Consider the following 71,381-nt stretch of genomic DNA (forward strand, 5'->3'; position numbering starts at 1 on the left):
TGGATGCGTCTGACGTGAGCTCCTCCACCATCTGGTGGGCAGTGCTGTCCCTTCATCACTCCAGGAGCGTGTTCTGAGTCCCTCTTGTGTGCTGGGCCCTGAAGGTTCAGAGGTCAGCGAGGCGGCATCTTATCTGTTAGTGGGAAGACAGACCAGAAAAGAGAAGAAGCAAAGAAAATGAGGCCATAAGGACAAGACGCCCTAGAAGGCAACCAACCCAGGCTTCTGGGGCCGCCCTGGGGCGGCACAGCTTGTCTGAAGGGACAAAATCCAATCTGGGACCCAGAGGGTAATCAACACTTTACAGCCAGGGTTTGAAGAAGCGGTAAGAGGCAAGGCTGGAGGAGGCCCCTGAGGAGCTCATGCTCTGATGGCGCTGACGGGGTCTTCTTTCTTCGAAACATCCACGTGCAAGGACAACACCGGGACACAAGCACTCCGAGATACACCTGACGTGTTAATGAAGATCAATCAATGCCTATTGTGTGCTGGACGTCGTGTGCTGGGCCTTCGAGTAGTGCATTTGTTTGCTGGAGTGATCATCACAAAGTGCCTAGACAGCACACATTACTTCCTCACAGGTCTGGAGGCTAGAAGTCTGAGATCAAGGCGTGGGCAGGGCTGGTTCCTCCTGAGGCCTCTCTCCTTGGCTTGCAGATGTCCCTTTTCTCCGTGTCCTCGCATGGTCATCCCTCTGTGCATGTGTGTGTCCTCATCCCCTCTTCTTATAAGGACACCAGCCAGATTGGATCAGGGCCCACCCATATGGCCTCATTTAACCCTAATCACCTCTTTGAAGATCCCGTCTCCGATACAGTCACATTCTGAGGTCCTGGGGCTCAGAACTTCAGCCTGTGAATTTTGGGGGACACAATTCAGCCCCTGACAGCTGTTATATCATTTTAACCTTCCTGGAAACCCTGCAAACATTTCAAGTTTGATTCTCCAGTCCCCAAATTCCTACATCCAGAAGTGACCAAGTTGGGATTCCCAAAGACACCTCTTCCCAACAAGTGCAGATCACCTGAAGGCCACGTCCTGGCAGAAATCCAAAACCTGCTGAGTAGGATGCTCAGTGGGTTCTGTGTGCTGAGCACCTTGCAAGGAGCTGGGGAGAATACAAACAACTCGGGGACGGCCCATCCCCTCGGACTTTGCAGTGCAGCTGGGAGTTGGTCTAACGCTCGAGGACCAGTGAAAGCACGCATCCGCCCTCTCCCCTGAAGCACACGCCTCTTCTGGGAAACCACTCAACCGCTGGGCTCCCAAGAGCTGAAAGACCGCACTCCGACTCTGGCAATCACTAGTGGACCAAGGCCGGGTGTCTGTCATGGCTGGGCAGTGGTACCTCATCCCTCAAGAGCAATTCCCTGGTCCAGGGTTGGCCAGACATAAGCTGGACCAAGCAGAACCCTCCCCCAAATGTTAGCACTTGTCACGGAGAGCCAGTCTTGTCCCCTCCTTCGTGGCAGTGTGGGGAAACGGGAGGGGCAGAGGAAGCTGGTGGCCATGTTTCCTGCCATGTAGACAAGGCAGCCAGAGAGGCAGGCTGAGCACGGAGACAGGTAGGTGGAGGTGAAGACATAGTGGGGAGAGCTCTGGCACCTGGGACTTTACTCCTGCTGTCCCTGAAGGCAGTTGCAGTCCTGCCTTTCCTAGAGTTACATTAATCTTCCAAGAAATCTCCCCTCCAGCCAAGATTATTTGAGTTGGAGTTCTTTTATTACACCCAAAAGAATTGTCACTAATACATGTTTTCCCCCAGGTGCAACCATAGGTAGTTATAGTGTATGATGTTTTTTAGATAATGCTGCATCTGACTGTGTCCTTCGGGGTCTCTTAGGTTCCTCAAAGCCCTCTCAGGAAGCTGCAAGGGCCGCCCCTGGCCCCAGCCTCCAGACCTGCCTCCAACACATCCAAGGTGCAGAGGGGAGGAGCTGGCCATCAGTGTCCACAGACCTGGCCAACCACAACATTCTCCGACAGGAGGAGGAGTCGTCTCGAGAGATATAGGACCTGGATGCACAACCCACGTTCAAGGGTGTCCACCCCAGGTGTCTGCTATGGCTGGGTCATGGACAGTCATGGTTAGAGACTCCGGGCTTCCCAGCCCTGGGTTCTTCCTCTGAATATGGTCTTTGCTCCTGTTACGGGTTGAATTGTGTCCCCGTCCCTTCAAAGTTGCTATGTTAAAGTCCAAACTCCCAGAACCTCAGAATGTGACCTTTTCTGGAAATAGGGTCATTGAAGATGTATTTAGTCAGTAGGGTGGTCCCTAATCCAGTACAACTGCCGTCCTCATAAAGAGACTGTCACGTGAAGAGAGAGGGATGCGCACAGAGGGAAGACAACGTGCAGACTCAGGGGAAACGCCATCCACAAGACAGGAGCACCCAAGATGGCCAGCAGCCCCCAGGAGCCAGTGGAGAGGCCCGGGAGAGATTCTCCCTCTCAGCCTCGGAAGGAACCAGCCCCGCCGAGCCCTTAACCTTGAAGCTGCAGCCTCCAGAACCGTGAAGCAGCAGTTTACGGGGTTTCGGCCGCTGTCGGTGGTGATTTGCTAAGGCAGCCCTGACAAACTTGTGCAGCTCCCATGTCAAGCGCCCCAGATCTGGGGTCAAGGGTCTCATTTGTGATATAATCTAACAGGCTGGCAGAAGTCTCTCCCCCACCACCCGCCTCTGTGCACCCGGAGGGAAGTAGCACAGAACAAATAGTTTTGAAGGAAGAATGGGTGGGGCGCTCACAGGAAAGGAAGGATCACAAGACTCTGCACAGGTGGGATGTCACAGCTGAGGATGAAGGTTTTGGACACCTCAGAGGAAAGGACAGTAGAAGTCGGGAAAAATATCAAAAGAAGAGAGAGGGTGGGATTCCAGATGCCAGGTGGCTTAGCCTCTCTATTCTCCTGCCTTCTGTGACTTCGGGGTGGAGCCAGGGTGACGTGCTCTTCCAGGAGCGGGCTCGGGAAGCCCAGACGCTAATCGTGTGCACAAACCAAGAGCCAACCCGGGGCAAACAGGCTACGGTTCCAAGGTCTCCTGGGCGTCGGCGCCCTCCCCTGCAGCCCCCTCAGTGCTGGCGCCTGGTGTTCCCAATTCACAGTGGATTTGCAGGGCGGGGAGAGCAGAACCGACCATTGCTTTTCTCAGGGTCAGCCAAGTCTCATGACAAAGGTGGTGTGACTTTCCAGAATGGCACAACCTTCCGGAGGAGGTGTTCCTGCTTTGCACAGAGTGACAGCCAAGTTTCCAAAAAACATTCTGTTTCCACACTTGGCTCACTAGAGTAGGGGAGCATTACACAACTGAAAGCAGACAGGAATAAGCCAGCCGCTCTCAGCACTGGAAATCAGGGCTGACAAAGGGGCAGTTGGGGAAACGGGCAGTAGGCACACTTTGAAATCGTCTGCAGATCTCCAGTGTCAGGAGGGCAAACCCCCCCAGCTCAGAAGGCTGGTCATGCCCAGCTCCTGTATCACCAGCAGAGCCAGGAGGCAAAGGAGCACTTGCAGAGGAAGAATGAGTCGCTGTGTTCGCTCTGCAAATAGCGTTTGGAAATCAAGGCTGGGACTTGGGAATCCTAGATGGTGAACCTGCACTGGGCCAGTGGGCTAGCATTTGTGTTCAGTGGCTCCACTGGAAGATACTGAAAGATGGAGTCCAACGACGAACTGTTACCACAGTGGGAGGAAAAGAGGATTTTGCACTTCTGTCCTGCAAATGTGTGCTCTCAGATAAACACATGATTTCACTCCCAACCCTGAAGAGGAAAGTCGCCTCTGGCTTTGGTCCCCAACCTTTACCCTGGATGCACAGCGATGGCTCCACATGCTGTGGCTGCTGAGAAGCTGCTGACGGTATAGAGAGGAGGGGACGTTAACAAAGCTGTCACACCAAACCAGAGCAGTAGCAGAATTATTCTTTCTTTATTAATAATATCCTAATTTGCATGATTAGTATGTCATAGTCGATAAACACAGGCGGCTACAAATAAAATCACTGAGCAAAAATGCCACCTGCTGAGCAAAAAGAATAAGAGAAATAAACGGCTTGACACAGCTAAACGAGCAGGGAGCGCTGCATTTCCCTGAAACAATGTTCGAAATGCTTGAAATAGCGCCATTACTGGGACAACAGGTTGAGGAATGCGGAGACAACCATTCCAGACGTTTCCATGAAGGATGAGCTCCGGGGTATTCGCAGCTCCGGAGGGTTGTCCTTCCAGACAACATCAATCCCTGCCTGCTTGCTGGGCTCCCTACTCACCTTGCTTTCCACCCCGTGTGTGCCGCAGGGTAAGTGATGGAACGTGCCAGGCCAAAGTGGTGCCACCGTCAGCCCAGGCCACGTCTTCCTCCAGCTGCAAGCCTCAGCGATTTCTGGCTAGAACTGGAGGCGGGACTGTTGCTAAGGGCACACGCCACCGCAGGGAAGAGGGGAAGGGGGAAACCAAAAGGACCCTAGAAGGGCCTCAGATGGGTGGGCCAGACCCTGTACGGATACTGACTCAGTGCTGGATGCAGGGCCCAGAGCTGGGGAGAAATTCATACGTGGGTCCTGGGTGTAGACAACGGCCTGAAACCCTGGAAGGCAGAGTGGCCACGGCGGAGGGAGGCCTGTCCAACAGAACGTCCTGCAATGACAGGAATGGTCTAGATCTACAGTGTCCAGGGTGCCAGCCACCAACCAGCCACGTGTGGATTGACCACCTGAAAGGTGGTTAGGACAATTCAGGAAATGGATTGTCCATTTCATTCCACTTTAATTAATGTAAATCTAAAGAGCCACATGTGGCTGGTGGCCACTGTCCCCGCAAGGACCCAGAAGGACTCCTGCACTAGAACTGAAGGCAGTGTTAGTCCCTCTGCCCTTTCCTGGCTGTGTGACCTTGAGCAATGCATTTCACCTCTGGATTTCTTTGTCTGAGGCAACGGGATGGGATTAGCTGGTCCCTGGGGTCTGCATGCTGTGTCCTGACTTAAATATCTGAACCACATGCTCTGTTCATGTTTACCATCATTCCAAAACCTTCACTGGCTCTCCCCTGCTTACCAAATCTGCCACCTGACACGACTCAAGGTCCTCACAACCTGCCCCTAACTTTCCAGCCACATCCCCGGCATCTACCCAGCCACACCCCATGCCTCCTGACCGTGCCTCGTCTCAGCCCATCCCCATTGTTCCTCATCGCTTCACCCAATCCTGGTGGGAGACCCACCTGAGTTGGAGTCCCACAGCCTCCTCTAACTGGAGTGAGCCTCATTCAACCTCTAGCAGTGGTTTGTGGCCCTGGCTTATTTAATCCTCATTACTGTTTACCAGCAACAACGTTGCAACAGCAAGGCAACAACACCCAGCTGCTCCCAAGAGCAGGTGAGCCACAGGCAGCATGGGGTGGGAGGCAGAGGTGGGAAGTCAGACCGAGGCGAGCGGGAAGCCTGTTCTCACCATCAAGCAGTCGTGTGGCCCCGGAAAGCTACCGAACCTCTCAAACTCAGCTCCTCCTCCAGGTGTGAGGATAGCAAGGCCTTCCCCTTGGGGTTGATGGGAGCCTAACTGACGTTGGGGCCCGGAGCTCCTTGCTCAGCAGATACTCAACCCGTGTGGCCTCCCTTTCACCCCAAAGGATGGTCCTGTTCCTCTGCCCTCCAGCTGCTCATAGCAGATGATGAAAAACTTGCTAATTACAGGGGTTTTTTAATCCATAAGAAATAATATCTCAAATGGTTTTATCTCGGCCTCATTTCTTGAACTGGAACCGAACTTAAGGTGGAATAAAATTGTAAGAATGCTTTCCCTACTATCTCATTTATTTCGAATTATCTCTTGCCTAACCACTATTCTTTAGTTTTCCATCTTCCTCATCTTAAAAGAAGAAGAGGAAGGAAGAGGAGCGGGAGGAGGAGGGGGAGGAGGAGGAGGGGGAGGAAGAGAACAACCGAGATGAAGTCTGGTGTTCTGAAAGAGTTTGCATCCGCTCACATACGAAGGGCAATGAAACAGGCTGCAGCCGGACAAGTGTGGTCCCCACCGCCCAGGCTCAGCTGTATCTAACTTTCTGCAATCTGTCTGACAGCCCAGCCACAGCAAAGGCTCAGAGAGGGTTGGACAAGGGTCTGACAGTCCACAGCGTTAGCACAAAACCCATCAGTGGTCACATCTCACTTTGAGTCCCTTTCCTTTATTTCTGTAATACAATCGATCTATAGGAAGCTTCATTAATTAATGGAGAGAATTCTATGCCTAAAGGGACTACATTTATCATCAGTTGTGTTGTGCTTTCACTTTCGTGGTGTCTTCTGTTTTCCCCCTGAGTTCCATGACCCCCGCACCTGTGATCTCAGATGAACAACCACGAGGATACTGTGTTGACTGAGGCCTTAAAGGCACTCTGTATAAACCAGATAAAACGCGGGGTCCAGATGGCCCATTCTCTGCCTAAAGTTGCATTCAAAGACCCACAGTCCAGAACCCAAGCATGATATAAAAGGAGTTCCAGTCTTTTCTTTACACCGCTCAGAAGTTCAATTTGTTCCTAACGTACAGCAGCATCTCTAGATGCTCGCAACCCACCTGTGTCCACTGCTGTGGCCCCGAGCCGGTCACGGTGGAGGCTGCAGCTCCCCACCCAGACCGAGACCCCTCTCCTCACTCCCTCTGCCTCTTCCACGTTCCCAGCACTGCCCAACAGAAATACACCACCAGCCACATGTGGGAGTTTAAATTTTCTCATAGACATTTTAAAAAGTAGAAAGAAATGGGTGAAATCAGTTTTAGTATTGTGTGTTATTTACCCAACATATTCAAAATACTGTCTCTCAACATATAATAAAAAACGTTTAGATTACTTATATGATATTTTATATTATTTTTTATACTAAGTCTTTGAAATCCAGTGTACATTTTACACTCTACGGCTCATCTCAGTTTGGACTGGCCACATTTCAAGCACCCAAAAGCCACATGCAGCTGCCACATTGGGCATGCAGCTCTGGTCCATTTGCCTGGTTGTTATGGACTGAATGTTAGTATTCGTATGTTGAAGCCCCAACCCAATGTGATGGTATATGGAGATGGGGACTTTGGGAGGTGCTAGGGTTAGATGAGGTCATGAGGATGGGACCCCCACAGTGGGATTGGTGCCCTTATAAGAAGAGACACTCGCTCACTCTCTCTCCTCGTCTTCCTCTCTCTCTCTTTCTCTCTCGCTCTCTCCATGTGAGGACACAGCGAGAAGGTGATCAGCTACAAGTCAGGAAGAGGGTTCTCGCCAGAACCCAACCATGTTGGCACCCTCATCTCAGACTTCCAGCCTCCAGAACAGTCAGAAATAAATGTCTGATCTGTAAGGCACCCGGTCTGTGCTGTTCTGTTGGGGCAGCCCGAGCTGACTGAGACACTAGTTCTGTAGGACAGAAATCCCTAAATGGTTAGCAAAACAGAACTCTCCCTAGAGGTCTAGGGCCAAAAGCTCTTGCTGCAAGTGCGATGAGGCTCAGGGCCCTGGAGCCCTGTGCTCATCATCCGCCTGCACGTCACAGTGCTCCCAGGTAAGCGACTACGCTCGGCGTCGTGGGCAAAGAATTAAGTTTCCAGTTTCTAAACTCGTGAGGCTTGCCATTTAGGGGGGAACACAGGATAGTAACTCTCTTTTACATCTTGTTTTACTATTTAACCCACCACATGTCTGGGTGAAAACTGACAAGAGCTCCACAAAGAAGCACATGGAGACCGAGAGATGGAAGCGAGTTGTGAGGCGTCCAGGAGCACATGCAATCATCAGGGGTTGGGGGAGGGAAGCCACTGCCTCTCCCACCTGCTGCTGGCAACCCAGAAGGTTGGATTTTGTCATTGTTGTTAAAAGGCCATCTCCCAACACCAGTAAGACTTGTGTCCAGAGGCAAGGGTCAGCATGGCGTCTGACGGTGTGTCTCCTGCAGCGTGACCTCGCCCACTGTTTCAGGGGGTCCCTGGGCCGTATGTTAATGTGCTGCAGGTCTTCTCACATGCTGCCTTTTCCTGTGTTTTATGATAAAACATAAAAGAATTAGAGGAAGAAACAAAGATGCAAGGCTCTGGAACCAGTGAAAAATTAATCGCTCAGTTTTGACCTAAGTGACAGAAAAGTCCCAAACTTTCTCAAGATCAGGATTTTAAGGGTGAAAAAGGAAACCTGGAGAATTTAGAAAACACTTACCCCAAATGGTCCTCCTCAGCCATCGCACAGTGGCTCCTGCAGGCCAAGTGAAACCACGTCAAGGGACTCCCATGCTTCTAGCTTCATACAAATAAAAGAAAATAATTAAACAAAATAATTAGAAATGCCTGTCAAGGTCAAGGTCAAGTCCTTGAGTAAAAGGACCCTGGGACTAATCTGAGGACAGCCTGAAATATCTAATGTACAGTCTCTGTGTTTTTGTTGGCACAGGAGACGAGAACCTGAACCTGCTCCCATGGCAATGACAAAGGAGTAAAAGCTAGTTCGTCCAGGCTAATCTTTAATACACCGACAGGACTTAAAACCGTCCCTGAAACTTTGGAGGAAGCAGGCATAAGCCCATCTGAGCAGAGCAGACAAGAGTAAGTTTAGAAGAGGAAAATATTATAAATTGTGCAAAAGGTCTCCTGGAGACTTGACCAACTATGAGGCAAGGAGCAGCATCACTCATCTGAAAGCAGTCCAGGAGAAGCTGCCAAGAGGCAAAACCACAGAAACACAATCTGGCCACAGGGCAGGGGCAAGGCTGGAAGAGCAAGTGGAGCCATCGGTGACTGCGCGGGCTGAGAATAATCAGCTGTTCAAGGCAAGCTCCATGGCCTTCCCCAAAAGTTCCTGGTAAGGATCCACCCAGACTGTGTAGACTTGACTCGGTGGGGTCCAGCCCTGCTGTCCCAACACTGGGTCTACAGCCGTGGGACTAGTCCATCTACGTGCCACCCAGCTCGTGGAGCTTGTCCGGTGCCCCTCATGGCCTCTTTCTGGCGTCTTCTCTTTGCTGATGGCAGATCGGCCACCTGGAAGGAAGCTGGACCCCTGAACGATGGCCAGGAACAGAGCTCCCCTGACCTGAACGACTCCTGAGACAGAGAAACACCACCGTGCTCTCTGTTCAGCAACTTTGCTTTGCTCTGACCAATGCAGCACACTCGGGAGAGACGGCAGCCATCCCTCCCCTCCACTTTCCACCTCGGCCTAAATCTCAAAGGCACTGTCTGCAGAAGTCATCAGGACGTGCACCCTCTTGCCCAGAGCCCAAATCGAAATTCTCATCATCTTTTCCCAAGGATGACCAGATTCACTTCCAGCCGCCAGGAGGTTTGATTATAAAATATTAGGAGTCTGTGTGCTGGAAACTTCCCTCCGTGGGCCTCCTTTTTGCTGGGCTGGATGTCAGGAACCAGCACTAACATCTCTCCCTCTTCCTGGTCAGGAGTCTACAGGCCTTCCTCACCAGAGAAGGGACCCGGCCAATCTCCCATTTATTACATGTCCACGCAGGAGGCTCTGTCGCCCCTCAGACTGTGCCCCTGCTGCAAACCTCTGCTTGTCAGAAATTGAGCTCCAGGGGGCCGGCCCAGTGGCGTTGCAGTTAAGTTCGTGCACTCTGCTTCGGTGGCCCGGGGTTCACCAGTTCGGATCCAGGGCATGGACCTACCCATCACTTATCGAGCCATGCTGTGGCAGGTGTCCCACACATTAAAAAAAAAAAAATAGAGGAAGATGGGCACAGATGTTAGCTCAGGGCCAATCTTCCTCAGAAAAAGAGGAGGATTGACAGTGGATGTTAGCTCAGGGCTAGTCTTCCTCAAAGAAAGAAAAAAATTGAGCTCCAGGAAGCCAGGTCCTGGTGAAACTTCAGGCTCCCACGGTGCTCACCAGTGTCTTGCTCGAAGCAAGTACATGGTTGGGGCCACCAGGAGCAAGGCGCCGAGCTCGGCACACAGAGAAGAGAAAGAATAAGGTGAGCTCTGTGCCACGTGGTCATGTACCAGCTGGAAACACAAGTGCCCTCAGCTAGGGTGCATTACAGGCAGGAGGGGGTCACCTGTCCTGGGGGTCACTGTGTTCCAGACGAGCATTCCCACCTGACGGTCCTCTGCCAACGTGCATTGAGAAGGTGGGGCACTCAGGCACCATCGGTGAAGGGCTGACGGGGACGTGCGGCGCTAGCTGACTGGACGGGTCAGCAGGAGCCGATCATGTTCTGCTCTGTTATGCATTTACACATTCTGTTGCAAAATGGGAACACCGCACTTCGGGGATTCTACAGGCAGGAAACAGGCTGCAGAGCTACGCGGCTGGGAGCACGCATCATCCTTCAAGAAAAGGGAAGAATGGCCCCACAGGTGGCTCAGAGGCCGGTGGGGCTGCAGCTGCCATCAGGGGTCCAGAGGACACAGGGAACAGAGCAAAAAGCCTCCGTCATCCCCAGGCCCTGAGACCCAATGGAATTTGCCCTATGGGGTTTCAGACTTTCTCAAGACCTGTGACCACTTTATTCCTTTCAATTTCTGCCTTTTTTGGAATGGGAATGTCTCTCCTACGCCTGTCCCACCATTGTATTTTGGAAGCAGAGAACTTGTTTTCCACACAGAGAGGGGAAAATGCCACGTGAGGACACAGACACACAGGGGGGTGGCCGTGTGACGACAGAGGCAGAAACTGGAGGGGCACAGCTATGAGCCGGGGACCGTCAGCAACACCAGAAGCCAGGAGAGGGGCCTGGGACAGATGCTCCCTCAAGACCGCAGAAGAATCCAGCCCCGCCAAGGCCTCGATTTCAGACTTCTGGCTTCCAGCTCTGGGCGAGAATACGTTTCCGTTGTCTTAACCCACGTGGTTTGTGGTCATTTGTCGCAGAAACGCGTGGGAACTCACACAGCGCCCACCTACAATACTGTAGTTGGTGCGCTCTGCATTCAGTGCATATTCCTCAATATTACATGGGATTTCCCTCTACTTCACAAGTACAATAAGGTGGAAAAACTTAATTATGCAGTGCTTCGCTGGGCCGTCACTGGGGTCAAGCTGTGTTCCCTAACTGCATACTCGTGTATCACTTCCAGTAAAAGGTGGATAACCTCATTCTTGAGCTGACCTAGCTCCTAAGCACCAGCGTCTCTCGGCTTCTCCTGGACTATCGGGGAGATTTCCTGCTATTGTGGACATTCATTGTTCTTTTTTCGGCCACCCAGCATCTGAAATCCTTCCCAGTGTTTGGGCACTCCCTCAATTTGTGAGACAGTCTCCAAAGGCAGCTGCAGAAGATGGGGATGCCCCACACTCCCTTCCCAGCCCCCATGCTGGCAGGGCACACAGCGGGAGCCAAGCTGCATGCCCACCCACTCGAAAGCCAGTGACTCTGAGAAATGGGGACAGCTCCAACGCCCTGGTGACAGATGCCAACACCCACTCTCCACGGGCAGAGTGGTGGCAGTGCTGGCGGCAGCGCACGTTGCCGTTGGAGGTCCAGTCTGTATCAGCAGTGGAGACTTCCCTGGCTGCATCCTGAGGGGTCCTTTTTCCAAGCATCATTGCTGCCCAGGAAGCCTCTGAGCCTGGTCCTCCTCCCCACAGCACAGGCCGTCTGTGAGCCAGACATGGCCCTCTCAGAAATTCCTTTTCTGCTTTGATTAACTGGAGTTGTTTTCTGTTGCTTACGGCTAAGAACCTTAATTGGCAAATCTTTCCCCCATCAGACCCAACATGACTGTCTCAGTATAGACCTTTTTCTGCACGTCCTAACGGATGGGATGCGACCCCCTCCTCCCGCACAGGAGGCTACGTGCTGATTCTCACGTCCACACCCATGAGTGTCAGACAGAGACCGGAAGGCCGTGAATCTGCCTGCCAACACCATTTTCTCCGTGGATGTGCTCACCTGTGCCCCCCTTCCCATCAGCCGCAGTCCAGCCCACTCCCAAAACCACGAACTTCAGGAAGCATCTCAAGCTTAAACAAACTTCCTTATATTTAGAACACTTTCCTGTTGGCCTCCCTTCTCTGTGGGCTTCGGATGAGGGAGGTGATACACGCCGTGGTGTCTCGACTGAGGTGTCCCAGTGCCCCCACGCACCCTGCTGCCCTCCCCCGCCCTGGGTGCGCACAGGCGCAGCGTCCGCCCGCCCTCAGTGCTGTTTGCTCGCTGCCCCGTCTCCGCCTGGGTGTTCTGGGGCCACCGGCCTGTGGGTGGGAACAAGCTCTTGGGGGATCATGTGCCTGTTGTCTGTGAATTTCCTGGGGCTTTTTTCCTTGTTGAAGAGAGTTCAGTGTAAAGACGTGGGAGGAGGCGCGGGAGGGCGCTGTCACCCCCCCCAACCCATTCTTAGGATCGAAGCCAAGCTCGCAGAGGGAAGAAGGCAAGGAACTTTGAAGGGGTCCCAGGCCCCGTTCGTGCCTCGCGAAGCTGACCGTGTGGACTGGCCGCCTGGCCGTGGAACAAAGCTGGTCTCGACATTGCTGTGTACCTGTCTCAACGAGGCGCCCGGCCTCTGCCTCTGTAGCTGTGGGAGCTGTGACTAGAAGCCATGCCCATCTTCTGAAGGTGACATCAGGGCAGGCGACCAAGCTCTCCTAAAGTCTTCTCATAGTGTCATCTGCAGCACTAGCAGAGCGTAATAAAATGAGCTCCAAATCTGGAGTCAGAAAATCTTGATTCAAGCCTTGCTGTGTGGCCTTGGGCAAATCACTTACCTTGCTGAACTTGTATCCTCAACTATATCTGCCCGTTTCCTAAGGTCAGTGTGTGGTTTAAATGAGAAAGTACGCTAAAAAGGCTGAGCGCTGTGCTTGGTCCGCTTGAGTTACTCAAGAAACGTACTGGCCATGCCTGGACCCAGCAGGAGACACAGCTGCACACAGCCTGGAGGCCTTCCCAGCAGGGCGAAGCGGCAGCTCACGGGTAAGAACGAGGAACACTGCGAGCCTGGGAAGACGGGGAAGCAGCCTTGAACACAATGGCAGTGCTGGGGGCAGGGTGAGGTGAGGCTGCCTGGGGCTTCTTGCTCCCCTGGACAGAGCAGATGAGTGTCAGCGTCAGGAGAAAACCAGCGTGCCACAGAGATCCTCGAAATCACTCATTTCTAGCCACTCTATGCTCAGGTGCAATTCCTAACCCAGATTCTCAGTCCAGGGACATGTACACCTGCACACATATTGTGCTCCCACACATACACACATGCGTATGCATGGACACACGTGCCCACATACATACATGTGTGCCACATCTCCATGCGTGTGTGCACACATTCATATATACACACACCTGTATGGGTGCACATGCACACATATATACGTGTGTGCACGCATGTACATGGACACATATACACACAACATACCGATATGCATGTGTGCACACGAATACATGCATGCACGGGTACACAGACATACATGCACACACACACCCCTTAGGACTCACTGCAGATGCAAGAGATGGCTGATTTGGTGAGAGAGTTGCTAATGTGGGGAGTGACATTGTGCATGTAAACGAGACAGAGAAAACGAGTCAAGCACCGCCTGCCTGACCAGTAGTCTGTGGTAGGCCGGGAAAAGATAGTTCAAGATCAGGAATAAGGAACTGATAATGACTGAGGTATGGTGTCCTCGTCGCCACCTCATTCACCCCACATGCAACCCCATCACTCGAAAGGCCTTGTGCAAGTGCAAGGCAGCCTGGGCCTCGGTGGCTGTGCCACTGTCCCGGCTCCCATGGTACCCGGTGCCCTTCCTCCTGCACTGCCCCTGAGTCCGGTGAGAAGCTCTGGCCAGCTCCTGGCTCCCCTTCCAGTGACCGCCCCTCCTCCACCTCCCGCACACCCGTTGGTTCACCACTACTCCCCACACTCAGTCGTGGAACCAGCTCAGCGTTTGCATGAGACAAGGTGTGAGCTCCCGGCAGGCCCAGGCGGCCGCCTGTTGCGTGCGTGTTCCCCATGGCAGGGCGCAAAGTGGCGCAGGCAGACCCGGCTGCCCTAACGCACTGAGGAGAGGGAGCGGCCGCCACAGCTCTCCGCCCCAGGTCCTTCTGCGCTAGAGGAAAAGCTGCTCACGCTGCCCCCGAAGTAATGCTGTGACAGTGGTCCTTCTGATAGACTCTGAATGCAAATCGTCTCCCCACCAGATTATATGGAATAATAAGGATGATATATTACAACTTTCTCCTCGTAAAATCCAGGTTACTCCACTGCCCCTCTAGATCCACTGTCCACTCACCTCCACTTGGCCCTGTGCCCTAGGACACTAGTCTTTATGGACTGCATCAGCGGGCTTCCTTCTCCTCTGGCTTCCAGTTGAATTCCTTCAAGGAGGAAGGTGGGAGGGAGGAAGACGAGGTTAATCTCTTGCTCCTCCGTATTTGTGCTGGCAGGAGCTGCGTCTCTCTTCTGAAAGCACAGCTCCTTTTCGGCGGCCCTCCAAAGCTGCAGCCTCAGCTCCAGCTCTCTCCCAATTCCATTTACTGCCCCTCGCTTTGCCCCATCCAGCTGGCGGTGGGAAGAGCTCCTGGAATGTTTCTCTATCCCGGGTTGGTTTCCCTGAACCCTTCCCACGCTTTTTAAATAACAAGTCACCCCTTTGTTTAATTCTCCTCCACTCCACCTGAGCATGCCATCCTGTTCATGCTGGGGCCCCAAACACAGCTCAGAAAAAGCTGGGCCCCCGACAGCGTCGTTGAGCAGTTAGACCCATCTTGGACCACCTGCCTGAGGACCTCACGTTAGTGATAAATAAATAAATCATATTGATTTCTATCACCAGAGTGCAGTTTGCCCCCACTTGCCACTGAACTCATTCCCAACTAATCCATCAACAGATTAATGGGATGGAATTTCTGTCCTCAAGGGGACAGCCTACTGGGGAGTGGAAATATGTAGATACACAGTATTGATGAGAAATAAAGCCGTTTTTTATAATAGTTCTATTAGAGAGCTAAAAGACAGATGCTACGGAGGATACCAATGAAAGAGATATCCTGGAAGAGATGCCAAATTTGAGTGTGTCTCAACAGAGGGGCGCTGCACATGGTAGGAGGAGGAGAAAGACCCAGGTGCGCATGCGTGAGCACATGTGGCACCGAAGCTGGGAGGCGGGAGGGTTCCCGTAAACCCACAGGAAAAATGTTCTACCTGGCACAGCCTGAGTTGCTGGTGTTTGCGGGAATCAGCGGAGGGTGGATGTGTGCACTGAGTGCAGCAGTGGGGGGACGTGGCCTGGAGTGTAAGGTCTTTCTAGGGTGACAGGCCCCACAGGAGGGTTCGTAGAACAGGTGCGCCTTCTTTGGGAATGACAGCAATATCTGGGGAGGGGACCCTGAGAAAAGGCTGCCTCCCCCCTCCACAGCGCTCTGGATCAGGTTCCTGGCCAAGTGAAGGAAACAACAGCGCTGGGCTGAGGAGCCTGTGGTTACTTAGGTAACAGGCTTCGGGGTAGTATTTCACTGAAAAAAGTTTTCCTACTTAAAAAAAATCTAAACACTTGGGTAAGATATTTCTTAAGAAAATTAAGGAATTCAGCTCTGGAAAGAGCCTTTAGTTGGCTGGAAGAAGTAAAAAAAAAAAAAAAGAAAAGAAAAGAAGAAGCTTGAAACCTAAAAAACAGCACTAGAAGTTTGAGAAACTCTTCTTGCTTTCTCAAACAAGACCATTTCAAGTTTAACAGTGAGTGTTTTCCATTTTGATTTTCTCTCTTCTCACTGAAAACAGGCTTTTAAATTTGTGAAAGTCGGTGCAGAATTGAGACCATGGGAGGTGGTCCTATGCCAACACCTGGAACAGCCAGGTGCAGAGCAGGAGGTTCTGGAACAGCTAAAGCTTTTGGAAATCAATCAATATTTTGTTTTTCTCAATGAAGGTTAATATGAAAGTCCACTTTAAAATGTCAATAACATCCGTGTTGCAACTCAGTCATTGACATCAAACATCACCCCAGCAGTCCCTAGACGTTTCCATCCCAAGGATCAGCCAATACTTCCCTGCTTGCAACGCAGCCCCCACCCCCAAGTCAAAGACCTCTCCAGCCAGGAGGCACCTAATTTTGATGTGTCTCCCTATGAACACATCCCGGGGCTTAAACCCTGGGCCTGAAGACCGTGGGGAACGGGGAGCAGGGAGACTCTCTCCTCCTTCTTGTGCTTGTGGTCCAGCTGGTCCCACGTGACAGTGGCTCAGAGCAAGCCGACCCCAAGCTCCAGGCATCGTGGCCATCATCATTGGGAATTTTGAGCACCACTCTGTGCCAGCTATCGTGGGGAACCCACAGATGGCTGAGACACAAACACTGCTTTCGAAGGGTTTATAGTTTAATAGGGAGGCACCCACATACAACATGTGCTAGTTAATAAGTACATAGGAATCAGAGAAATGAGGGAGGACATCAAGGAGAAGGAAACACTGTCTCCTCTGAGAGGATCACGGTAGGACAGCTGAGCTGAGCCTCTGATCATAGTGCAATTCTCCTAGTCTCAGTTCTAGAAACACAACCTTAATAAATACAAATTAGGGGCCGGCCCCATGCCATAGTGATTGAGATTGGCATGCTCTGCTATGGCCTGGGTTTGCCGGTTTGGATCCCAGGCACAGACCTACACCACTCATCAGCCATGATATGGCAGCAACCCACATAGAAAGTGGAGGAAGATGGGCACAGGTGTTAGCTCAGGGCTAATCTTCCTCAAGAAAAAAAAAAAAAAAGAGGAAGATTGGCAACACATGTTAGTTCAGGGTGAATCTTCCTCAGCAAAATAAACAAATAAATAAGTACAAATTAAATCTTAATTTTTGCCTAGGAATATATTACAGCACATAGCAAACTGGGCATGCTTCTACCATAATATTTAATACCTTGTGATAATTATTTGTTTCCTAACGTGCTTCCACTAGGGGAGCTCAGTAAGAGCAGGAGCTGTGATGTGTATGCACCCTAAACCCCTAAGATAGAACCCAGCTCGAAGGAGGTACCTGATTATTTGTTGATTTGTTATTTGATTACATTCAATATGTAAACAGGATATGTGATTCATGGGTTCTCCTGATGTCCTAATTCATAAGCAAATGGATCACAGATAAGGATTTTTTTTATCCTCTCCCAACTTATTTTTCCAAGGTCTGAAAGAAAGAGATCCAGGAAAAAGATGAGGCTGAGGGAAAACAGCATAATGTATATTTTTGGATGAATACTTTTATTCAAGAATTTATTCTTACCAAAAATACTGTTCAAGTTCACACAGCAGAAGACAGCTAGAAAGAAAATGCAGAAGATTATGATGAGGTTTCTCCTAAAGCCTTGCTACTCAAAGTGTGCTCCACAGACGGACAGCACCAGCATTGGCTGGGAGCTCGCTGGAGCGCAGAACCTGGGCCCCCCACCCCAGACCTGCTTGATGGGAATCTGCAGGTCGACAAGGTCCCCAGGTGATGTGGAGGTACGTTGAAGTTTGAATGGCACTGTTTTAAAGAGCTTCAATTTACAGATTTACTACCTTATCTTTCCAAAAAGAAAAAAGCAGCTCTGGGAAGCACAGACGTCCACGTCTATCCCCAAACGTAGTGCCCCCTGGACATTCAAAGGGATTACGGAACAGACCACCTTCCAGCAATGCTCCGGAATTGTCAAGAAGAGGAGTCTGCGGGCAAATGCCTGGAAGGCGTCCTTTCTGTAATTTGATGTGCTGAAGCTCTCCCAGCTTGGGAAAGAGACCCACAGAGTCAATCGATAACACTGAACCAAACAAACGCATTGACGCAGGAGCCACAGGTCATGACCAGAGAGAGGGCAGGAAAAGTACCCCTGCTGGACACACACAAGATGCCGCCCTCCAGCTTCACTCTGAACTTTCGGTGCCTATGAAGCAATCGCATTTGATACAGTAAATCTGCTTCGCTGCATTAGATGAGCTTTTATTTCTGCAGCTACCTTTTTACTTTGAGAGAAGGCAGAGTGGAGGGAGGGGGCTGCAGCAGGCCAGTGAGGGTTTGGGGGACTGAGCTTGTGCCAGGGCTCCACAGGCTGCCTGCACATTCTGTACACCCCCTCCTTGGGTGCAGGACCCTTCTGAGACAGAGATGAGTTCTTGAGAGAACTCTGCGGCCTGCCAGATGAACTGACTTGCCCAAAAGTACATACAGCTGAATGCAGGAGCCAGTGTTTGCACCTGTGACTGTTTAACGTGGTTGAAGCAGTCCCATGAAAAGACTGGGGAGTGGGTAATGCAGCCAGAGACTCTGGCCTCCGCAGACATCAAATTCAGCACGTGAGGCCTTACAGCATGTCTGTTGCTTAAGCACAAGACTATAAAAATGTTTCCACCCTTATTTAAATTTTTCAACGTTTTAATTATATATTTATTCATTTATATTTATATATAGCCTTATATGTTTTCTCCAGGAGTTTATGCAGAAATGCTTAAAACATCCAAAGTCAAGAATGGGAGCAAGAGAATCAGGCTCTTGGAGCTGCGGATGGGCTTCAACATCGTCTGGGGATTTCTTGATTGTCTTCTGATGTTTGAGGAAATGCAAGCTCAAAGAAGAAGTTTATGACTTATCCCATGGCACATGATGAATCGCTGAGTCAGAACCGGAACTCAGAACCTCTGATTCAGAGGCCGCCCTGTCCCAGCGCCACACTGCCTAAAATTAAACACACACACACACTTCCTTAGTTATGGACATATAGAATGTTCTAGTAAGTAAGAATAGCACACTAAACACGACTCTTGGACATACTCAAGGGAGAACCGAGTAGAGATGAGTCTTGCTCTTCCGAGTTCCTGCTCTGTTAAAAGGGGAAAACGAGGGATATTCTAAATTAAATGTTATTCCATTCCCTCTGCAAGAATCTCATGTGTGAAGCCCATTAATAAAGATATGTAGAGCTTTTTGAGAAATGCTATGGAAATAGGAATATTTTAGGTAAACTAGCAACATAAGCCATAATATAATATTCACTATCCAAAATAGCATCTAGAGCCTATGAGTAGGAGATTACAGAATAATTACTCAAAGTGCCGCATAAGGTAACACACCGAAATGAATGAATGCTCTACAACGGTGGTTCTCAAAGTGTGATTCCAGGTGACGAGTTAGCACCTTCTGGGACTTGTCAGAAATGCAAATTCCAGAATCCCACCTCAGAGCCCCTGATTCGACAGGCTGACGGTGAGGCCCTGCAGTCTGAATTTTCACACCCCCCTCCACACCCCCACTGGCCATTGTGTTCCTGTTCAGGGTCAAGTTTGAGAGCCTCGGCCCCATCCAGTGAGGCTGCCAGCTTTCTGTTTACAGTAGATCTCAGATAAACATTGCTCATGTCAAAATCTGTTTACCTACCCACAGTTTGACGATGTCCTTTTCATTGCCCTTTATAATCAATCTTCCTCACCCCTACAAACACCACAGGCTTCTCTTTGGTTGAGATCATTGCTGTGCAGGTCAGGCACTGGATCATTAGTAACAAAATCAAGCTGAAATTCTTTTCTATCAACGTGATCTATTAGCATCAACGTTATATACTGAGAAAACAATCAAGTACATAACAAATACAGTCAGGAAATGTCGCCTCACTCCATACCGAGAGTCAAAAATTAAGACTCTAATAATTAAAAAAACACTTGGAAAATCCTCAGTGTTCCCGCATCGACGGGAGTGGTTGAAGGTGCCAGCTCCCGGGTGACTGCAGTCCGGTCCAGAGCGCACCAGTCAACATCACCAGGGGGCTTGCCAGGAATAGTCTCAGGCCGCACCCCAGACGCAGGCATCAGAATCTGCATTTTAGCAGGATCCCCTGGGAATTTGCATGCACGGTAGTCTGAGAAGCATCAGATGGGACTCGCTAAGACTTGGTGCAGATGCTGGCTTTCCCACTCTCCTGTCTTTCTTATGCAATGAAAACCAACTGCTGTCAAAAGAGGTGTATTATTATCCACGAAAACAAAATTGAGCAATTATTAAATGCTCTAAGTATGGCATTAGGGTAGGCATTTTTTAAAAATAGGAACTCACATTATCCTTCTTAAATAGACTGATTTAAATTAAAATAACAACTGGTCGGTTACCCACACATAAGAAGGAGATTTTGAAAAGTCTCCTGAAGGAAGACTTCACCAAATTTCCTTAAGACTTTGAAGGCAGAAGAGAGAGAGGTTACTGGAAAAACCTGGTATCTCAAGAGAGGTGGAAGGGAGTCCATAGCAGGCCTTTCTGCGCACAATAGAGGGTGTGGAGAAAAGCTGAGTAGGGCAGTCAGAACACTGAGGCAGCTCTCCTGTGTCAGACACCTCAAAGAGATCCAGTCAAGCTGGACCATTTGCCCAGGAAACAGGAAGCAACTGCTGAGGGGGTGGGGGCAGGGAGGCAGTGCCCCCAGCAGTGGAGCTGAGCTGCCCCAGAGCAGGAATCTGGAAAAAAACCCTTAGCCTAGCCCCTGCTTCTCCTGGCACTACTCAGTTAGCCGGAGATAAGAGCTGAGCAAGCTGACAGCTTTGCAAAGATGCAAATGCATGTTTTATGCTGTAAGAATTCTACGCAGCTCTGCTGAGCAGCCCGGCCTTCTCTGTTGGGAAGGCTGTACCCCACTTCATAGTAAATGCATCTCTGATATCCTCTTCAGTGAGAAGAATGGCCTCACCATCTGCTGCATTATTAATGGCTGTCCTAAGGGCTGGCCTATTCTTCCCATGCCTCCAACAGTTTCATCTTCTCCTTTGCTTTCAGGTCGCTGGGTTTTGTATTCTGACATAACTCCTAGAACATGAGTAGTATCCTTAGCACCTTGCTGGAGAATCAAAGGCATGTGTAACCCTCGCTTGAGAACAAAACTTATTGACAGCAGGAATGTAAAATCTTTCTCCAGCCTTATAAATAATGTTCCGTTTCAAATGCTTTTCTTACAGCACACATTTCAGAACGAGTTTGGATCAACCACATCACTTTCAGATTCACAAACACTGATGGATGGGCAGGCAGGGCCCCCGTTTGCAGCCACTCTTGACTGAGCCCCGACCGTGCGGGCATCAGGGTCCTGTAAGAGTTCCACCAGCCCTGACTACAGCTCTCAGGGCACCAGTTACAAAGTGCTGGGCCCGACTCAAGATGAGCAGGGCCGAGGGGCCACAGTGCAAGGCAGCAAGGCAAAATCCAGAACAAGGCTTTGGGCATGCTCATAGATGTGTGTGCTGTCTCTTCTTTGTAACACACGTGGCTGTTTAAATAAAAAAGCTACAACATATTATGGGGTTTATATCTATGTGGATGTAACACAGGTGACAACTGTAGCATAAGTAGGGCGAGTGGTAAACAGATTTTTTACAGTTGCAGAGTGCTTACATTTACGTGAAATGATACAATATTAACTCTAAATAGACACTGACAAGTGAATGATGTATATTGCAATCCCTAGAGCAACCACTGACAAAAAGACAAAAAAGAGAGAGTTTCAAAAGACAATCAGTAAATTAAAATGGAAGTCTAAAAACCAACCAATGCTAGTGACAGGAAAGGAAGAAAAGAGGAACAATATACACACACAAAAGAGACAAACAGAAGTCAAATAGCAAAACGAAAGACCTCAAATCATGTCAATAATTACAATAAATGTCGAGGATCAAACTCTCCAAAGGAAAGGCAGAGATATTCAGGGCGGATTTAAAAAAATGAAACCCAATGTTATGCTGTCTACAAAAGACACACTTTAAATATAAATACACACACAAGCAAAAGATGGAGAAGGCACACCACACAGGTGGTAAGCAGGCGCAGCTGCTGTATTAACATCGGATCAAAGATACCAGAAGACGAAGAATTACCAGAAATGAAGAGGGACATTTCATAATAACAAGAGTCAATTTATCATGAAGTCCTAACAGTCATAAATGTGTCTGAGCTTATTAACAGAGCTTCAGATTACACGAGCCAAGACCCACAGCACCACAGGGAGCTGTGGACAGACACACATGTGCCGCCACAAGCGTGCACATTGGCACGCGAGCACGGAGCTCGGTGTCGGCAGCCGGCGTGCATGTTCTGTACCAAATCATCCAGAAATCAAGAGAATAACCCTTTCCCCTCTTATGGTCAGAGATCCCAGCCAGACCAGATGAACTTGGCCAATCAGGGAGGTTCTCCACACCCCCACTCTGTGTTATTCTTACCAGAAGGAAAACCTTGCAGGTAGCTTAGTGGTCGTAAAAGGTTTTATTGTTTTCAGCTGCTGAAGGGGTCGCTTAGGTAAGCTGACACTGACCCTAGGTCACTCTGGAGGTGGTCCAGTCCTGCTTATGTCATCCGCTCCTTCCATGAGGTCACATGGCATCCACATATCCAAATTCCCAATGGTTCTTTCCTCTTTGGGTGAGACCCTCTGGTCAGAGAATAGCAATGCCCCCGAGCATGGGGAAGTGAAGGCTCATCTCTTCTCTCAACTCCTAATGTGCAGAAACTTTACACCCAACGCCCCCATATCTGAGGAGGAAATTAGTCCAATTGCAATTATAATTACTAAATTACGTTCCTAAAATTTTACTTATTGCAAAGAAGAATTTCAATAGCTGGATTTAATTGTTTGTTATTCCGCAAAATTAAATACAAAGCACAAGCAAACTAAGTCTAGCACCGACAAAGTGCACCTGTCCTGTTCATTCACAGCCGTCAGCTTGATACTGTCTTGCTTTAAACTGCAACTAAATATTTAAAAGTATAAGCAGTTCAAGGATTTCTTGTTAAACCACAGTTTAAGTGATTTAAGCTCAGCTCTGATTTACAAACAATATAGGGAAACAGGAAATCATTGTGAATGAAAAGCAGAATAAGAGCCATTTGTCCTCCAAGTGACGGACAGAAGATGAAGATGAGTGGTGAGATTATCACTAACTGTAGCGCACTCGCATCCGAGGCACCAGAGGAGCCGCACAGAGATAGGACTGATGGGAATATTAATTCCAGAGTCAGAAATCAGACCGATGGCAACGTGGGATCAAGATTGCACTCATTTGGCTGAGTGTGCAATTGAGTTATTTTATCAGAAGACAGTGCTGGAATTTATCCTAAGGAAAAAGAATAAAGATGTGCATAAGTATTTAGCTATGAAAATATCCGTTGAAGCTTTGTTTACGATATTGAAGAATATGAGACTATCTACAGATGTCCAATGATAGGATAGGCTAAGAAATCTGTCAGACACACCCACACACACCCCCCCACACCCACCCGCCCACCTACCCACACACACCCCCTATGTAGCCAGTAAACAGATTGTTGTGAAGGTATGTTTGTTATCTGGGAAGGATGTTTGCCCTGGATTCTTGCGGGAAGGAGTAAGCTGAGAAACAGGATGCCAAATATTATGTATAGGATACTCCTCATTGTAAAAATGTGTCCATAATTTACACGTGTAATTATACGTGTAAGAGGATCTGGTCGTGTATATACGCAAAGTCTAACCATCATCATCCCTGAGTTTGGGGATTATAGGTGATTTTTGTTTTTTTGCTTTTCCTTCTCTGACTTTCCCCTGTGAACACGAGTTACTTATGGAATTAAAAACTCATAAACAACTGTAAGGCGACCAGCCAGGGCATTCCCTGCTTCTCGTATCCTTAAATTCTTTATGCAATTCTTTATTCCAGTGAAACTCCCAGAGTGTTTTTAAGACTATTGATAAATATATTCTCTAAATTAGGTACACTCAAGTCAGGCCATCTACAACATCTGTAGAGAGTGGCTGAAATGCCTTGCTCTGGACACACCCATCGTCTGACCTCAGCTGGAAAAGATGCTCTTCCAATGGCAGCTGGAGCTCACCTGGCTTTGGGTTACCATTCGGCCTACGTGAGGTCTCACCCACTCTCAACGGAAAGGGTCCCGTTGTGGGTTGAATTATGTCCTCCACAGGATGTGTGGAGGTCCTAACCCCCATACCCGTGAATGTGAGCTTATTTGGAATAGGGTTGTGGCAGGTGTAATTGCTTAAGAGGAGGTCCTACTGGAGTAGGGTGGGCCCTGAATCCGACATGACTGGTGTCCTTATAAGAAGAGGAGCGGAGAGACGTGTGGAAAGAACACCATGTAAACACCCAGACACACAGAAGGAAGACGGCTACGTGATGACAGGGGCAGAGACTGAGGTGATGCTCCTACAAGCTGAGGATGCCGGCCGTCACCAGAAGCTGGAAGAGGCGGGAAGGATTCTCCGCCAGACTTGCGGAGGAAGCCTGGCCCTCTGACGCCTTGATTCCTACTAAGCCTACTCTCCATAATCTCGTGGTACTACTCATATAAGCACAGTAAGAAGACAAGTCGTTGTCACACCTGGGGCTTTCTTAGCATTATTGGAAGGCTCAGCTGCTGTGTATCCTGACCCCCTGGCTCACGGTGCACAGCCATGGCCCACTAGGGAGCCTGACTGAAGTGGCCGCGTCACTGCTGGGAAGCCTGCACACCCGCAGTGGCGTCAGTTAGGACTTGGGGACATTTTTCAGAAGCTTCAACATCATCACTGATTACTTGAACTGATGGCAACCGAGCTTGCTGTCCTCTCAGAATTTTCTGGAAGCTTCTTGCTGGGAGCAGCACAAGAAGAGGTGGTGGTGATTCCACCAGGTCCCAACAGGAAACAGAGTTCCCCTGGATCATTTAAAGATAGAAGTTTTGATGAAAAGACTCCTTGAGGGGTGGTCAGGGTGATGGGGCAAACAAGGGACAGTGAGGCATCCAATGGCAGCAGCAGAGGGGCATCAGTCCCACCCCCAGGGCCCATGGAGCTGGATGGGCCACCTGAGGGCAGGAGTTGTGGGAAAGGAGGGAGCAGGAACGGTCACTCCAGCCTCCTCGTCTCGCCCTCCCATCTCTGGCCAGCACCCCCACTGGCCACACTCCACTTGCAGTCAGCTAGTGAGGGCATGAGGGAGATGCAGTGGGCTGAGGGCAGCATTCTGGGACCAGACAGGGCAGGGAAGGGCAGAGAACAATTGATCAGAAGGGTGAGAGCAAATGGGCAGCACAGGTGACAATGAACTCTGGGAATCATCCTTAGAGAACCTAACCGATAGGATGACCCAAGAAGTCATGCAATCCCCTGGTGCTCCGAGAACATTCCTGTAATACAGCTCACCTTTTAGTAGATGGTGATAATCAGTGTGCAAAGATAATTACAATCCAGAAGTCAAGCTTTGGGAGAGCATGGAAGAGAGGCCAATGAATATTAAAAATGAAATGTAACAATGGCCATAGCATCATCACTGACAATGCTGTGGTGTACAGCACTGAGGATGCAGGACGGTGGGCCCCTCCTCCTTTATATCTCTCTGCTTCACTGTAACCCCAGGGGCTACAGAATAGAGGCCTGGGTGTAATCAAAGGCAAAAAGAGGAACCGGGTTATAGTCATTTCTGCCTTCTTCCCTCTCTTTTTTTCCCCCTTTTTTTTTTTGATTGTGGTAAAATATACGTAACATAAAATTTACCATTTTAACCACTTTAAGTGTACAGCTTGGTGGTATTAAGCACATTCAGATTGTTGTACGACCATCACTGCCATCCATCTCCAGAACTCTTCATCTTGCCAAACTGAAACGCTGGCCCCATTAAACACTCACTCCCCCTTCCCCTCCCCGGGCCCCCACCACTCTACCGTCTGTCTCTATGAATTTGACTACGCTGGCGGCCTCTCGCAGAGTGGAATCACACAGTATTAGTCTTTTTGTGATTAGCTTATTCCACAGTGTCCTCAAGCTTCACCCATGTTGTAGCACGTGCCAGAATTTCCTTCCTTTTTAAGGCTGAATAAATATTCCATGGCACATCCGTACCACATTTTGTTTAGCCATTCATCTGTTGATGGATGCTTAGGTTGCCTCCATGTTTTGGCTACTGTGAATAGAGCTGCCATGAACATGGATGTACAAATACCTGTTCACATCCCTGCTTTCACTTCTTTCAGGTATATATCCAGAAGTGGAGCTGCTGAATTGCATTGTGATTCTGTGTTTAACTTTTTGACAAGTTGCTCCTCTGTTTTCTGTCATGACTGCACCATTTTACAGTCCCACCGACAGCGCACAGGCTTCCAATTTCTTGACATCTTCGCCAATCCTAATGGGTGTGAGGTGGTGTCTCACAGGGGTTTTGCCTTGCATTTCCCTAACGATCAGTGATGCTGAACCTCTTTTCATAGATGTCTTCTTTGCCTCTTCCATCTTGTACAGCAGCTGTTGTTGAAATCTGCTGTGGTCCCAACCCCTTGTTATCCAACCCCCTTCCCACCATTACCCGTTTGGTGTCCCACAGCACCTCACACGTGCATGGCCGACAGCAGCTCATTGCTCCTCCCCTCGCTCCATCCCACAGCCTGCCTGCTCTCCCTCCTGGATCCACCATCAGGAGCTTGATGGCAGCTCCACCTACCTAGACTCTGCTGGGAACCTCAACTTCCCCTTCTGCCCCCTGAGGGACTCAGGTACCTTCCATTGTTATGCCACTGGGCAGTCTGGTGTCTCAGGCAGTGTGGTGTCCCAGGCAGCCTTTATCTCTCTCTGTGTTGCTGCCATCACCCACTTTATCCCTTAGGGTCCTGTTCCCTATTCCCCCACCTCACCCTAAGCCTGGCTGCAAAACAGAATGTGGTTTTTCCACTTTCCCTCTCTTGTTAACCTTGAGCAGGAGCTCACAATGAACGCCCTTTTTTTGTCTTCAAGACTTTGTTGCCAATAACTACAGGGAAACCGACAAGGGATTAAAAACATCAACAAAGGGAAGTTAGAAACATTCCACAGTCTTAGAAGATTATTAGACCACGTTCCCAGCCTACAGCCCTTGGCTGGCGTCTAGGGTGATACGTGGGAGCCAAGTCTTTTCACCTTCAGTTCTGAAAACCGGGTTCTCTGCCCCATCCCTGTCTTCTGGGTTCAGCTAAGGGGAAGACACCACGACCTGTTTCTCCCTCCCAGATCCTGAATCTGAAGGGCCTTGAGGCAGGGCTTATGGGCTCTGTGCTCTCTGGGACTTTCCAGGTGGTGTGGCTCGTCTTGGCAGGTCACAGGCCCCACCAGTTGGTACCCTTTGTCCTGAGTACTGAGGTGAGGGGAGGCATGGCCAGCCCCATATCCTACCTCAGAGCTCCCAAATCAAGGCGCTTCTCCATTCCTACTAACATGAACCACCATCGTACCGCAGCCTAGCTCCCCGAATGCTTAGTGCTGGCCCCTGGTCTCTGCCATTCGGATCTCCAGTCTGGTCATCTTCCAAAGCAAACAATGTGAGCATGACTTCTGAGCTCACGGGACGCCCCGCGCCTGGGGCCTCTGAGCTCATGGGACACCCCACACCTGTAGCACACCCGGGCTGTGCAAAATGTTTCTAAAGAAGAAATTCAGTTCTGCTATCATCTTGCATAGGTCAACAGCAGCACCTCCACTCAGCCAGACCATCAGCTGCAGGCCACTGCCCACAGGTGCAGTGTCCGGGCGCATGGGTGACACCGCTGTGAAAGACACAGCAGCACTCTCCCACGCGCGCCCTACTTCAGTCCACGGCTAGAGCACTGCAGTGCCTCACGTGGCTGACAGGTCATCTTAACGTAAGCGTTCCTTTGTAATCTTTCTTATACTGTGCAGAGTTATAACAAAATCTTTATAATGCTCTGATAGGAGATGGGAAGTGACCATGAAAATATTGTCTCTATGCAGAGCCTTCTTGTCTATCTCATGGCAAAATGCAAAAAAACAAAAAACAAAAAAACACCACCAAAAAACCTTGAAATTAAACATGAACTTGAACACATTATATTTATTAGGGTACAATTGAAGCTGCTGGACCTGGGAGGTGAGAGATAACTGACTTAGAAGTTTAGCTGCTTCTCTGAAAGCGTCTGGAGAGGAGTGGATTGTGCCTCACCGGGTCATTCGGGGGCCCTATTGCTCTCACATCCTGGCAGTATCATCTTGTCTGCATGGCGGAAGCTGGTTCATCTTCATGTCCACATTCCCTGCTGCAGGAATAAACATAATCCAGGACAGCACTGTGTCTTTAAAGAGATGACCCAGGAATGGCACATCTGCTCACATCCCATTAGCCAAAATTTAGGCTCATGACCACACCTGACTGCAAGGGAGGCTGGGAAATGTAGTCTCTGGCTGGCAGCCATGAGTCCAGCTAAAATTCAGGGGCATTCTGTTACTAAATTTCTATTTTTATGTATCTTATATGATACACACGATATTAGTACAGTAGTACATAGGTAATTTATAAACACACTAATATATCTATTTAGGGGTGCAAGCTAAACTTGGTTTCACCAATTGGAATATATGATCAAAAAAGATCTGGAGAGGGGCCAGTCCTGTGGCCAAGTGGTTAAAGTTCCCCTTGCTTGGCTTCAGCAGCCCGGGTTCGCAGGTTAAGATCCCGGGTACAGACCTGCTCCGCTTATCAACCACAGAGTGGAGGCATCCTGCATATACGGTAGAGGAGGACCGGCAACGGATGTCAGCTCAGGGAGAATCTTCCTCAGGAAAAAAAAAAAAAAGATTTGGAAGCATCAGCCCATGGGATGGGATGTAGTCTAAGCTATACAGAATGTCCCTCCCTCAGGATCTGGCCCAACTCATTTCTCTCTCTTCTTCTCTAGACGCACTCCCCACATCTCCGGCCACGCTCAGACTGTTGGGAGCACCTCACACCCCTGCACATGTTGCTCCCTCTGCTTGGAAGGCTTTCCCCCTTCTCCACATGACAGACGCGTCTTTCAAGACCCAGCTCAAACGCCACGTCTTCTGGGGAGCATTTTCTGACCGTGGCTCTTCTGTGCTTCCACGGCATTCGGGCTGAACTTCTGTGAGAAACCTCCCAGGATGCACTGAGGGGATGTCTTCACGTGTCTGGTGGGCAGAACAGCAGTCCTCCTCCCACTTGTTCAGTTCTGATCCCGGCAACCTGTGAACACATCACCTGACACAGCAACGGGACTTTGCACGTGTGATTAAGTCAAGGATCTTGAGATGGGAAGATTATCCTGGATTATCCAGGTGGGTCCTGTCCCACCGTGAGGGTCCTTGGAAGTGAAAGATGAGACAGCCGAGTCAGAGAAGGAGGGTGAGGACAGAAGCAGAGGGCGGACTGATGTTCGGAAGGGGCCACTAACCAGGGAACGTGGGTGGTCTCCAGGAGCCAGGAAAGGCAGAGTAGTGGATTCTCCCCTGGAGCTTCCAGAAGGAATGCAGCCTGCTGACACCTTGATTTTAACTCAGTGAAAACCATTTTGGACTTCTGAACTCCAGAACGCAAAGATAGAAATTCTGTGTTGTTTTAAGCCCCTAAGCTTATGACACTTTGCTGCTGCAGTCCTAGGAAACTCACACGGTGTCCTTCTCCACCAGCTGTGAGCTCCCACAGGACACATGGGGACGCTTGAGCTGCTGCTGTGTGTCCAGCACGGTGTATACAGCAGATGCTCAGTGAGGGTTTGTGGAATGAAAGCAGTGGAGCCAGGGGGCCAGGAACGAGGAGAGAGGGCTGCAACTTCAGACTCAGACAGGCCTGGTTTTGAATCCCTGCTCTGCCACTCGTTATGTGCAACAGCTTTGAGCACATTTCTTAACTCAGGACTCAAGTTTCTTCAGTCGCTAGATAACAGATGACGCGTATCTCTAGGGTGTTTGTGAAGATTTAAGAACAGAGGTGATATGAGGCAATAACCAAGGAAAACAGCTATGAGGTGCCACGAGTTTGCCTGCAAAAACGGCCCCTGGGCCTCAGACCCTGTCTACCCCCGCCCTCCTCTTCCCCAGTCTGCATCCTCCCTCCCGGCTAGCCTCCCTTCTAGGAATCCCATTCTTGGTAACGAACTCACCCACAGTCTTGCCCTCTTCCGCACTCTCTCCCGCATCTCCACGCCTTAACCAAACCCGGCTGTCCATGGACACCTGCCCTGTAGACGTCCTCAGTGGGAACGCCTCATTGTCCCACAGACCCCCGTGTCTATCCTCCGTATTAGTTTCCCGTGGCTGCCATAACAAGAGACGACAAGCTGGGTGGCTTACAACAGTAGACATTTATTGTCTTACAGCCCCGGAGGCCGGAAGTCTGAAATCCAGGTGTCGTCAGGGCTGCGCTCCCTCTGAAGGCTCTAGGGGAGAGTTCTTCCTTGCCGCTGCCAGTTTCTGGTGGCTCCTGGCCATCCTTGATATCTCTTGGCCTGCAACTGCCTCACTCCAGTCTCTGCCTCCACCGTCTCATGGCCTTCCCCTGCGTCTCTTCCTCTTCTTATAAGGACACCAGTCACATTGGATTAAGGGCCATCCTACTCCAGTATGATCTCATCTTGACTAATCACATCTGCAATGACCCAATTTCCAAATAAGCTTGTGTTCTGAGGATACAGAATAGACATCAATTTGGAGGGACACTTCCCAACCAGTACACCCTCTTTGCTACTGCCCTCTACCATCCTCCGAGTCACAGTCACTCGGGCAGCTGGCATACAGTCCACCACCACATCCCCAACCTGCCATCAGTCTGAGCAACTTTGTCCTCCGCAAGCGTGACCCATCCAAACCCCAGCCTCTCTGTCCCCTGACTTCCATGGCCCTGCTGACTCGCTCCACACCACTTCAGCCGCCCAATCCTAGGCTGCCCTACTGGCTTCGTCATGCTCTGCAGCTGCTGTCCCTAAGAAACCCACGCATTCATAAGACTTCCTGTGTGGCCAGTCTCTTCTCCTCCAGATTGCATGTCCAGTAACAAATTGCAGGCGCTTGGGTTGTGTCAATGGACAAGATAAAGATGGCTGCCGTGGTGGAGCTAACACCCAGAGCGTGCAGTTCTTTCTCCCCGAGAGACCTCCAGGAGGCACCGGCTGTCCCCTCCCGTTGCATCCTCCTGATTCTACTTCCTTCTCACCCTGCTTGGATTCCATGACCCTGTCAGCCACCAGTCAATATCTTAACCTTCCTTGCCCCATTGTCCTTCCTTTGTTCCGCCTGGAAAAACCCAGTTCTGGATGCTCCCAAATGGTGGTCCAAAGGAGTAATCACAACTCCCTGTGACCCTCTGTGGAATAGGGTCACAAACCTCAGCCAGGTGCTCAACACTAAAACGCACACTGCTGTGATCCTCTCAGCTCCTCCCTCACTCTGAACTCATGGCCTCTCCTCCTTCAGCAAGAACTGAAACCACCTGAGGACAACACCCTCGAGCCCACCCCCACCCACCCGTCTATCTGCCTCCAGTCCTTTCCTCAGGAGAGGTGGCCCTCCTGGTCATTACAGTCAATCCCTACTCAGCCTCTCGTCCCAAACACCCACCCAGCTCCACAGGGAATTACTTTTCAGGGAATTAGCCACACTCTCCTCCTCTTTTTCAATCTCTTCTACTGGAATCTTCCATCCTCATTAAATTTGTTTACATTGCTCCCATATTTTTTTTCTCCCCAAAGCCCCCCATTACGTAGTTGTATATTCTTTGTTGTGGGTCCTTCTAGTTGTGTCTCCCATTTTTAAAACAAGAGAAGGGGCTGGCCCCATGGCCGAGTGGTTAAGTTTGTGCTTTCCATTTCGGTGGCCTGGAGTTTGCCATTTCGGATCCTGGGCGCAGACCTACACACCACTCATCAAGCCATGCTGAGGCAGTGTCCCACATAGAAGAACTAGAAGGACCGACAGCTAGGATATAGAACTATGTACTGAGGCTTGGGGGAGAAAAAAAAAAAAAGAGGAAGATTGGCAACAGATGTTAGCTCAGGGCCAATCTTCCTCAAAAAAAATAAAATAAAACAAGAGGAAACTCCTTCCATGATCTCTTCCCTCCTGTCTAGACTTGCTGCATCTCTTTCCTTGCCTCCATGTCTCCTCGTGTTGCAGCAGCCTGGCTTCTCTGTGCCGCCCCAGCTCTCCCTGAGGTTCCCACCAGCCCCACGTCACTATGTCCTTCGGACATGAGTTTGTCCTTGTTTCATTGGCTGCTCCTGACTCTCTTTCCTGGAGCACACCTCCCTGGATTTCTTGACCAAATTCCTTCTTCCTACTTTTTGGACCTTGCATTCCAGTGCCCTTTGCAGCCTCTTTTCTGCCTCTCCACCCCGGGGTTGTCTGAGGCTCATTGACTTCTCATCCTATACACTTGGCCTCGGCCCATTCTCCAACGGCTCCAGTTGCCATTTGCAGGGGTCTCTGTGATTGTTTCATCAACAGCCTTCCACATCAAAGGGTTGTTCTCTCAGCTAATCACGACTCTTCTACTCCCCTTTCGAGTGACAGGAATGGACAATCTGACCCAACTGGACCTACAGAAGCTTCTCTGGGCTCTTCCTACCACTTTAGATTCTCAGGCTGCGCTCGCTGTTGGCTGTGCAGTCCAGCTGCCCAGCAGCGGCACTGAAGGGCTGAGGACCAGAACCAGGAGAGCAGTGGTGCAATGGCCATGGGGCAAACTTGACCAACCAGAGAAGGGAGACAGAGAGCCAAAAGATACATTTTTTCTTTCTCCCAAAGGACTGTTCTTGCAAATGTTAAAAAAAAAAATCAACCAAGTAAATTTGAAGATCTAATTGACCTTACTAGATCATTCATGAATGGGACAAGCATCCCATCTAGGAACTAGAAGGACACTCTGAGGGGCTGCAGAAAATGGAATGTTTTATAGGAAGGAGGGTGGGGCAAGGGATCTGCTATCAAAAGAAAAGAAAGAATTGTTTCAGGCCAGGGCCTCTTGTCTTGGGGCGGGGAGGAAATGGCAGAGGTTTTACTAATACCAAAAACTCTTAATCTCAAGTCTGTGTGCCCAGCACAGTAAGCCAATCACTGAGACATCAGTGCTTGAAGATGGAGAAAGCTTTATTCAAACTGGCTAAAACAAGAAGGTGAGAGGATGGGTTCTCTCAAATCTGCCTTCATGAGAGAAGAAGGCGGGGGGGTGGGTTATAGAGCTAAGGGCCTTGGCAGGAGGAGTTTCAAGAAACAAAGGGGAAATCCCTGTTTCTTTCACTCCAGGTAAGTCCTTGGGCAAGCAGACTTCTGGGCATCATCGGCAGCTGAAGGCTGGTTATCTGTGACATAACTTCCTTGAAGGCATTCTCTCAAAACAAGCTCATAAATCCTTGTGACCCTTGTGTCACCTCTTAGGTTATAAACAAGAAAACAGTAAACTGACAAGATTAACTTCTTTTCATAACAAGGTTGAAAGGTCAGGACATTTCAAATTGACTGCTTAAAGGTCACATTCCTGGGAGGGTCTGAAACTGTACTTACGCTTGGTTTGCTGTCATCAGGTTGGGGGTGCATTTTGGGGCCTGTTATTTCTTTTTTTGAACACAAGACATGGTGGGTCTCCACAGCCTGCATGGAAGACATCCTGTGTGACGTGTTTCCTTGCACAGCTGCAGCCAGCCCGGCTAGGCACTGCCATGTATCTCCTCCTTCACAGCTCACTCACCTCTTTACCTCACTCTCATTGGGATGACACTTACCAATGAAGTTCCAGCAAGTAAGCTAAGACTCCCCAACATACAGAAATACCATCCTGCTGTCAAAACAGTGACATAACCACTTCACACCCACTGGAATGACTGGGACCAAAAAGTCAAAAGCCAACAAGTGCTGGCGAGGATGTGGAGAAATCAGGACATGCACACACTGCTGGTGGGAATGTAAAATGGTGCAGCTGCTTGAGAAAAGAGTCCAACAGTTCCACAAACGAGTAAAAATAGAGTTACCACGTGAGCAGTTCCACCCAAGAGACGTCAAAATCTGCGTCCACACACAAACATTCAAGTGTTTATTGCAGCAGGATTGGAGATAGCCAAAAAGTGAAAACAACCAGTTGTCCATCAACTGGTGAGTGAATAAAGGAAGTGTGGTATTTCCATATAATGGGATATCAATCAGCCATAAAAAGGAATGAAGTAGTGACACAGGAAACAATGCGGACGAATATTGAAACATTATGCTAAGTGAGAGAAGCCAGTCACAAAATCACAAAAGCCCGAAAATTATATAATTCCATTCATATGAAACTCCAGGACAGGAGAACCTATAGAGATACAAAGGAGCTTAGCGGTTGCCTTGGGCGGGGGAGTGGAGCCGGGAAGGGCGGGGTACAGGGTGGGCAGGAAGAGAAGAGCTAAAGCACACAGGGGTTCTTTTGGGTTGATGAAAATGTTCTAAAACTGACTGTGGTGATAGTTGTCCAACTCTGTGAATATACTAAAAAACCTCCAAAGTGAACAATTTCAATGGGGGAATTGCATGGTTTGTGAGTTATATCTCAATAAAGCTGCTAAAAAACGGTGACACAGTCTATACTGATTGACTTTGAAAGACACTCTTAATCTCTGAAGAACTGGTTCCACTCTATGTGAAGTACAATTCTACTTGTGTGTATTTTTTTTTAATGCACATTTATGCACAGGAAAAATACCTGGAAATACATACCCCAAAATGTTAACAGTACCTCTAGGTGGTGGCATTATGGTTGTTTTTTAAAATATATTTTTCCATATTTTCTGAAAGTTTACAATGAGCATATGATGTTTTTTAATTAAAAATAATTTGCTTAGCATTCTACCCTATTTTTAAAAATATTTATTATCAATGGTTGTTAATGTTATAATAACAGGCATAGTAGGAATACAGACTAAGGGCAGTAGATTGCTCACAAGATGTCTCAAAGTCCTTAGGAAACCCCCCTCCCCCATCCCATGGTTCTTGTGTGTCCTTACTTAGTGCTTTGGGGAGAAGAGATGGCACTGTGTTTAGTTCATAAGCAACAGTAAACTTTCCTTGTGTAATAGAACACCTATAATGATTAATATAAAGTGGTTTAATTAAGAACTAAATGGTACCCTCATGAACACATTTCCCTAAATACTTAACTCAGAGTAGCTGACTGGATTGGGGAGAAGAGAACCCATTATGTCCAACAGAGAGCCCACATTTACTAGAGAAACTACATGAGTAACAGCTTTACTGGGGATAATAGAGTTTCAAACTCAAAATATTTGAATGTGGTTTCTGATATGGAGGCTGCACCTCCAAGACGGTAACTTCAAATTCTTCCATTGTCCCTCCTCTAAACTGACTTCATTTATGGGATCAGACTTTACAGGCATTTAAGCAAACCACACAGGCTGGAGATGCAGTGACAAACTCTACCTGCACTTGAGGCTACACTCACAGCCCTCGGCAGGGATGGACAGAAAGCAGTCCACAGGCATCCCTCCCAGCTTCCCACAGGTCCACAGGGCCCCGGTGTTTCTCCAGGAGGCCCCCTGGTTCAGAGTCTCAGGACAGATGCGGCAGGAGACGGAGTCAGAGAGGTTGGGCTACGTTACTCTCGGCTTGGTCAGAGACAGCAAGTAACCAAATGAACAAACCTCACCATAGGAGTTAGCTAACGGAATTCAGAGCCCCCTTCCAGGAGAGGCAACATAGGAACCCATAAAATATTCTTGTAAGGTCTGTGCTTGTACATAAAGGGTACTACAACTGAAAGAGATATCGGGACAGTCTGCATAGCTAGGCGGAATGGCAGAAGAAAAAAGATAGAGAAAACTATCTTAGATCCCAGAAGACAGATACACTGATTTCTGTGCTGTAAGGGACCTCTGCACACAGCGACTAGGCAGGTCAGCCAAGAGCTGTCACATCTGCTTATTGGGCCTCATCTACCAGAATAAACCAGTTTTTGAAAGCTGTTGTGCTAACGAGAAGCTTCCTGCATTTGCTGGTGTTTCCTAACTGAATCCATGATATGTCTACATTTCGAGGTCAAGGCTATGATATAGCTGCATCTCCATGAAGTTAAAGCTTGATTTACATCAATGCTTCTCAACCTATGTGTATGGGACTTGAGGCTGATGGCAGGGTAGGGGAGACACAGCACAGGCTTCTGATGGTTGCAAAAGGGATGACTCAGTTACATAGCCTCCCACTGTATAGATGTGCCATCATTTATCTAGAGTTTCCCAACCGTTAACAGTTAGGCAGCTTTTTATTTTTTTCGCTATTACAAAGTTCCAATGCTACCGTGATGGTATAAATATATATCTCTTCATACACTTAGGCAAGGTGCAGTGGAGACACTGGCCAAGACCCAGATTATGATATCCCTTTAAGTCAAAACTGCTCTGAACCTTTGGGAACAAAGTATATAGTGAACAGGGCTCAGAGAGGACTATACAGAGAGTGTGAAAGCCTGACTCTGCCCCACCCACAGGGAGAGGTGAGGATGGAACCCCTCCGTCCCACCCACTCCCACTTTGTCTGCATCACGCTCAAGAAAGAAAAGAAGTCACTTTATTAGCAAATGCTGTCTTGATTGAACCTAAGCGTTCGAGAGCAGTTTTCAGCTTTGATCCACAGTGACGGCATGTTTTAAAATTTATTCTCTCAAAGAAGTAGAAAAGATTAGGTTAAGTTCGTGCCAGGGTGGCATCACGGCTGGGTGTAGCATAGCCACACCACAACCAGGCTGTGTCTGGCCCCTAAGTTAGAGGCAGCAATGACCCCAGGCAGTACTAACAAGCTAATGCACGGCAATGTCTTTACACAGGACTTCTGAAGTTTCCCAAGGAAACACTTCTGACAGTCAAGGAATGTGAACGTAGCCACCGTCAGCCTACTTTTCCTTGAAGTCTCCTGTTATCATTACAAATTCATGAGAATTCCCCCCCCCCCCCCAATAAATGAACTTTGAGAAATATTGATACCTCAGGAAGAAGTTTCAGGGGTTTTTTTTTTAACCTTCTGGCATATAGCCACAAACCTCGATGCTGAAGATGCCACACACAATGGTATTTCCTGCTGCCTGAGTCTGTAGGGTCTCTCGGCCATGAGAGGGTTTGCTATTTAGAGCCCAAACTTCCTCTCTCAATCTCTGCTCATCAGCAGACAGTATAAAAGACCACAACCTCTTTCTCCGTTGTTCTTGTTGAAGAACGTCTTAAATAATAGGATCTTGCTCAATAAGATGTGGGTTTTCAACTGGCATGGGGCCTGCCCTCCTATTTAGGTGGTGTGACCCATGTGGCAAACAGGATATGAACGTCAACAGGATAAAACAGTATTTTATTTATTCCTGAGTGGTTTTGACAGTTTGCCTTCCAAATGAAAGACAATTAGAAACTGGAGGAAATTATCGTGTGAATGAAATTTTCATCACTTACATTTCCCTAAAGGATTTTATGTCAAAAAAGTTTCTGAACCCCTTTGGCAGCTGGGAAACAAAGAGTATGTTGAACATCCTTGCACTCACACAAACAACTCTGCGAGCCCTTACAACCTGCCCGGCACCGCCTGGTCACTGCGCGCATGCACTCGCTTTAAAGCACCAGGTATGGTGACCATCAGGTGCCTCGGGAAGCCGGACGGAGAATGGAGGTCAGAGCATCATCAGGTGGCTCGGCAGAGCAGAGAGCGATCACCTGATGACGACACGTACAGGAGAACAGGTTAGGAGAGAGGCTTATCAGCGGCCCAGGTCTGGGTGGGGCTCTAGAGGCCAAGCCGCGCAACCCAGGGATGCCAAGCGGCCGGGGCCGACGTATTTCTGGAAGCGGCTTTCCCGCCTTCCCGTCGGAAGCCGCGCGGCGCCGCCTCCCGCCGGGGGGAGCGGGGCCGGGGCTGCACCCGGGCCAGGAGCGGGGAGCCGCCCTCCCCAGCGCCCGCCAGCCGCGTCCGACCCCCAGCCCCGACCGGTACCCCGGCCTCGGCCGCCCGCCCGCCGTCCGTCCGTCCGCGCTCCCGAGCCGGCGCCGGGCGCTGGATGGCGGTGGCGTGGGCTGACGTCATATGGGCCGCCCGCCCCCGATTGGCCGCGGCCGCCTCACCAGACCGCGAGCGGACGGGCACGCGGGCGGGGCGGGGCGCGCGTAGGCCACGCCCCCAGGCGCGCGGGCGGGGCGCCGGGCCGGCGGGTCACGTGACCCGGGCCCCGCCGCCCGCTTTATAAGCGGCTCCGCGCGCCTGGCGCTGCGGGCCCAACTCCAGGCGGTCTGGGCCGCGACCCTCTCCACGACCTCTTTCCCCGGCGAGCCCGCTGGCGGGCGCCCTTGGACAGGTGCGTGGGGCGCGGCCGAGGGGCCCAGGCCCGGGCGGAAGGGGCGGCCGCCCGGGTGCAGCCAGGATGTTGAGGGCGGGGATGTCGGGGGCGGGCGCCCCCCACCCCGCGGCCTCCCCACCCCTCCCGGCAGTGGGACGGACGGCAGTGGGGCGGACGGCCTTCCTTCAGGGGCTGCGGCACGCGCCCCGACCCTCGGGCCAAGGCGCGCTCTCCGACCCCAGCCCCAGGCGGCACCCCTGACCCCAAGTGAGCCCGGTCAGTGGTCCCCTCCGTCCGGGAGGAGCCCTGTAACTTGTCCTGGGGCGGCCTGCGCCCAGCTAGGCTCTGCCTCCCGCGAACGGGCGCAGTCTGGAAAACTTTTGGACTGGACGGGCCAGCACTTCAGGGTTTATGCAGAGGGGCACTTTTGCGGATGGGGACCTTAGAGGGCTCTGCAACACTCCGGTCACCCAACACCTGGCTGCCGCTGATCGCAGCTGTGTGTCCCTGTGGGTGCCCTTGCCACTCCATCCCCTTGGTACTGCTGTGTCGGCTGCCCTGTCCCGCCGACTCTCCGAGGGATTAGGGAGTTTTCCTGGCCCTGCTGGTGATGAATGTGAGCACACCCTCCATCCGACGGGGCCTTCCCGACCTGCCGTGTCCCTTGGAAATGAGCTTGATGGTGGTCCCCCCCTCCCCGACCCCTTTTTCCTTCTAGGAAAGCCTGCCGGACCCTGGTGACTGATGCCCAGATTGGACGACCACTTCTGGAGCTGTTCCTGTGCTAAGGGCCGGAGGCACAGAAGCCACCAGAGAACCGGTTCCGGAGGGGTGGCCGCCAAAGTGGGGAAAATGATCAACTCCTCGGTGCCCGGCCCCTCCCTGCTGGTGGCCCACAGTGCCCCGGACACTGACCCCTCTCGGGGGCCGCAGAGCACTGGTGTGGGCGGCCGTGGGGCCAGCAGCTGCCACACTAACAGCTGGCATCACCACTTGGTGCAGAGGAGCCTGGTGCTTTTCTCAGTCGGGGTGGTCCTCGCCCTGGTGCTCAACCTGCTGCAGGTCCAGAGGAATGTCACCCTGTTCCCTGAGGAAGTTATTGCCACCATCTTCTCCTCAGCCTGGTGGGTTCCTCCCTGTTGTGGGACAGCAGCTGGTGAGTAGGAATAAAAGATGGTTGTTTAGTTAAAAATGTTTTTCAGCCTATGAGAAACATTTATTTAAATGAAAATGGAACCATCCACAGATGACAAGTGTGCATCTCCCCTGTTTGTGTTTCCGGGAGAACGGGGTGGAGAGGATATCGAACCCCAAACGCTCGTCTCTGGGGGTTGGAGGAAGCCGGTGATAGAGATGAGGTGGGGAGATAATTGGCTGTTTCACGCTTGTGCCAGGCTGACCAGGTCCTTCCCTCTTACTGACCTGGCACTGAGGATGTTGTTGGGGGAGCCCCGCAGCTGTCATCCCGAGCAGCTGCCCCCGATTGGCCGCCTGCAGAACTGGTGAGCGGCGGGACTTGGCTGCCATTGGTTGCCGGCTCAAACATGATACACTGCTGGGTGACTGAAAACAACCCATCACGTGGGCACAGTGGGCAGAGGCGTTGCCAGGGAGCAGCCTCTCCCACTTCCTTTCGCAGGATGGCCAAGTGAACGTGGCCAAAGCCAGGCCTCTCCACCAGCACTGCTGGGAAACTGACCCTGCGTCCAGGGTTAGGTGTGAGTTCTCATAACTAGTCCCAGAGATGCTGTGAAACAACACACGGTCAGTCGAAGGCACAGGCAACTGCCTTCATTTAGTAGAATTTCTTGGTTATTTAGCTGGTTTTATTAAGGTCCTGAATTGGTCTTGGCCCAGAAGATCTCTCAGTACTGCTCTAGTCACACAGCATTCATGGGTTAACAAATGTGTCAGCTGCTTCTGCAGCCCCGGCTCCATCAGCTGTTGAAGTGCAGAGTGAGTAGAAAGCCTTGTCGCAAGCACTGCTCGGTCTGGAGGGCAGGACAACCGTGTGTGGCGTGGTGGGGGGGTGGGGTGCAGGGGGTGACGACAGTAGCACAGGAGGGTGCCCTGCTGTATGCTTGGTGGCTGACGTTCATGGACTTTGATGCCCACGTTCTGTTTCATAGGCTTTGCTCCTTTTACTTCTTACAGCACTGCTCTGCTGTAGCTCCATTTTACAGATGCGGAAACTGAATCACAGAGAGATTAGCTGTGTCCGAGGGGATCCAGCCAGCGAGCGGCAGGACCACTGTTCATAACTCGGCATACTGCCTCCTTGGAGTCTGGGTGTGTCCCCTGCTCTGTGGAAGCACGTCACCCTTTCAGCAGACTCACTTAAGACGACAGGAAGGCACAGGCCGGGATGGAGAGCCCTGGTCCTGGCTCGGACAGCCCTCAGAGGAGTGCTCTAGTTATGAAGCAGGAGGCACAGTGTTTCCGTCTTTGTCCTTAGAAAGATGGGACCTTGCTTTGTTTTTCTAAACGCTTTAAGTACATGGCTATACTATTAGATGCAAAATTCTATTTTTCCTACACATTTGGTGCAGTAGTTTCTTTTTTTGAATCAAAAACTTGATCTTAGAAATGAAAGTTTAGGGTTTATTTGTAATTTGAAGCTTCAAGGAATTCTCGGAGTATCTGAAACACAATTTTTCTTACCCTGCTTTTCTTTTGGTAAGGAAGATTGGCCCTGAGCTAACATCTGTGCCGGTCTTCCTCTGCCTTGTATGTGGGACGCCACCACGGCGTGGCTTCATGAGTGATGTGTAGGTCCGCACCCAGGATCCAAACCCATGAACACAGGGCTGCCGAAGCAGAGTGCAGCCGCTTAACCACCGGGCAGGCCCTTACTGGTCTTTTTGACCATCAGCCAAGAGCATAAGGGAAAAATTCCGTAGTACCTATTCATCTATTTAGCTTTTAACCTCAAAAGGTAAAATTAAGTTATAGTGAAGTAAGTTAAAGAGCTGTTTGGGTTCTGTTTTAGAATGAGAACTTGATAAAATGCAATATGAAATTGAAACTGAAAATCTTCCATTTGAATGTTTGGCTGAAACTGTGTTTCTTGTTTCTCTGTTCAAGAATCTAAAGTGGTTACCTCTTTCATAGGACACCCAGGTGGACAGCCGTATGGCTGTCAGGTCTCAGTACCTGGTGACTTTACGTGGTGGAAACCTTGGGTCCCAGCGTTGGTCCTGTGGGCCTGGTCCCCACCAGTCACCACATGCCCTGTTCTTTCTTTTCTGTCTTCATCTTTCCTGGAAAGCCACACCTACTCCCGTGACTGAAAACTTTCCAACGTCCCAGACCACAGGGAGCCGCTCCTCCCCAATCTGTGTTATATAATCCTCATCATTTCACACACGAGGAAACAAACATGAGGAGTCGGGTCCCAGCAGGGCCAGCTGGGAACGAGGCCCTGTGTTCTGTGCCTGGTCCCCGGGTCTTCCCACCGTTCAGGGCCTGGCTCCTAGGGACAGGTAAAGAAGAGCAGAACCAGCGTGGTGGTCTGGTCGCAGCACCAACCCATGGGGCTGGTGCGGAACGTGTGCTCGGTCTACAGACTAAATGCTGTTCTTCTGGGCGTGTGGCCTTTATGACCCAGACGTCAGGGTGAGGTCAACACAGATGTGCCCAGCATCCCTGCCGGTCCACGGAAGGAATGTCAGCGCCTTGTGGCCTCGGGTCTTCTCAGAAGCTGTCTCCTGGTTGTGAGGTGGAGATGACACTGGTGGAATGGAAGGCTGATTCCACAGGCCTTTGTGTCCTGCACTTGCGGCCTGCACGGACAGTTAAGCCCTCACTCCATCCACTTCTGTGTTTAACTAAACTGAGGAACAATTTTAATCTTATCAAAACAGTGATTTTTTTTGTTTATACTCAAGGAAAACAAAAATACGTAATTAGTCTCGATTTAGATATTATGTTATAGCAGATAAATTTTCTAGGAAAAGGACTGGTTTGAGTAATATGTTAATAATTGCCACATAGAAATCCTGTGATTTTAAGCTGGTACGTTCGAACACTGTCATCTTTTCTTTCTTTGACAGCTGTTGTCGGCTTACTCTACCCCTGCATCGACAGTCACCTCGGAGAGCCCCACAAGTTTAAGAGGGAGTGGGCCAGTGTCATGCGCTGTGTAGCAGTCTTTGTGGGTATCAACCACGCCAGTGCTGTATCCTTCAGTGGATGTGCTGTGTGCAGAGCATTTTCTTGGGTTATGTGTTGAAGCATTTCATTACTTTTAATGAGTAAATGTTATCTCATAGTTTACTGGAACAATCTTCTTCCAAGTATTTTATTTTAAAGCGTATTGCTTAGTTTACACTTAGTGGGAGTTTTTGAAATGGTTCCTAGAGTCCTTCCAGTTCATTTCAGGAAACGGAGTAATGCCAGAAGCACAGTGCACACATTTAGTCTCTTCCTTGTCAGACGGCGTCTTTCGGTTCCTGAGAGTTCACTTTGTAATTCCTTTTGACCTTTCTACCGTACGTCCTTCCCTTGTGAAGACCTGGTTCTGCGGCCCAGAAGTGGCGAGAGAGTCGCTCTTCCTGGAGCTGCTTCTCCCAGAGGGCCAGTCAAAGTGTGTGTCCTCTGGAATAAGGTTCTTAATATCAGCTCCCTGAACTTCTGGTGTCCACGGGTGGCATGCCTCACACAGGAGCTAGTGTGTTTCTGTGCAGAAGTGCAGTTTTCAGGAGGATGGTTCATAGTTTACAAGATCTCCAAAGATTGAGTTTCTTTAGCACAACTAAATCATATTTTAAAATCTTAAAGATATTTTTAGAGGTACTGACTCTTAAGTCTGCTCTACCCCTATTTTAATGGTAAGAATGTCAGAAAAGGGTATTATGAGATACTTCAGCTCTGACAGGTTCGTTTTGTCACCGGTTGATAAGCGGTGTTGTGGTGAAGCCCACTGTGCCTCCACAGACTGGCATGTGTGGCGCCCAGCGCCGTTCTGCAGAGGTGTCTTCATGCGGACACTGAGAGAAGAGGACGCTTGCTCAGTTCAAGGTACTGATGAAAACAAGAAATAAGAGCAGGGCCGTGGGTGACTTAATACCAAAATAGGTTGTTTTTTGGCCAAAGTACCAGCAGAACTGTATGGATGGCGTCTAGAAAGTTTACTCGTAAAGTCGTTTTTGAGCCGGTGAGCCAGAGGTTTCAGGTCATCGTGATCACAGAGACCTTGTATCCACTGCTTTCTGCAGCGCCCTGGGCAGATTTGATGGATGGAGAATCCGGTGTGATTCCTGGGCTTTTTTTAACGCATGTGTAATTCCTGGGCTTTTTTTGTTGTTGTTTTTGATCATATTAAAAATCATTAAACTTTTCCTTAACTTGTCCATCACCAGAAATTGGATTTTGCCAATAACGTTCAGCTCTCCTTGACGTTAGCAGCCCTGTCTTTGGGCCTCTGGTGGACATTTGACCGTTCCCGAAGTGGCCTCGGGCTTGGGATCACCATCGCCTTCCTGGCCACTCTGATCACTCAGCTACTGGTCTACAATGGCGTCTATCAGTAAGTGTGTGCTCTCAAGTATCGGCTCCATCCGGAAGCTGTCGCTTAACTTGCATTAGAAAAATACCCGCTAAGCTGAGATGTCATGTTTATTTGGCCTGTATACATACATGACATAGTTTTAGGCGTGAAATTCTCAAAAATGCTGCTTGTTGTTGATTCATATGTGAAAAATGCACCACTCATGGTGTAATGTAGAGGAAAGCCAAGCCGTAGCAGCAGGAAAGCATGGCTCCCCCGATGTCAGCCCCCTGCAGCGCGCCCGGCCAGCACGCACCGTCTGTCCCACTGCAGTCTCACCCCGGGGGACCTGGACTCAGGGAAGGTGACCGCTCAGCCGTGATTTTTCTTTGTCCTCTCTCGCCAGGTACACATCCCCAGATTTCCTCTACATTCGCTCCTGGCTTCCATGCATATTTTTCTCAGGAGGTGTGACAGTAGGGAACATAGGACGACAGCTGGCTATGGTACGTAAGGTTATCTTCGCTCTAACACTGTAGTTAGCAGCTTGACAGAATCGCTTTACGTAGTATGCTGTAATTTGTGTTGATATTTGTCTAGTTGAGACTCAAGAGCAACAATTATTGAGAAAAGTGTATATTAAAAAAAGTAGGTAACAATACCTAGGAAATTGTTTGCTAGGTTATAGGGATTCCGAGGTTTGTAGACCTCCATCCGAGCTGGGCAGGAAGGAGCTGGAGCTCCGTGCAGCTCCTCGGGCCACAGACGGCTCAGAGGCTTCTCTGGACTCAGGCCTGCCGAGGTCATGGCAGAGAAAGGGTTACTGAAACAGCTGAAATGAGTGGTTCATGCTGAGTTTCTGTCCGCCTTTCATGGGGGTGCAGATGATGCTAGGAGAGGGCATCAGAGGTGGATGGAGCCTGCGGCTGCGGAGACCCTACCCCAGGTCGAGGCCTGGCTGAGAGGGGCAGGTGGACCGGGCGCAGGGCAGGGCACGGCACTTGGCATCGCTGGGTGCGCCTCCGTCCCTGGGTGATGGACTCCCACCAGACTGCCCTGTCCTCTCTGGAAAAGAAAGAAGTGTGCCCTCCGATGGCACGGAGCCGGTTCCTGCGAGCCAGAACAGCAGCTGAAGTCGAGGATAATTGGAGCAGTTCTTTTGGGTAGTTAAATTTGAGCACTTAACCAAAAGAAAATTAAATGGGGACATTTAAATGTTGTTTCAAGTGGGCTTTGACCGCAGGGCTTAAATAAAATGAACTACAGAAAGGAAACTGGAGTCTTATAAGGGCCATTGCCCTCAGATAAAGTCTGGGGCTTTCTCAGAAAACTTATCTTGGTCCCTCATGTGCTATTTTTAGAACAGGACATTTATTTGTGCCAGCTCATCCTTACTTGTGAGAGCTAGATTTGAAGGCTGCTTGGCCATTTCACAAAAATAGAAGGAGTTTCAAAAAGATGGACTTTAGAATGTTTTCCAGTGGTTCCTGAGGCTAAGGCGTCCTTCTCTTCACCCCTTTGTAATTCTCTGTGGATGTGGATCTGCTGCTGAAACAAACAGTCTCCACTGGAAAAGCTTTGCTTCTCGGGTCCCCTCTTGAGCGTCCGAGGGCTCGTCTCGTCAGACAGCCTCAGCGACGCACTGGGCTTCTCCCTCCTGTCTGCCTCCCCTCCGCCCACCTTCTCAGTTGTCCAGGTAGAACCAGGCAACCCACGATTGTTCGACTGCTTTGAGAGTTTTATTTCAGTGCTCTTTAGGAGAGAATTGTTAGTAAGGCTTTTGGGATAAAAGTGTCCTCAACCAGGGTGACTGTTCATAAACTTGGAGTGTGAACCACATTGAGCGAGTTACTTACTTTTGGGGATGATGGGCTGATGCTGTTATACTTTTATGATGAAGGTTTTTTTAACCAGATTTAGGAAATAAGCATTTTTTTTTTAGTAGAAGTAGAAACTTGACAGCATGCACAAGTTCTAAACTTCTAGAAATAGTTGGAGGAAACTTTTTAAACGAGTTGCACAAATCACACCTCTGCAGTAGTTTTACTGTGTAATCCTTGCTGTGCTCCCGCCATCTGTATGGAAAAATCTTTAAAGACAACTTAGAAGAGAATAGTTGGCATAATTCTCCCTTACTTAAGCTTTCTTTTCTTCCTTTTTACTCTCTGCAATTGGGGGAAACTTACATCGGGGCCTTCTTCTTGTCCCTTGGAGCTGGCGGAGAGTGCTTATGGCCTTCCCTCTGAGGCCGTCCAAATGGAACAAACTTCGCCCCCTGGGCCCAACCCCACCTCCTACACTCTCTACCCGTGGCGATCTGATCCTTAACCCCTGGGTCCCAGCTCAAGGAGAAGTAGCAGACTTCTCAGAGCTGTGAAGCTTGGCTCACTTGAAGGAGGCAGGCCCTCCGCAGCCCCAGGAATGGTCACAGCTGGTTCTACCAATTCCGCCTCCGCCCATCCCCGGCATCTGTCCACGGAATGAACTGGTGATCGAGAGTGGCCCCTGCAGGCTGCTCTACGGGCGGAAGAAAGTGTGCCCTGTTCCCAGGACTTCCCAGCCCAGTGGAGAGCACAGTGACACGTGTGAATACATGTGAAGCTGTCGTCAGTTCTGTCCGTACCTGTATTTCTGCCGCAGAAAGTCAGGCGAGCGACTGCGCGGAGCGGAGCTCTGTTATAGTCACTTGAGTGAGTTTGCAAAGGCCTGGGAGTGAGGAACGGAGTTGGAGGTAGAGCTTTGAAGGGGAGGTCAGTCTGACTGGCAAAGAGAAGTGGGCGTGTAGAGCTCACGCCTCTCTAGTAAGAACTGACACGTGTGCTGGGGGACGGAGGAGAGTGGGCTGTGGAGGGGAATCAGAAGTGGCTGTTTCTGGGAAGTAGAACTGCAGGGGGCTTTTAGGGGGTTTCCCTATTCTGCATGTAACAAAAATTTCTTATAATAAGAAATCACTTTTATCATCAAAACCACACCAGCTGTATGTGGGAACTCGATAGTGGTCCCCGGGTAGCAGATGGATGTGTGCGCCATCAGGAGGAAGACTCGCCACACGGGTGTTCCGCGATGTTCTCGAGGCTGCTGCCGGGCTCCCGTCCTTCCCCTCTGCTCTCGCCACTGCAGGAAGCCCAGCACTGCTTTTGACCCCACGGTTCTTTGAACACCGCTGTCGGCTCCCTGAGAGAACCGTGGCGTGAGGTTGTGGATGACAAGGAAGGCGGGATCGGTCCTGCCCAGAGCTCCAGACCCTTGTCCCCCGTCCCCCCTGCCTCGAGTCTGTCCAGCTGGTCTCTTTGCTTTTGCTCCTCTTGGCTTCCAGCCCTCAAAGCATCTGTAAATGACTCTCCTGAAAGCAATAGAGTCTTGTAAAAAGTGGGAAAGGCCCCCATTCTGCAGTCCGCCTTCCAGTGCAGGTGGCTTCAGAATCTTGCACCTGCTCCTCCCCCAGCGGTCCTCCCTGCACGTGGGCCTGGAGTCGGGGCACTGCCCTCCGGGCCATTTCCAAAGGTGACAGACAGCCTTTCTAAACATGGGCTGCTGCAGCAGAAAGACAAGTGCCTGGAGCAAAGTTGTGTTTTTCATGAGGCTGGAATTGGCAAGCGTAGGAAATCATACTTGCTTCAGACTCGGTCAGGGCTGAAGAATGAACAATACATTTATAATAAGGACTGTTTTACAGAACTGCCTCCCTATAACATGACTGTCCTTGCCTAACTAGTTTTTCAGGGGACCTGTCGTTTTGGGGGTTCCCCCACCACGGCAAGAGCAGGAGACGGTCATAGCGGGTTGGAGCGAGAACACTGCTGTGAAGGAGCGGCAGGCACGGCCCACAGGCCCCACCCCCCTGCTGGGCCCGGCCCTGACCCTGCCACCTGCCTGGATTCTGCAGAGAAGGCCCCAGGGCTGCGGGAGCTCTGCCGCGGGAGCCAGGGAGGCTTCAGAGCGGGGGAGCCCTGGGCTCCGTGCGTCCTGACAGGTCGGGGAGTATGCCCTCGTTCAGGCTTCTGTGTGGTGTCCCAGATCGTGGAGAGTGTTGATTGTCCCAGCAGGTTTTGGTGGAATCTTACAGTTTAGGCTGTGGCGTGGAATCTTGCCAGAATCTTCCTATCAAAGAGAAAGTTAGACATTTTCAAAGAGCGAGTTAGAGTACTTGAGCCTGTATCCTTAATTATTTTCTTTCTTCAAAGAAATGAAAAAAATTAACAACAGTTGTCTCATTTGTAAAAACCAGCTGACTCTGCTCAGAATCTGAAAACTTATTTCCATCCCGAAAACCCAGGAAGTTGCTCAGTGTCTTAGGAATGGATTGGTCGCTCCTCCTGTCCCGTGCTTAGGCTGTGCCCACTGAAGGTCATGCGCGCGGCTCGTCCCTCCTGCTGGAGCGCCCTTCCCCACGGGCCCTCACGCGTGCTGTTCAGGCGCAAGTGGCACTGGCTTCGTGTTCCAGGGGCCACATTGAAGAAGGAACTCGTGGTTTAAAATTGACACCTTCACCGAGTAGGGCTTTGTGACGGGATGTTACTGGAGTGAGGAAGATAGAAATCTGAAGGTGAAGAGATTCTGAGCTTGGGCGCTCAGTCAGCACTGGGGCTGCATCTGGCCGGTCCAGTGTATCCCAGGTTCGTGTTCCACACTGCTGCTGTTTTCCCAGTGCCCTTGAATCCTGCATTCCATCGGCCTCTAGAACACCTCTTCTATTCCTTCCCACAGTTCCCTCCCTTAAAAAGAATCATAATTACTTGCAAGGATTAGCCACGCCCAGACGCTGCATGGTGGCTTTGCTCACAGTCAGATGGTTTGAGTAGCTTTTACTATGTGGTCTTTGTTGTCAGTCTTGATGTTTAAAAGAAAATAATGAGTCTGCAGCCTCATTTTATAGAATTTGTATTTGTTGCTATTTGTAGCTTAGCCTTTTCTCAAGAAATGTAAGGTGTCACCTGCCACAGTGATGAGCATGGCTCTGCCCTCTGCAGCCCAGACCCCAATGCCTGGTCGCAACCCCCGGGCAGTGTAGAGTGGGATTTGCCCATCCTGTTTGTGATTGACCCAGCTCAGCCACTAATGAGCGTGCTGATGCAGTGTGAGCGGGTGTGAGGACTAACGCTCATTAGCACTGCTGTACACAAGGTATTGTGCTGACGTTTTCGTTGTTAGCTGATTTAGTCCTTGCAACAGCTGGAAGTGAGCACAGTTACTGGCCCATTGTAAAGATGGGGAGAGTGAAGCCTGGGGCGGGGAGTAACCTGCCCAGGTGGGTGCAGAGAGCGTTTGAACCGTGCTGTTCCTGCGTGCGCCGTCCTGCCTTGACACAGCTCGCATCTGTCCCTTGTCCTGCAGGCCCTCATAAGTTTGGGCGGCCGTCCTGGGTTTCCCGCAGGCGCCGACCTGCCCCGTGAACTGTGCTCCCCTTGGGCGGCTCTCGTGGACATCTGATGTTGCATCTGGCTCAGGCTGGTTGTCCGCTCAGGGCGGGGGTCCCTTAGGGTCTTGCACCCACACCACACCTCATTGTGTGCACCCACGCTCTGACCATGGCTCCATGTGCTCTGCCTTCTTCCCATTTCCAGCACGTTGGTGGCCCGCTGCACTCCCAGTGGCGAGAGTCTAGCCTTCTTCCCATTTCCAGCACGTTGGTGGCCCGCCGCGCTCCCAGTGGCGAGAGTCTAGCCTTCTCCCCATTTCCAGCACGTCAGTGGCCCGCCGCGCTCCCAGTGGCGAGAGTCTAGCCTTCTCCCCATTTCCAGCACGTCGGTGGCCCGCCGCGCTCCCAGTGGCGAGAGTCTAGCCTTCTCCCCATTTCCAGCACGTCGGTGGCCCGCCGCGCTCCCAGTGGCGAGAGTCTAGCCTTCTCCCCATTTCCAGCACGTCGGTGGCCCGCCGCGCTCCCAGTGGCGAGAGTCTAGCCTTCTTCCCATTTCCAGCACGTCGGGGGCCCGCCGCGCTCCCAGTGGCAAGAGTCTAGCCTTCTTCCCATTTCCAGCACGTTGGGGGCCCGCCGCGCTCCCAGTGGCGAGAGTCTAGCCTTCTTCCCATTTCCAGCACGTTGGGGGCCCGCCGCGCTCCCAGTGGCGAGAGTCTAGCCTTCTCCCCATTTCCAGCATGTCAGTGGCCCGCCGCGCTCCCAGTGGCGAGAGTCTAGGGCAGGTTTGCTTAGTGTCTTCCTCTAGCTTGAATTTGACAGGTGGCAGTGCTTTCCTGTCACCAGTTCTTGGAGGGCTGTGTGTCCCGGGGAGGAGTGAGCATGCCCACGCCTCACGGGCCCCGTGCACGCCTGGGCGCAGGAGAGCATCTGTGGTTTCGTAGGTGAGCTCCTCGGCTCGGCTGCATCGGGACGCACGGCTGCCTGAGGGGGTGCGTGGAAAGACCTGGCTTCAGGGAGGAGGTGTTTCCCGAGGGCCCTCTTCTGCCCTCGAGGAGCTTCACCACCTCGGGAGCCGGCTGCGCCCCCTGCCCGTTCTTCAGTGGAACATCTGTCCTGTCTCGAGGATCTGCCAGGCAGTGCCTGGAGAGCAGGAGCAGCTGTGGGTGTGCTGCAGGGTTTGCTGAGAGCCCCGTGAGGAAGCATCGAGAAAGGGTTTAAGGCAGAGTTCTTCCTCAGCGTTATGAAGCGTGCCCTATTTCGAACATAGGTCTCACCAAATTGCTGGTAGCAGAAGTTCTAATGGAGAAACCAGACGTTAACATAGGGTTATGGCAGAAAGCTCCCCTTCCTCAGGTAAACAGCCTGATTTTGTACCCAAGAGCGCCCGTCCCTGGATTGCAGCCAGTGAGAGCCTGTCGGAGCCCCTGTCATCCCACCAGCATCACTGTGCTCAATATGACCAAGCGTGTCCTTTCCATGGGCACAGACATGGCCGCCCTCTCCGCAGCGGCCCCCACCCCGGAGCAGGCTTCCTGCTGGGCTGCAGCGAGGGGGCCCGGGTCTTCCAGGTGCCTCGCCTGCCTCCCGGCCCAGGGTAGAGGAGCTCACGGTGGGGGGCAGCGCGTCTTCTGCCCCAGTGTGTTCCACGGGCCTTGTCTCCGTCACCTTACGCCGTCAAAGGAAGCGTTCCTCTTTCACCTTTTAGGGTCCTCTGAATTGCTGATGAAAATATGTACACCTCTAGTGCTGATTTCCTCTCGCTCTTTTCTTCTCTGCACATAGGGAGTTCCTGAAAAGCCACATAGTGACTGAGTCTTCAAACCCACCGATTCTGAAGAATGACAAGATTGGGAAGAAACTCTGTGATATTGGATTGTGACAAAGATTGTTTTTTCCCCTCAATAATCTATTAGATTGGGCTGACTGTACAAGTGACACCTGGAAAAACAAATTCACCAGTTTTAGAATAGCAAAGGGAAAGAGTAACTGCTTATCTTGACCGTGACCCTGCTCGACTGCAGCCATGCCTGCGCCTGCCCTGGAGGCCTGGGTCCCGGGCGGGCAGCAGGCTGCAGTGTCCCGAGTATTCGATTTCATTCTTGTTATTAAAGCAAGTTGCCATATTTCACAGCCTTGAACTAAAGCCTAATTACCAGCTCTTGGTTTTGTGTCAGTGCCCACAGGGGGTAGGTCGATGGTGCTTAACAGAGATTAAGTGCGGTAAAATAGGAATAATATTTATCCAAAACATTTTTAAAAATAGGGTTGTGTCAAAAAAGAGAAAAGCGGCCGCGGTGCCAGCGAGCTTCGGGAGGCCGTGCTCGTGCGCCAAGGTGTGTCACGCTCACGCAGCCACACGCGTGTCCCACAGTGCACAGCTGTGCTTCTCGTTCCTCCCGGGGAATTTTGTGTAGACAATCTTACTGATGGAGAGGTGAAGGAGGCCGTGGTTGTGTGCTGTGATGTATTGGGATTTTCACCTCAGTATTTATGAAGTTTTATCTAGAATCTTCTAAGAGTGGATACCCGTCTGCCATGGGTTTCAGTCTTAGTGAGCCAGACTGTTTGTTGTTCCTTTAGTACTCCAGAAGAGAGATGCCTATTTTTTCCACAGCCCTATGGAATTTGCAATCTGTGATTGCCTTGTAAAAAGATGAGTGCGTATGTCACTACACTAAAGATTTGGTGTTTCTAAATACTCAAAGATAGTGGTGAGCACAATGTAGTCATTTAACGGCACAGACCGTACCAGACCCAATTTGCAAGTATTGGGTCTTAAACTTCAAGTGCAATGTATATGAAAACCAATCTGAGCCTTGTATTCTCTTAAATATTTATTTTTTTTTAACGTATGAGATGTAAAAGAGGGTTACCATTCATTTCAGTGCTGCATGGAGGAGGCAGAAGTCAGCAATAATTTCCTTCCGTTGTGAAGTTGCTTTGTCGGTATGTGTCCACTGAGCCCTGGTCCTTTGAAATACTCCAGTTTTGTGGGTTTAGTAAACTTGTAATTTTTACTTACAAATTTACCTTTTTGTATTTTGCAATTTAAATATTTTGGGTTTGTTTTAAATTCCGTGAAAGAGGCTTGATGAAAAGACTCCGTTGACTCTCAGTCGGCCGTCGGCAGGACGGGGCCTGGGACCGAGTGGCGTGTGGCTGTGGACGTGTGCTCAGCTGCGTCCATGTGACGATCCTCGTTGCGGTGGTTTTGTTTTGTTTTGAGGAAAATATCTTGGAGTAAATTTTAAGTTACTGTAGCTAATTTGTTTTAGAGGAGTTTTGTTCAAAAGAAAGTGGGATCATTCTGAATTTTGCAATGACCCCTTATACATTTTCTGAAAATGAAAACAAATGACTAGCTTTGTGAAAAGACTTTTCAATGAAGATGTCAACATTTTATGAAAAACCACAAGTCATTAGATGAAAGCAGTAATTGAATCTTTAAAATATACTTGATCATGCACAAACAATAAGTATTTTCTCTCTTAAACTGGAAGTAAATCTGTATCTGTTAGAAATAATGTAGCCAAAAAATGTGAATCTGAAGAATTTTTTTGCCAATACTTTATAGCAAGTACATGAACCAAAGTGATTCGAGTTTGTAAAAATGTAAAATAGTATGAACAAATTTGCACTACGCCAGATTTGAACAGGTAGTGAGATTCACATTCACATCAAGTTTTCAACATTGTGTTCTTTTTGCATTCATTTTTTTACTTTTATTAAAGGTTCAAAACCAACCATTGTGTTCATGGGTTTTTATTCTTAAAAATGGGCAGTTCTTTATGTAGGATGTTAGAATTTGGAATGGAAAAATATTTTATAGCTCTTCAAATCTTATTGCATTTCAAAACAACCTCTTGAGAAAATATCACTTGAGTATGTTTTTTCCTTATGGTGGGAAGTGAAGTGTAGTAGAAGCCAGGATTGACCTCTCGCCTTTCCCTCCCCGCTGACTCGGGGAGGCGGCATGTCACGGGTCCTCCCAGGAGCGCTGTCCTCTGTCCTGCAGTGAGAGGTCCCCTTCCCCTGGGTCTAAGGTAAGTGTCTAGGGGCCTCGGCTCCCAGCAAATAGAACCCAGGAAGAGGGTGGAGCATCCTGACCAAGTCCCAGCCAGCCTGCAGGAGGAGCCCTGAGTAACAGCCCCCATGTGGGTGGGGCCCTGAGTGACAGCTAGACTGTGGGTGGGACCCCTAGTAACAGCCCCCCTGCGGAGGGGCCCTGGGTGACAGCCAGCCTGTGGATGGGCCAGTGAGTAACAGCTGGCCTGCAGGAGGGGCCCTGAGTCACAGCCCCCCATGTGGGCAGGGCCACAAGTAACCCTCCTGGCAGAAGAACGGGTCTGGCTGAGGTGCCCTTCCCTGGGGCCTGCTGGATAGAAGGTCGCCCAGGTGACTGGAACGGTGTCATCTCTGCTGTCTCTGATCGCTCCACAAACCTTTGCCCGACACCTGCTCTGCGAGCTGCCAGGGCTGGATGCTGGGTCAAGGTTGTGGGCGAGGGTCTGAAGCCGCCCCAGAGGCTTCGTGCCAGAGTCAGACAGGATCCCCAGTGAACAGTGCCAAGCTGGGATGTGTGTGTGAAGGGAACAACCAAGAAAGGGAGGCGGTACTTGAATCTTTAAAGAAGTACCTGCTGTGCGTAATTGGGCACCTTGCGTGGCCTTACTGCCAGACTGGGAGCGCCATCTCTCTGGATCTCATCCTTGCCACCCGACCCAGGGAACCAGGGTCGCCTCTGGAAACCCCTGCGAAGAACTGATCTGGAGGCGCCTTGCATCGCCCTCCAGCAGGCCTCCCCCTCTCCCGGGGGTGACACTGACTGCGGAGCTTCAGAAGGAGGAGGTTCTGGGAGGGAGGGCGGCCTGGGGGCGCAAGCAGCTCCCTGCCCCAGCGCCCTCCCCAAGGATGCAGGCGGAGCAGCCTGGCCGAGCCAGTTCCAGCGCTGGGCCACTGTTCCCTGGACTCGCTGCGCCCGCGTGTGGCTCCCCAGAAAGCAGCCCCAGAGCCCCTCAAAATGAAAAGGTGCCTAGACTTCCCCGACCCTTCGGCTGTGTTGAGCTTCTGTAAAACGTCATTTCCGTTGTGAAAGAGCATTTCAGTGACAGGAGAGACAGGCCTTACCCTCAACCCAATACGTCTTAGAACTCATTCCAAGCCGACTGGTTTCTACCACCTCTAGGATAAAACCCGTCGTGTGTGGGAACACTGGTGGAGCCGATGGTGCAAACCTTTCCCTCATCACAGAGACGAAGATCCTGCCTGAGATTAATCCAATTTATGTGGATCTAACAGTAATGCCCACCCGAACTAGTCTAAATCTGGGTTTTAGAATAAGCTTGAGGAGTGGAATGTTTCCTGGACTTTTTCTGGCCAGTGAGCAAGTCACTGAGCCATCCCATTTCATTAAAGGTAGGTGTGTGCTTCACAAGAGGTTTTCTAATTGATTCTTTTCACATATTTGGACAAGGGGCTCCAGATAGACAAGGGTGCCGTGTCAAGTTAGCCAATTTTCAGTCACCTGCGGTCTTGCCTAAGGAGTGTTTCTGGAAGCTTGGTCTAAAGCCTTGAATCAGATATGATCACCTTCTTTGGTGCCTGGTGCTCTCCCACCCTTGAATGATAGAGATTCCCTTTATCTTGGAGATAAAAAGAGACGAGGGAAGGGAACCAGCTTAGATCTAAACTTGCCTTTTCTACCAAATGTGTTAAAATAGACTTTTTGCTAAGATTGTTCACTTTCTGAAGGTTTCACATTATCTCTGTAATAATGTAACTATTTAGCAGATAAAGCCTTAGAGTATGGATATACTCTTTAAGAAGTATTAAGATTATAAAATATTAATAAAGAAATTCAGATTCAGCTTCACGTATCTTACACAATAAGAAGCTGACTAAGTGCCTCCTAATCTACCGCCGTGCTTGCTCGTGGGGAGGACGCGGGCTGACGAGCAATAAATTAGCCACGAGAGGGATTTCATAGATCCCAGAATGCAGCCAAAATATGTGAAGAAAGATGCATGAAATATATCCAGGTCCAAATTGCCAAAGTTGGTGCTCTGTGGATTTTCTGTATAAACCATGCTAAGACTCACACCTGAAGAGTTTCTGACCTGAGCATTTATACACACACCTGAGAATGCCTGGCACAGGTGGCTCTGCCGCCCGCCTGGCCCGTGCTGGAGGGAACCACTGTCCGAGGTCGTGCTCAGGCCTGGTGGGTGGGTCTGGATTTGTGGTTCTGAGGGCAAATGGTAGCATCACATGAAAAGCGCTATTCTGTTGTGTAGGAGAGGAAGACATTTCCTCTACCCAATCTGGGTCCTTCTGGCCTGGTTAAGAATTCAATTCACATGAGCTCAGCACTCTGGCTTCCACTGGACCCTGCAGGCAGAGATCCAGGAGAGGGAGACCGACGTGGTCCTCTTGTCAGGGGTCCAGGATCTCTCGGCTGCAGCAGTCCAGGAGCAAGCAGTGTCCAGCCAGTAAAATTTTATCCTGTTCTGGTCGCCAAACTAGGGGAGGAAGACATTTCCTCTACCCACTCTAGGTCCTTCTGGCTGGGCTACGAATTAAATTCACATGAGACAGAATAACAGGAGAAAATTAAGCAGAGACACTCAGGAAAACTGAGTAGCTCGCCAAAATAACAGAGGTTCTCATCTTGAATACCATCTTCAGCTGAAGACAGAGGAGGATGTTGGGGGTGGGGGAGCCAGTTATGGGAGATTACCAGAAAAGCACAGTAAACAAGAGTCAGGTTATTATGCAGATTTAAGTTCCTGCCTTCTGCATTGATAAGAGTTTCTAGAGATAAGGTCATCCCCTCTTCTTACCGGTACAGAGAGGGAGACACCTTTGCTGATGGAGATTTCCCTCACAAATGTAAATGTCTCTTACAAAGGGTATCTGCTTTTCAGAGTTTCTCTCATGTCTCAGTTTTTAAAAGTAACTAGCCCAAAATAATCCTCCTGCCAAAGAGGCATATCTTGGGGTGGCCTGTTCTGATCCCCCACAGTTGCTATTCCCATTTATGGGACCTGAATTTTTCTAAGGGCATCAACCCCCTTTTCACTGGTTCTTGTTTTGTTCCCGGAGATGCACATTGTCCAGTTCAGGGAAACGAGGAAGACGACGTTCAAACCCCACACAGCTCAGTGTGTGGAGGAGCTTTTCTTGATAGAATCTAGCTCTTATCTTTTATGTCTTCTCTCGGGAAAGTTTTCCGTTTAAAATTGCACAATTTATTCTTATCCTTCAGACTTCAGCCAAAGTGTCATTTTCTGACTTTCCCGATCTCATCGAATCTCCCCAAAGTTTCTAGGGCCTGTTCCCATGGCCATTTCAGCTGTGACTGCACACGTCCTTCAGTGGTGAGCCCGAGAGGGGAGGCATTGTCCCCGGGCTTGTCACCCCATCTGGGGCCTTGGGCTCTGGCTCACCCTCCACAAGCTTGTGGGAAGAATGTTGAAGCGGATTCCTCCACTGGGGCGCGCATCAGCCGTTCAGTAGACGTGCTGAGCACCTGTTCCCTGCTGGGCAGCGGGCACAGACTCAGGCACATGGACTGTCCACCATCACATCCACCTGGCCCTTGGGCCCTTCCCATGTGTGACCTCCAGTGTGCTGGGAACAAGAAGGTCAAGTTGGAGGCTCACTCAGAAGGGAGCCGAAGAAGGATGCAGGGAGGGCTCCTCCAAGTGGAGCCAATGGTCTTAGTGCAAGGTTGTCTTCCTGACCACGCCCCAAGTGAGACTCTGTCTTGGAGGGCCCTGTCGCTGCGGCACATTCTCTGCGTAGTGGGCTGTCCCGGCCCTTTGGGCTGCTCTTCCCAGGCGTGGGGTGGGTGGCACTGGGCCGTGAACCCTCACCTGCCTCGCGGCCCCGGCGCCAGCATCCACTCGCCAAGGCTGGTGGGGCTGTCGGGATCAGAGCCTGGGGTGGCACTGACCACTAACTCAGTGATGTCGTTGCAGCCCTCGGCCAGACCCTAACTGCCCCTCGCCCTTCTCAGGTGCACATTTACACCCATAGACCCTCGGTCTTCAAGGCCTGCCTACTTTGACATGTGCCACCCTTCAGACTGTCTCAATTGCCATCTGTCTTCAGACCCATCACTTTCTTTCACGCCCAGGGGCCTACTCACCCTGGCCAATCTGACCAGCTGGCAGCATCCTTTCTCCTAATTTTGCATCAATCACATTAGTTGCAAAGACCCATCGAGGTCAGGGCCAGTGCAAAAGGATAGCTCTGAGAGAGTCCAAGGTGAGGAGAGCAGCTTGACAGGACCCCTTGAGTCGGCCTGTGCTCCTGATGGATCGCTGCCCGACGCCTGGCTCCCGCCAGCCCCAGAGAGCGTGCGAACCTGCACTCAGAGCTATGTGTAATCAATAGCCCTCCGCCTGGCCGACCTATGGGGCCAGTTCTGGGGCTCGCCTTCTCCCGCTCTATCACACAGCGCCATTCACGTCTTCCTCAATCACCCAGCCAGCTGCGAAGCTGGCTGAGAAAGGTCAGCGTGCCAACAAATCATTGGAAAGATTGTTTCAAAGCTTCACAAATCCGAAGGCGAGAGACTCTGTACTTATTACCCCTTACAGGATTAGAAACAAGCTTCTAGTCCTTTTGGAAATCCAGGCACATGGGAGAGCCCTGTCTGAAGATTTTTCATAAATGAAATTGTTGCATTTCCTAAGATCCATGTACGACTACGGTAACGTGCCGCATAACGACGATTCAGTCAATGACGGACCACATGTACAACGGTGGTCCCGTAAGATTAGTAGCACATAGCCCAGGTACGTAGTAGGCTGTACCATGTAGGTTTGTGTCGGTGCACGTATCATGTTTGCACAACGATGAAATCACCTAACAAGGCATTTCTCAGAACGCACCCCCATCATTAAGCGATGCATGACTGCACTCACAATTGTACAATTGGTCATTTAACAAATTAGATAAAATGTTACTGAACACTCAAAGTGTGCCAGAAATTACCCTGTGTGTATGGGGAGCAAAATACATTTCTGCCCTGATGGTGGCTGTGAAAGTGCACCAGCTCACCAAGGAGATGTGGTGCACGCTTCCGGAGCCTAAGGCTCTTTGGGGACACTCTCTGTTTCATCGAAGTAACTCCAATCCCCGTAATAGACATTCAAAAGAAATTTAGGAAGGAAGGAAGACGGGGAGGTAGGTTGTCAAACGTTAAGGGGTCAGACATTGTGAACCCAATTTTTAACTTCAAATAGCCTATGGTTTAAACCTGGCCCTTGAACTTGAGCCTGGCCTGTGAGTGAAGAGCGCCAGACGATTATCTGAGAACTTGGCCCTCCACAAGGTGAGCAGGAAGAGAAGCAGAGAAAGGCTTCTGCTTTCCAAGTAGCCTCGCCTCCTGTTTCCGCTCCAGCGCTCCTTCCACAGGGAGCCGTTTCCCGGGGATCTCTCTGTTCCTTACCCTGTGCTACGGGCTAAATCGTGTCCCCGAAGGCAGATATGTGGAAGCTCTCGCCCCAACACCTCAGAATGGGACCTTTTTCTGGTGTTTGCAGATTTAACCGAGTTAAGATGAAGTCATTAGGGTGGGCCCTGATCCAAGGGGACTGGTGTCCTTGTCAAAGGGGAAGCGTGGACACAACATGCCCAGCGCAGATGATGTGAAGACGCGCGGGGAGGATGCTGCAGAGACGAGGACTGGAGCGACGGGTCTGTACACCGAGAAGCAGGAACGCCCGAGGCTGCCGGAAGCAGGACCGAGGTCTGGGGCACATCCGCCCCACGCCTTCAGAGGCAGCGTGGTCCTGCCACCCCCTGGCTGCAGACTCTGGCCTCCAGAGCTGGGAGACAATAAATCTCTGTGATTTTTCATTTCCTACAACAACTTTTACTTTTCCAGGAGCTTAAGAGAATATTCCATTTACTCCTCCATTTCACCTGAACTTCTGGAGTTTCTAAAGCTACAGCCAAGCTCCTTTCTTTCCTGTACAAGCACACTGAAATCTAATCCAGATAATCCATGCTCTCCTAGGGTAGGATATCCATGCTCTATTCTAGATAGTTGAAAACGACAGTGAATATTTGCTATAGAAGTCATTATTCTAGATTTCTGTTATTTGGGAAACTCTCTTACGTGGACCCACTTTATTTCCCAGGCGGTTGCTCTGTAGGAGAAATGGATGTAAGGTGGTGCCCTGAGGATCACAGGGGAACAAAGACCCAAGTCAAGGAAGGCAAATCCTGAAAAGGCTCTAAATGTGCGAGTATTTGTGTAAACATAATTGGCTCAGATTAAGACCAGCACTAACCAGGTAGAATTTCCACACCCAGTGTCAAATTCTCCTGCTGTGAAGATCAGTTAATCTCCTCTCTGCAGCTGACCTTTAGGGCAACTGACTCCAGAAAACAAAAACAGCGAAAGCCCCAGACAGAGATGGCCTCCCCTGGGGGACCTCACCCCACAGTTGGTTGGGAGCCAAATCCCCCGTCCTACACCCTACAGCTGTCCCTTCCCAGGGGGCCCAAAGGCTTCTTCCCGCGGAAATACGTGGCTGGAAGTCCCATCCTAGGAGCCACCCACATCCAGCCCTTCCCCACCTCTGCTTCAGAGCTGAGTTGCTGACGGCAGAGAGGAGCCTGGATGTGCTGAGCCTGCGGCCATGGTGGCCCTCCGTCCACCTCTCCGGCCACTCCCAACTCCAGTGTCCAGTTTAAGCAGCACCAGGTGCCCAAGCTGTTCCTCCCACTGGTGAACCCCAGCACTGACCTCTGGGCCGGGCGCTGCTCCTGGTGAGCCCTGACAGCCAGTGTGGCGAAGTGTGCGGTACTGTGCTGTCTCCTGGGCTCCTCGTTGCTCTCCTTCCCTTGCACTGGGGCGCTCTGTTGTGATAAAAGGGGGGTGAGCTGTCTTTGTTGGGCTCCTGCTGTGAGCACTGTGCACCCCAATTCCCGTCACAGGGCCTCCCCCAGCAGCCCATGCCCTCCTGGAGGACAGCCCTGCCCCTCTCCCCAGCCATGTCCCCCGCCCCAAGAGCTAAAGCTCTGATTTTACTGATGGCAAGGAACCTGTGACTATGGGGAGGCCTGTGCACTTCCCACTGCCCTCCTGGGTCCTCCCAGAGCTTCTGGTGCCGTGAGCGGGAGCCCACCTCTTGGCACGGACCCGTGAGGTCTGCTCCCTCTGCCTGAAGGCGTTCATGTCCTCTAAGCCCTGCTCTCTCCACAGTAGATCCTGCAGGGAGCCGAGGAAAGGAGAACTGGGACACTGACTCCTAAGACCAGGCTCAAGTCCAGGGCTCCCCCTCTGCATAGCTGACGATTTCTCAGTGTCCCACTTTCCTCATCTGGGAAATGGGGATAATAATAGTACCTACCTCATGGGGTCTGATTGCCTGGCAAGAGGATAAGCTCACCAGTGTTAACCATAATCATCTTCATCACCACCATCGTCACAACATCATCATCATCATTATTGTCATCACCATCAGCATCATCACATCATCATCATCATCACCACCATCATCACAACATCATCATCATTATTGTCATCACCATCAGCATCATCACATCATCATCATCATCACCACCATCATCACAACATCATCATCATTATTGTTGTCACCACCATCATTACATCCTTATCATCATCACCATCATCATCATCATCATTGTCATCACTATCACCATAATCATCACCTCATCACTATCCTCATCTTCAGCACCATCGTCATCATTATTGTCATCATCATCATCATCATCTTTGTTGTCATCATTTCCATCATCACATCGTCATCTCACCGTCATCACCACCATCATCATTGTCAACATCATCATCATCATCTCTTTACTCTTTTTACTTGCTCTACCCACCTTTGCTTCCACAGAGGAGCCCATGAGGAGAATTTTATAGCTCACTTTACAGGATCCTACTTCTAATTTTTAGGATTACAAACCTGAATCATAAGCACGCAGATTGAGTACTTGGAGAAATAATAACAATCCTTCTTAAGAAGGAGAAGAGGTCTGAGCTTCAGCATTCATGAGCATGCACTTATCTTTCGTTAGCTAACCAGCTATCATCTATCTCCCTAACTACCTATCTAGACTGTTCAAATATTTAACCTTATTTTTATGGTTTTTAAAACTTCAACAGTAATATCCGTTCCTTCTGAAAATACCAAATCGTATAGAAATGAATAAAATAAAAATTAGAATTCTCTCCTCTCACTCCCCAGGAGTAAATACAATGTGGTGTGTATACTTACAGATCTTTTTTGGTATACACAAAAAGTCAGAAAAAAATATACAGTAAAATGGTAGAAAAATTTCAGAAACTATGCTTTTTTTATTATGATAAAAGCCACTTGTCATAAAATTTACTGTCTTAGGCATTTTTAAGTGTACGTCTCAGTAGTTTAAGTACATTCACATTGTTGTGCAGCCATCAGCACCACCCTTCTCCAGAGCTTTTCCGTCTTCCCAAACTGAAGGTCTCTCCCATTAAACGCTAGCTCTCACTCCTCTCCACAGCCCCCAGCAACTACCATTTGACTTTATGTCTTGATGAATTTGATGATTCTAGAAACCTCATATAAGAGGAATAATGCAGTATTTGTCCTTTGTAACTGGCTTATTTCACTTAGCATAATGTCGTCAAGGTTCATTCATGTTGCAGCATGTGGCAGGATTTCCTTCCTTTTTAAGGCCAAATAACATTCCATTGAATATGTGCACCACATTTTGTTGATCCATTCATCCACCGATGGACACTTGGGTTGCTTCCACCTCTTGGCTATTGTGAAAAATGCTGCTATGAACATGGTGTGCAAAAATCTCTTTGAGACCCTGCTTTCAATTCTTTTGGATATATACCTAGAGTGGAATTTCTAGATCGTATGATAGTTCTACTTTTAATTTTTTTGAGGTACCACAATACTGTTTTCCATGGCTGTTGTACCATTTTACATTTCCACCAACAGTGCACAAGGGTTCCAACTTCTTCATATTCTTGTCAACACTTGTTACTTTCTGTTTTTTTGATAGGAGCCATCCTAATAAATGTGAGGTGAGATCTCACTGTGTTTTGATTTGCATTTCTCTGATTTCATTGATGTTGAGCATCTTTCCATATGCATGTTGGCTATCTACATACCATCTTTAGATGCAGATAAGTAAGTCCTTTGCCTGTTTTTTAATCTGGTTAATTTTTTGTTGTTGAATTGTAGGGGTTCTTTATATATTCTGGATTTTATCCTCCTATCCAATATATAATTTGCAAATATTTTTCCCATTCTGAGGTTGCCTTTTGACTCTGATTGTGTTCTTTCATGTATAAAAGTCTTTAAGTTTGGCATAGTCCTATTTGTCTATTTTTGGTTTTGTTGCCTGTGTTTTTAGTGTCATAGCCAAGAAATCATTGCCAAGTCCAACATCATGAAGATTTTCCCTTATGTTTTCTTCTAGGTTTCATAGTTTTGGGTCATACATTTAGGTCTAGGAGTTCTGTAGTTTTGGGTCATATGTTTAGGTCTTTAACCCATTTTGAGTGAATTTTTTGTATATAGTGTAAGATAATGGTCCAGCTTCATTCTTTTGCGTGTGGATGTCCAGTTTTCCCGGAACCATTTGTTGAAGAGACTGTCCTTTCCCCAGGAGTGGTCTTGGCCCCTTGCGGAAGATCATTGAGCCACATACACAGGCTTTATTTCTGGGCTCTTTCTTCTATTCCATTGCTCTGTTTGTCTGTCTTTATGCCAATACTGGACTGTTTTGTTTACCACTGCTTTGTAATATGTTTTGAAATCAGGAGGTGTGAGTCCTCCAATTTTGTTCTTTTTCAAGATTGTTTGGGCTATTTGGAGTCCCTTGAGATTCCATTTAGATTTTAGGATGATTCTTTTTCAATTTCTGCAAAAAATGCCATTGGGATTTTGATAGAGATCGAGTTGAATTTGGGGATCACTTCGAGTAGTACTGACATCTTAACAACAGCGAGTCTTCCAATCCATGAACGTAGGATGTTGAAAACTGCTTTTTTACTCAATAACATATCATGAATATCTTTTCATGTCAATCATGTAAATTTATTCCAAGAGTGTTTATTAAGTGCCTATCGTGTTCCAGAGACTGCTGTAGGAACTTCAGATATATTGGTGAGCAAAACTAAGATCCCTGCCTTCTTGAAGCATCTTTTCTGGCTTTTCTAGCAGGAAACGCTAGACTAATAAACACATGAACGGTAGAATAGATCAGGAGATGTCGGTGCAACAGGAAGGAAAAGGAGAGCGAGTCAGGAGAATTAGGAGGGTGGGCAGAAGGTGGGTCGCACTTTTAAGGAGGATGGTTGAAATGGAAACGATGGAGAAGGCGGCTTAGCTGGGGTCCCCAAGAAGCAAAGCCAGGGGTCAGGGAGGCCTGGTGCCAACGCTGCCTTGGGAGGAGCAGTTCCAGGGCCAGGAGAGTGAGGACGGAGGGGGGCAGGGCAGGCAGCAAGCCAGGAGAGCTGCGGAACACTGCAGCGCCAATGGGCCTGCCCTGCGGCCGTGGAGAGGCGCACCAGGCGTTCAGCCACGCAGGGCACCTCCAGGCAGGTTGGGTGGGAAAGCCACGTCTGGGACGGTCCATTGGAGAGAGCAGGAGAGGGGTCTCGCTGCCTGCTCTCTGCTCCTCCGTGAACTGCAGTTGCTGCGTGGGAGTCATGCCCCACACGCCGGCGCTCTGCTGCTTGGACACTTGGGCAGCTGCTGTGGGATCCAGATCCGGTGTGCTCTGACTTGGCACTTTGTCTAAGTCCAGAAAGGGCAGGAGGAACTACAGGTTCCAGGCGTGGCTGGCCAGCCTCAGGCGGTGGGGCCTCCCTGGCCCCGGAGAGTCAGTCTCCAAGCGGCAGGAGCTAGGCACGTGGCCGTGGGTCTGAGAGAAGATGAGGCAGAGAGACCTGGGGAAGCATGTGAGGTGCATCTGATGCAGACCATTTACTGCATTCCTCTTAGGTCAGTCTTGGTCTTTTGTTTTAGTGAGGAAGATGGGCCCTGAGCTAACATCTGTGCCATTCTTCCTCTATTTTGTATGTGGGACACCGCCACAGCATGGCTTGATGAGCTGTGTGTAGGTCCACACCCAGGATCGCAACCCGTAAACTCTGGGCTGCAGAAGCGGAGCATGGGAACCTAACCACTATGCCACCGGGCTGGCCCCTCAATCTGGGTCTTTTTAATAGCTGCATACTCTTTTATAGAATAGACTTCAAACTATTTAAACTTCCCCTCTAGAGAGCATTTGGGTTGCCTCCAGTTGTTCGCCATCATGAACAACGGTCAGGCAGACACACTCGCCCATTCAGCCTCGTCAACTTGCCTGAATATTTCTATTGCTAGAGCCCGAGAAGTAACATTTCTGGATTTACAGCATGCACGTGTCTGATTTTTTGTGGATACTGTGAAATCTCCCTTTGAATACATTGTACCCATTTACACTCCCATGGCCGAGCGTCTCAGCCCACCGCACGCTGACACTGAACAGCTTTACCTTGAAAATGCTTGTCAATCAACGGGTGAAAACAGTTCCTCTTTTTTGTCTTGCGTTTCTCTGATCCCTAGTAAGACCGAGAATCTTTCAGTTTGTTTATTCACCATTTGTGTTTCTCTTGTGAATTTCCTCCTCATCTCCTTGGCCCATTTTCCTGCAAGGTCGATGTTCCACAGTTGTTACTGTTTCTCACTTCAAGGGCCTATTTCTACATCAGGGATGTTAAGTCTTTTCTTTGTCTTTCCTGGACGGGGTGGCCACCCATGCCCGGTCGCCTGGCCAGTCCCAGCTCATGCCTGTTATCTTAGCACGATTATTAACAGCTCCCTCTTCGCCCGCTGTAGCAGCGATACACGACGGCTGATGTAGCACCTTGCTTCCGTGTGGCTCTCTCTGGTTCCTGAGTCTTGTTTCCAAAAGCCAAGAATAAGAGAGAGAGAGAGTACAAAACAGGGGGCGTGGAAGTTGCCTGGAGCTGTCTGCCTCTGGAGGAAACCGGCTCAGGTGTCCTTAGCAGGAGACTGTGCTCAGTTTTAAGAAGAATCACCAGGATAGACCTTTCAGCCCTACAAATATGTTATTTTTTTTTTTAATATTACTTAGTGTAGACAATTTATAAATGTTTGATGAATTAATGAACCAATGCGTGGAGGCACAAAGCAATAGGCTGTTTCCATTGGGAAAAGTTTGTTTGGTTTTTTTTTTAAACTGTTTTTTAAAGATTGGCACCTGCGCTAACATCTGTTGCCAATCGTTTTTTTTTCCTTCTTCTTCCAAAGCCCCCCGGGTACATAGTTGTATACTCCAGTTGTGGGTCTTTCTGGTTGTGGCATCTGGGATGCTGCCTCAGCATAGCCTGACGAGCGGTGCCACGTCTGCGCCCAGGATCCGAATCAGTGAAACCCTGGGCCACAGAAGCAGAGCACACGAACTTAACCACCCAGCCACGGGGCCGGCCCCCAGGATAAGTTTTTAGTTGAAGGTGAAATGGCGTAAACAGACCAAAGAACAACTGGATCTGAACTGAGAGCTCGGAACTGAGCAGAAGGAAGCACCCTCTGCTCTGCCTCCCGGTGCACCTTCCTGGTGCTGAAGGACAGACCTCGTCCGAACACCGCGCTGAATGCCCTCAGCCACTGCACCGTCCCATAACCAGCCTCGCCCAGTGAAAGCCGTGTTTGTTCTGGAATCTAACGGTGAGCATGCAAAGGGTACTGATGACAAAAGCCTTACTTAAAGCCACAGATCATTCCAAGGGACAGTGGAGGCGGCCAGTATGGAGGCCAGAGCCACCCAGGCATCCCCACCTGCTGAAGACGATGGTAATCAGCCCAACCAGAGCAGTCATTTATGAGGCCTGCATGCATGTTGGCCCTTGTGTTAGCACTTTGTCTATATTATCTCATTTAATCTTCATAATAACCCGATGAAGTGGGGAGTATGCCCATTTTAAGATGAGGAAACAGGGCACAGAGAGGTTAAGTAACTTGCCCAAGGTAACACAGCAAACAGCAGAGCTGGGATCAGAAGCCAGGCAGTCTGAGTCTTAACCACAGGTCAATAAAATAATTGTGTGTCTCAACAGATTTTCAATATAGATGAAAATTTGGGGGCCCCTATAGAACAAATTGAGCAAAGAGAACAAGGGAGTGCCTGGTTTAGAAGCTTGAAAGGACACCTCAGACCCCAAGGTGATGGACTGCATTTTCCCTCTAAGTCATATTCCCTTAAAAACAGCCATTCAGAACCCAGAGCATCCGAGTAAGGGGACTCTGTGCCCCGGAGCGCAGGGACCCGTAACCGAGCTTTAATGCCCGGTCGACTTCACCACTTATGTTGATGCAGAAAAGACCAGTAAAAAGCAAGGACACTGTCACCAGCTGTGCCAGCTTTGGGACTCTCCCCCGAGCCTCTGGCCCCAGAGCCTGGATCATTTCCAGGTACCTGGCTACTGTCAAGGAATTGAAATCGACCCGATCGTCCCTGAGTCACTCTGAATTGTGCCCAGGGGTGGGTTGTGAGTGTGTGTGTATTTTAGGTACACCGTCACCAGGTGAGTTCTCTCCTCGCCTTCAAAATCTCAAGTTCCTGAGAACTGGATGGGGACGGACATGTTGAACGAGCTGGAACCAGGTTATGGCTGGGCTATGATGACACAACGGGCCACTCTCTCCCTGGGGGGCCTGCGCCTGGCCTTCCAGTCTGCAGGGGGCCAGTTAGCTCCACCCAGGTGAATAGCCCCCCACCAAATGTCAGCAAAGCCCCCCAAGCTACTAGGGAACAGATCAAGATCAGGCCCTGTTGAGGAGGGTCTTCCGAGGAGGGCTCCTCCAGCTGTTGAGGTCTTCGCAGCTGCTCAGATAACCCTAGCCAACACAGGAGCCCGCAAGAAGCCACCTCGGGGCACTTCCCGAGGAATACCGGTGCCCTGCTCCCGTCTACACCCGCCCACTTCCATCTCGCTTTTGGGAGTGAGCGCAGAAGCGTGATGGCGAACCAGAGCAGAGGGTAGGAAGCCTCACCTCTCTCCCTCCAGGCAGGTACCAGAGGAACCCTCCCTCCGTCTGTGCGTGGAGCGAAGGGGCCATCAGACGTCGGGGGTGTGGGACGGGAGGAGAGAGGGGACGGGAGGAGAGAGGGGACGGGCAGGACTCACGCCTCCTGGGGTGTGGCCACACTGCGCTCCAGCCCCTGTCCCCGCAGGGGGAAGCGGAGCCCCCGTGGGAGCCCCCGGTCCTTTCAGAGAGGGTGTTGCATCTTCTCTCACCACAGGGATGCCACGAGAGCAGGGGCCCTGGGGCCCCCAGGCTGGTGCGGTTGCAAACACCACAGCAGGGTGGAAAGCGTGCACATTTCACGTTTGTACACGAAAGTTCATACTTCAGCGATAATTCATCCTGTTATTTCTGGAGTCTTTATTACACATATTTACGTTCCTATAGAATTAGATATTTTATTTCTGACCTACTGTGAAGAATTAGTGCACAAAGTTCCTCTCTTCCCCATTTCACTGGACAGAAGCAGAAAACTGGCCCAGGTCACCACAAGCAGGGGTAACCTCGTGGCTCGGACGTGGAGGGGCAGTGGTCTCGCCATAGTGGCTCCGGGGACGGGGCTCTTGAAACTTGCTTCTAACCCCAAAACACTGCCTGTGCTCGTGAGGGTGGAAAGTTGTGGGAAAAACCCCAGACTCTCCCCCGACCCCCACCAGACCTCCGCTCAGCCTGACCCAGGACCCCTCACCTGCCTCCCAACCCCACACACCCAGCCACGCCTCCAACCAGCCTCTTAGTTCCGCCTCCCAGACACGCCCACCCGACCCCAACCACACCTCCTCACCCCACGTCTAGCCCCGCCTCCCAGCCCTGCCGCCAGCCCGCCTCTAACCCACCTTCCAATCATTCACTCTTAGCCCCGCCTCTAACCCACCTTCCAATCATTCACTCTTAGCCACGCCTCTAACCCACCTTCCAATCGTTCACTCTTAGCCCCGCCTCTAACCCCACCTTCCAATCGTTCACTCTTAGCCCCGCCTCTAACCCCACCTTCCAATCGTTCACTCTTAGCCCCGCCTCTAACCCCACCTTCCAATCGTTCACTCTTAGCCCCGCCTCTAACCCCACCTTCCAATCGTTCACTCTTAGCCCCGCCTCTAACCCCACCTTCCAATCGTTCACTCTTAGCCCCGCCTCCCAGCCCCTCCCGGAGCCGCTTCGGTACAGAGCCCATAGGCCAACCTCCTCTGTCCTGGATGGACAGGGCCCGTCCCAGCCAAGTGAGGAGGAATCGCTGACTGATTCCTCTGGGCGCATGTTCAGGTGCTTTCCCAGAGCCAGGATGCCAGGGTTGACCAGGCCCCGAGGAGCAGACCCCTGCCCAGATCACACCCGGGAGCGTCTAGACTGGAGCTGGGGCTCCCAGGAGCGTCTCGCGCCTGTGCGGGTGGGTGGCCCTCAGCCGAGAGCAGCTCTGCGGATGGTGGTGAGGATGCTGAACAAGCTTCGAAGCTCTAACGCCCATGACGACGTGGCAATGAGCACCCGCTCTCATGGCTGTCTAGTCTGTTCCTGGGCAAAGTCGAATCCAGAAGCATTTTCTTGCAGAGTCCTTTCGTTGGTTGGCTTGTAATTTAAATAAAGTCTTCTAATATCTCCTCAATATGGAAGGTGAATTTTTAAATGATCCAAACTTTTAAAACAGATGTTAAGGGTTATTATTGTCATTAAAAATTTATGATTTGTTTTTAAAAATGGATTCACCACATGTGTTAGGCTAAAATAACACCACCCCAAAAGTTATCCACATCTTAATCTCTAGTACCCATGAATGTTACCTGATATGGCAAAAACGGGTCTTTGCAAACGTGAGTAAGTTGAGGATCTCCCGAAGGAGAGATTATCCTGGGCAGGCCCTACATGCAATCACACGTGTCCTTATAAGAAAGAGACAGAGGGAGATTTGACACAGACACACACCCAGGAGAAGACACCGTGAAGATGGAATGGAGAGATGTGAAGAGGCTGGTCCTGAAGATTGGAGTGATGTGGCCACGAGCCAAGGAATGCTGGCAGCCACTAGAAGCTGGAAGAGACAAGGAGCAGATCTCCCCAAAGACTCTGGAGGAAGCACAGCCTTGCCGACACCCTGAATTCTGCCCAATGACACAGATTTCAGCCTTCTGGCTTCCGGAACTGTGAGAGAATAAACTTCTGTTGTTTTTAAACCACCAAGTTTGTGACAATTTGTGACAGCAGCCACAAGACACTAATACATCATGGTAACTATGATCCCCTCCAGGACATCAGAATGCTAGTTACTGACCAGCTGCTCGAGGTGGGGATCAGAGCCATGGGGAACTTCATAGAAAGAGAGCACATTTTAGTTATTCAAAGGACTTGATTTTGAGTCCAATCTCTCATTCTCACTACTTTAGGACCCGCCATCTAATTTCTCAGAGAGTAGTTTCTTCATTTGTAAAACTGCGGGAACAAAAAACATTCACACCACTTACCACAAAGGTACTTGTGAGGATCCATTACGGTGATGGATTTTAAAATTGTTCACACACTGTAAAGCACCTGCCAACATTAAGTGACACACAGTCAGAGAAGGTAAGTCAGTCTCCAAGGAGAATTCTGTTTTCCCTTTAGTTGACATTAAATTTCAAAGATGCTAATAATAGAGTTACTCACTTTTTACATATCTAAAATTAAAATTATAATTACCATCATTAATATCAGTAGCAGTGGTCTAGAAACAAGGACGCATCTTTACTTGTTATCTCTAGAGTAGCACAAAGAAGAAAAGAAAAAAGATTCGACAGCCTCACAGAAAAATAACGGAAATGTATTAGAGAAGTAATTTAGGCACGATGAATAAACTTTCCTAGAAGCCAAAAGTTCATAAATAAAGATGCACAAACTTCTCATTCTAAACCTTCGTATATCGCCCACCCCGCCCCCCACCCCGACTCCACAGCATGCACCAAAGCCTTAGGTGAGCATATTTAACAGCTACATTGTTCATCTTACATTGTTCCTGCTACAAATTAACTTTGTTATACTGATGGTCTTCAGGAACAGACAGCGCTCCAGACGCACAATTGACAGAGTAATTCTACCACGATGGCAACGATGGTGACGCCGACCCCCGGGCACACTGTGGGCCTGGGATGCGTCGATTCACCCAAGCTAGCAGGAATTCTCAGTTCTTAGCGTGAGAAGCTGGCATCCGGGGGCTCATTATTTGATGTGTTTTATTAGTTACATGTTGCATATATTTTTATATATTAAACTATTTTAGAGTAATAATAAACGGAAAAAGAGAAAACAAAACTTCGTGTGGAGCACCTTTCTTGGGAGGCTCACGGTGTTCTAGCAATTGCACCTGTCTCACGTTTCCTTTTGTCTGATGTTCTCCTGCCAGTTCAATTATTTCCAGGATTCACTGGAGACTGCGATGGTTTGGGGGCATCATTGCCGTTACGTTCTCATCTACCTTTCCCAGCGTAGACAGAGAGGAGCGGGTAATGAAGTCGGGTACCCTGAACTGCATTTGCCCTGGTGACATTTTCCCCACTCAATCTGTACCTGGGTTTTCATTAGGCTAGGAGGAGCTCCTCCAACAAGAGAGCCCCACAAAAATGTGGGTCAGAGCAAAAAGAAGAGAGGGCTCGCTCACACAACAGGCAGAGGGGAGGCAGCTGCCCAGCTGGCGGATGGGGCCACTCATGCAGTCGCTCAGTGGCCAGTGGAGGGAGCCTCTGACATCTTGGCCACATGGCTTCTGAGGCTGCCCCAGTCCCTGCCGTTCCAGCCAGTGGGAAGGGGCCACAAAGCAGAATCCAGGACAAGAGATTTCCTCCTAAGCAAGGAAAATGGAAATTGCACATTTTGCTTTGTGATGGGTTAAATGTCCCCCTCAAATTCACATGCTGACGTCCTGACCCCCCTGGACCTCAGATGTGACTGTATTTGCAGATGGGCCCTTAAAAGTGGTAATTAAGGTAAAATGAGGTCGTGTGGGTGGGCCCTGACCCAATCTGACTGGTGTCCCGGTAGAAGAGGAGATGAGGACACAGACACACGGAGGGAGGGCCATGAGAGGGCACAGAGAGAAGACGGCCATCCGAGAGCCAAGGAGAGAGGCCTCAGGAGAAAACAACCCTGCCAACACCTTGATCCTGGCCTTCCAGCCTCCAGAGCCGGGAGAGAACAAATTCCTGTTGTTTAAGCTGCCCCACCTGGGTGCTTTGTTACGGCCGCCTGAGCTGACCGATGAGAGCTTCTGCGCACGTTCCGGGGAGAATGTAGACGGGCCAGAACTCGCTGTAAGTGAGGCTGGGAAACGGGGCGGCCGTGACCCAGCTGTGCCTTTACGGTTACGGAGGAGGGGACGATGGATTTAGTGCACAGTCACCGTCCTCGCCTCACCTGGGGACGGTCCACAGCGTGGTCTGTCGACTCAGGTGGCTACGAGCACACCCTCACAGTCTG

General features: G+C 50.0%; 1 protein-coding gene across 1 annotated transcript; it reads left to right on the forward strand.

The window, feature by feature from the left end:
• Window positions 1–37,838: 37,838 nt before the first annotated feature.
• INSIG1 (insulin induced gene 1) lies at window positions 37,839–52,607 on the forward strand. Its single transcript, XM_001504686.5, has 6 exons — window positions 37,839–38,035; window positions 38,736–39,173; window positions 42,070–42,194; window positions 43,378–43,544; window positions 43,912–44,011; window positions 50,647–52,607. The coding sequence occupies exons 2-6, from the start codon at window positions 38,762–38,764 to the stop codon at window positions 50,674–50,676; spliced, it is 834 nt and encodes a 277-aa protein (XP_001504736.1). The 5' UTR covers window positions 37,839–38,035; window positions 38,736–38,761; the 3' UTR covers window positions 50,677–52,607.
• Window positions 52,608–71,381: the final 18,774 nt, after the last annotated feature.

Source organism: Equus caballus, chromosome 4 (assembly GCF_041296265.1).
Source record: "Equus caballus isolate H_3958 breed thoroughbred chromosome 4, TB-T2T, whole genome shotgun sequence".
Lineage (NCBI taxonomy): Eukaryota > Metazoa > Chordata > Mammalia > Perissodactyla > Equidae > Equus > Equus caballus.

Coding starts and splice junctions, on each gene's coding strand:
- INSIG1 (XM_001504686.5), top strand. CDS start 38,762: ATGCCCAGATTGGACGACCACTTCTGGAGCTGTTCCTGTGCTAAGGGC. Junction 42,195..43,377: donor GTATCAACCACGCCAGTGCT/GTATCCTTCAGT, acceptor GTCCATCACCAG/AAATTGGATTTTGCCAATAA. Junction 43,545..43,911: donor GTCTACAATGGCGTCTATCA/GTAAGTGTGTGC, acceptor CTCTCTCGCCAG/GTACACATCCCCAGATTTCC.